Source organism: Terrapene carolina, unplaced genomic scaffold, assembly GCF_002925995.2.
Source record: "Terrapene carolina triunguis isolate 2854851 unplaced genomic scaffold, T_m_triunguis-2.0 Scaffold62, whole genome shotgun sequence".
Classification (NCBI taxonomy): domain Eukaryota; kingdom Metazoa; phylum Chordata; order Testudines; family Emydidae; genus Terrapene; species Terrapene triunguis.
Window position 1 is genome coordinate 53,024,167 of NW_020664413.1, and position 66,960 is coordinate 53,091,126.

The 66,960-nt window shown below is 42.1% G+C and overlaps 2 protein-coding genes across 2 annotated transcripts in view; both read right to left on the bottom strand.

Annotated features, from left to right (window-relative positions):
• DNAH7 (dynein axonemal heavy chain 7) overlaps positions 1–14,820 on the bottom strand; it is a 234,795-nt gene extending 219,975 nt beyond the window's left edge. Inside the window, exons 1-4 of the mRNA XM_029910522.1 lie at positions 14,767–14,820; positions 4,021–4,086; positions 2,242–2,350; positions 740–893 (exon numbers count right to left, since the gene is read on the bottom strand). Coding sequence (XP_029766382.1) covers positions 740–893; positions 2,242–2,350; positions 4,021–4,086; positions 14,767–14,781 — 344 coding nt within the window. The 5' untranslated portion in view covers positions 14,782–14,820. The remainder of the gene's footprint in view (positions 1–739; positions 894–2,241; positions 2,351–4,020; positions 4,087–14,766) is intronic.
• An 8,920-nt stretch (positions 14,821–23,740) lies between these two features.
• STK17B (serine/threonine kinase 17b) lies at positions 23,741–59,218 on the bottom strand. Its single transcript, XM_024195311.3, has 8 exons — positions 59,128–59,218; positions 52,841–53,004; positions 46,678–46,890; positions 39,818–39,962; positions 38,328–38,454; positions 36,652–36,700; positions 27,080–27,259; positions 23,741–25,226 (listed from the first exon to the last, which is right to left on the bottom strand). Exons 2-8 carry the CDS (start codon positions 52,957–52,959, stop codon positions 24,953–24,955), a joined length of 1,107 nt encoding a protein of 368 aa, XP_024051079.1. The 5' UTR covers positions 52,960–53,004; positions 59,128–59,218; the 3' UTR covers positions 23,741–24,952.
• Between the last annotated feature and the right edge of the window lie 7,742 nt (positions 59,219–66,960).

The following is a 66,960-nucleotide window of genomic DNA, read 5'->3' on the forward strand; positions in this document are numbered from 1 at the left end:
TATGAAACTAAGGTGGAGCTCAGCTAATAATTATGCTTTAAAAGTGTCACATGAGCAATAAAAAATGTCAGGATGTGCATTTCTGGGTAATTTTATCACACTTCAAATAATGTTTCAAATAGGAGTGAACAAGCACTTTCTGAAAAACTAATAAGCAGCCCGAATCCATCACACATTCCCTGCTGAATCCAACCCAAATCTTAAAGATTTTGATCACCTGATAAACTCCAGCTGCCAAATCTACTCTTAATCTAAATTCTAATACCTGCCCTTTCGTTCCCCAAAAGAATAATATGGCTAAGTCCCAGTCTGCGCAGTTCATAAATTACTCGTATATCCTCCCAATTTTAGAGGAATCAAGAGAAGTGTACAGAAGAGCTTCTTACCTGGTAGTTTTTATTTCTTAAACTGGGGTCATTTTTTGCATTCATATACACCTCTACCCTGATATAACGCTCTCCTCGGGAGCCAAAAAATCTTAAAGCGTTATAGGTGAAACCACGTTATATCGAACTTGCTTTGATCTGCTGGAGTGCGCAGCCCTGCCCCCCCAGAGCACTGCTTTACCATGTTATATCTGAATTTGTGTTATGTCGGGTCACGTTATATCAGGGTAGAGATGTACATAATCTGTTACTGTCTTGCAATCTTAAACTTTTTGTTATATTAACATTTTTTAAAATTTCATTTCAACTTTGAAAAGGGAAAAATGCATTTATACAAACACAAGAAAACTCACATGATGATGTTAACAAGAGTACTTCTAAAATTTTCACGATCTTTTTTTGGATGATAGCTGCTCCGCGCTTTAGAAGTTGATGTTCCAGCAACTGGTTCATTAACCGCAGAGTCCTGTATCTTGCGTCTCTTATTCCTCTCCTCCAAATATTCTCCTTGCATGAAATATATATATGCAAGTTACATACTAAGAGCCCAAACATGCAATGTGCTGAGTACCCTCTAAAGTTTTTGAGAGTTCTCAAATCACATTTATTTCAATGAAAGTTCAGATTTCTCAGCATCCTTCAGGATCACACCCTACATCCTTTGCAGCAAAATTAATGAAACAAAACTAATACCTGCTTGTACTGTATAAACTGTTAAAGAATATTTCTATAAAATCTATTCCTAGATCTGTAAAGTTACTATTTTAAAATATTTCTTAATTTTATTTCCTGTGAATGGGTCCAAGTATTCTTGACCTGTGGCTTTTTTTTTTTTAATCATGGATACAGAATCCCATTTCTGTTAACTGCTAAAGTAAATCTATATTCTAACTATATTTCTTTTGTAGTTTTGGGGTGAAATTCTGGCTCCACTGATTTCAACTGAAGTTTTGCCACTGATCTCATTGGGGCCCAAATACCATCCATTGACTGTATGCAACATTTCACTGACTACTGTACTGATTTTTACATTTAAAAAAAAAATCAAACAACACAATTCTGTACCACTGAAGTCACTAACAGTTCTTCCATTGCCTTCAATAAAAGTAAGACTGGTTCCATAATTTACTAATATGAAAAGTAGGAGAAATTAAGTTAAATTATTTTGTACAACACAAAAAAATCAATTTTTAAAACAAATATTCTGGTTCAAAGGATACTTGATAAGAAAAAACAGTATGAAGAATTACAAGGATTTCTAATATTCAGATATACTAAAAATTAATCTGACTTTTTGGAAACTTACATTATTGTATAAACTCTTTTTATGCTAGATCTCAACACAATCTTTTAAGTGAAGTATATTAAAATATGCAAATATTGTAAGGATTCTCTTTGCTGTTTGACTAGTTTTATGGCAAACATTCCATTTCCTGAACTAATGGCTTTTCGGTAATGTACAATCATATGCTAGCAGCTGGAACTATTTATTTTCTGATAAAGAAAATGTTAAATGAACAATGTACTAAACAGGCAAATCACTTTTCCAGACCTAAAATACTAATAAAATAATAAACAATATTTTGCACTTCTACAGCATTCTTCATCCAAGGTGATTATGGCACTTTACAAACATTAATGAATTTACCTGCACCATGTTTGTAAGATAGGTAAGTATCATTGTACCCATTTTACAAAGGAAAAAAATGAGGCACATAAAGATTGTGACTTGCCTGGGATCATATAGGAAGACTGCGGCAATCTGGGAATAAAATTCTATTCTCCTAACTCTATAATCTTGCATTAACTCAATTTTACACTATTTTTTTCATTAACTACGGAGTGGTAATCTTACCAGGTGAAAGCTCATTTTTGACAATAAACTGATCTGGCTCATCATCTTTCTGTTCTTTTCTCAGATGAAATGAAGGAGAAGCTTGCTGCCACTGTGGCTTAGAGCTTACCTGAAATAAATATTTTATTCTTTAGCTTTATAAAATAACAATAGCAAGAGACAGCTACATGTCTTTGACACACACTTAAAAACACAATAAATTACAAAAGAAAACAGCAGCCCCATAACATAGAATAATAGTAACAAAGCAACACAAAAATAAACCAAATTCCCTATTTTTCTCTAAAAACAGGAGATAATCATTCAGAAACCCAGAATAAAATATTATGTTTATGCCTATTATAAATTATTACTAATTTTTGGAATAAGTTAACAGTACAGTATATACCCACTACAAAGACAGACCCCAGACATTTATGAAGATGAGATCGATATGGAAAATAAAGCAAAAGCTAAGAAAACAGGGAAAAAAGTGGTTTAATAGAATCTTTTTCCGGTGGAGTATGGTAGATATCAACAGTTTCTCCCAGGTGAAATCTACAATCAATTTATGTAACTGCTGCTCCCAAAAAATACTATTTGGGATCCAGGGTACCTATCCCCTTCAATGTTTTTGTTTTGTTGCTTTTTTAACACAAACAAAAGGCTTCCCTTCCTAGTTCTTGCCCATTTTGGGGGTCCTAACTCCATGGCAAGATAACATAATGTACAATATTCAGCCATTAGTAGCTTAGCAAATCTCACACTGCTTACAAGAATCCAGTACTACCTTTCTTAAGTGTAACTTATTTAAACAGCTCCTTCAGCCTAGAATTTTTTTTATTATTATTCCCAGACCAAAGTCCCTGGAAATATGTTTGTAAAGGAAATGGCTTCTCAGCCTTAACTACACTGACCCCACAATTACTCAAAAGCATTGCCCTTATCTTTTCAAGGGGCAGCAATATTCAAGAATTAAGAAACCTTATTAGTGACTGTTTACACTGCAACTGGGAGGTTTGATTCCCAGTGCAGATAGACAGATATGCTAGCTCACCTTGAGTTAGCACAATAAAAATAGCATTGTGAACATTGCAGTATGGGCAGTGGTTCAGGCTAGCCGCCCAAGCTTGGACCCAGGGAGTGAGGCGGGCTTGGACTCAGGCGGGTAGCCCAAGCCACTGCCTGTGCTGCAATGGTCACACTGCTATTTTTAGCATGCTAGCTTGAGTGAGCTAGTACAAATCAGTCTACCCATGCTGGGAATCACATCTCCTAGATAGCGTAAACATACTGTGACAGAGTACTGATAGCCAATAGCTAATTCCCCACAAGCCCTGATGGAAGGGTAGAAGACGTAATTACCTAATCAGACTGTCGGCTGATGAACTAAGGGGTTAATTATCCCATAAGCTGAGAAGGTAGTTAAAAAGCACAAGAAGGAAGTGAAAGGGGAGAAAGAAATCTTCCTAGCCAGAGTCCCTTTTTTTTCCCTGGACAAAAGGCTGAGGATTGAAGGATGCTCCAGGTAGAAGATACAGAATGAATTATATTCCAATTTTTCTATAACATTTATTTTATAGCTTTCATCTGTAGCTTTTATTCTTTTCAATATTTTCTGCTCGTCTAAGTTAACTAGTTTAATTGTTTTCCTAATATTTCTTGTACATATATGTAAAGCCTTGTTGTTTCCAATGTATACATTGCAATGAGGTCCAGTTTTCTCTGTGGGATCTCCCATGCTTTGCTGCATGTTTGAAAATAAAAAGTTGTTAAAACAAAAAATTACAAAAATATTACCTGAGCCAACTGTGGCAAAAATTTTACAGTCGTCTTCAATAATTTTCCTTTCCCAGTTGGTCTGGGCTACAAAAAAGAACAAAAAGAAAATAAATTATATAAATATTTAAACTAGTAAAACTAAACTTCTAAGCATGCTAAAACTTATGATTTATACTATAATTTTGTTTTCTGTCCAATAATTTTCACAAATATACTCACTTCATTTCCCCTATTCTCTGTAGATGATGGTTTCTAAAGATATGACTACTCTGTGGCTGGGAGCATACATACAGCTGGGAGCCTGGGTAGACAGACTAGTGCGAACTCTTCAGTGTGGCTGCAGCGGCTAGGGTTATCACCTGTCTGGGTTTTCCCAGGATTGTCCCTTTTCTGAGGTAGCTGTCCCAGGAAATCTTTCAGGGTGTTCAGTACACACTACTGGCTGTCCCAGGAAATATGTAAGGGTGCTCAGTACATCATGCCAGCTGTGCAGTGTTATGGACTCAGGATCATCCCAGATATTCTGGTTTTTTTGTACCTGAGAGGTGGCAATCCTAGCCGCATGATGGGCAGAGGCTCGGGCTAGTCACATGAGTCAAAGCCCACCTGGATCTGAGCTCAGGTCTCTAGCCAAATTGCCACCCATGGCACAACGTCCACATCGTATATTTTTAGCATGCTAGCACAAGTAGAGCTAGCACAAGTCTGTCTACCTAGAGCTGGGAGGTACACTGCCAGCTGTACTGTAAACATACCCTTAAAGAGTCACTTTGTACCAGCAAGCATTCATAGTAATATTTTGTCAACATATACACAACATAAAAGACAGCATAGGGTTGTTTCTGTTATGTTTATCACAGACTCTCAGAAACATAGAACTGCAAGAGGCCTCAAAACAGAGGTGCTGACTTTCACAGTTCCCGGGGGGTGCTCAACTCCATCTCCACCCCAGGCCTCACCCCCACTCCATCCTTTCCCTCTGCCTCTTCCTGCCTCCATCCTCCCCCAAGCCTCCTGCACGCCACTGAACAGCTGATCGCAGCGGGAGGGAGATGCTGGGAGGGAGGGGGAGGCTCTGATCAGCAGAGCCACCAGCGGGAGGGAGGGGAAGGAGAGGAGTGGGGATGAGGGAGAGGAGCTGATTCGCAGGACTCCTGACGGGTGCTGAGCACCCACTATTTTTTTAGTGCCCACAGAGTCAGCACCTATGCCTTGAAAAGTCATCATGTCAAGCCCCCGGTGCTGTGGAAAGACCAAGTAAACCTAGATCATTCCTCACATGTGTTTTTCCAATCTGTTTTTCAAAACCTCCAATGATGGGGATTCCACAATCTCCCTTCAAAGTCTATTCCAGGGCTTAACTATCCTTGTATGTAGAAAGTTTTTCCTAATATCTAACCTACATCTCCCTTGCTACAGATTAAGCTCATTATTACCTGTCCCACCTTCAGCAGACATGGAGAACAATTGTTCACTGTCCTCTTTATAACAGTCCTTAAGATATTTGAAAACTTATGAAGTGCTTCCTCCCCCCCCAGTCTTCTTTTTTCAGGACTAAACATCCCCAGTTTTTTTAACCTTTCCTCATAGGTCAGGTTTTCTAAATCTTTTATCATTTTTGTTGCTTTCTTCTGGACTCTCTCCAATTTGTCCACCTCTTTCCTAAAGTGTGGTGCCCCGAACTGGATGCAGTACTCCAGATGAGGCCTCACCTCTGCTGAGTTGAGTGGGACAATTAGCTCCCATGTCTTACATACAACACTCCTGTTAATTCACTCCAGGAGTATATTAGCCTTTTCCTCAGCTGCATCACATTGACTCACATTCAATTTGTGATCCACAATAACCCCAGATCCTTTTCAGCAGTACTACCACGTAGCTAGTTATTCTCCATTTTGTAGATGTGCATTTGATTTTTCCTTTCTAAGTAGAAAGTACTATCCTTGTCTTTACTGAATTTCATCTTGTTGAATTCAGATCAATTCGCCAATTTGTCAAGGTCATTTTGAATTCTAATCCTGTCTTCCTAAAACCTGGCAACCCCTCCCAGCTTGGTGTTATCTACAAATCTTATAAGTATACTCACCACTCTATTATCCAAATCATTAATGAAAATATTGAATAGCACTAGACCCAGGACTGATCCAAACAGGACCCCACTATATATTCCCTTTCAGTTTGACAATGAGCCGTTGATAACTACTTTCTGAGTATGGTCATTCAACCAGCTATGCACCCACCTTACAGTAATTTCATTTAGACCACATGTCCCTAGTCTGCTTATGAAATTGCCATGCAGGACTGTGTCAAAAGTCTTACTAAAATCTAGATATATATCACATCTACTGATTCCCCCCCTATCCACTAGGCCAGTAATCCTGTCGAAGAAGGAAATTAGGTTGGTTTGGCATGATTTGTTCTTGACAAATCCATGCTGGCTATTCCTTATAACCATATATTCCTTCAGGGGTTTACCAATTGATTGTTTCATAATTTGTTCCAGTATCTTTCCAGGTATCTGTGACACACTGTGCCCCATTTTCACCCCTTCTTATATGATTATGATATATTGTGTACAAAGTATGCCTTGTGAGGTATCATTTGAAAACGCACATCTGCTGAATATTATTATCCTGCTGAAATGTGTGTAACATCACTGCATATAAAATTGTGAGATGTTACCATGATTGTTAGTGAAATATGTTGTAGTTCTAGGTAACGTTATCAGACCATTTTCTCAAAGGCAAAGGCACACTGGCATGCCAGCTAGGTGCTAAAAGACCATCATCTGCTTAATTGGATATTCACCAGCAGGGGAATTGTAAACAAGAAATTTACAATTCATCTGAAGGACAGTTGGCAGCTCACATATACCATGGAACTGTCTGACCCATGATCCAGCAAAGACTTTTCCAGGACAAAGGGTCAGAATATAAGAAGGGGAGAAAATGCCTTTAGACACCTCTCCTCCCCCATCTCTACTCATGGCAGCAAGATTTCTTGAAAGACAAAGGTGCATCATTGAACTGGGGGAGAGTGGTCCTGGCCTGGAGGTTTTTTCTATCCAGTACAGACTGTTGGAAGCTTTTGGGTGAGAGAAAACCTTTTTACTTTTAAACGTATTAGCCTTGGTAAAGTTTAGGAATTAGCTTGCATGTTTATCTTTTTATTTCTTTTGTAACCAACTATGATGTTTATTTTATCACTTGAAAATCACTTAACATCTATCTTTCTCTAGTTAATCAATTTGTTTATTGTTTTATCTAAACCAATGTATTTGGATTGAAGTGTTTGGGAAGCCTCCACTTGAGACAACAAGGCTGGTACACATTTATTATACTTTATTGGAATGATGGACTAATTTATGAGCTTCTGCAGTCCAGTGGGCTACTGAACAGTACAAGATGCACATTTCTGGGGGGCGAGGCTGGGACTGAGGGATATGTGCATGTTGCTCTGTATCTATTCATGGATGCCTGGGCATAGAATTTATCTACTCAGCTGGGACTGACTTTGAATGCGAGCTGCTGTGAGCGATCAAAGCCTGGAGAGGTTTGCTGTTCACTAGCAATGCAGTGTAAAAGGCATCCCAGGCTGGAGAGGTAAGGGGACACAGCAGTTCAGGTTTCACCCTAGGGAATGTCATAGTATCAGAGTCAGGCTGACTGGTCTATAATTCCCCAGGTCCTCTTTGTTCCCTTTTTTAAAGATATGTACTGAGTTTGCTCTTCTCCCGTCTTCTGGGACCTCACCCTTTTTCCAGGAGTTCTCAAAGATAAGTGCAACCAGTTCCAAGATTGCTTCAGCTAGTTTAGTTCCTTAAGTATAGCAGGATGAATTTCATCAGGCCTTGCTGACTTGAATACATCTAGCATATCTAAATATTCTTTAACGTGTTCTTTCAGTTTTCTTGATGTCATCAGTTACTAGCTCTCCTTCCTCAAAAAGTATCTACACTTTCCTTCATCGTTCTCTTTCTCCTAATGTATTTAAAGAACCTCTTATTGCCTTTGATGTCCTTACTAGGTGTAACTCATTTTATGCTTTACCCTTTCTGATTTGTTCTTACATGTTTGTGCTATTATTTTGTACTCCTCCTTGGCAATTTGTCCATAGTTCCACATTTTGTAGGATTCTGTTTTGATTTTCCAGTTATTAAAGAGCTTCTGATGGAGTCATACTGGTCTCTTCCTATTCTTCCTTCTGTGATGCTCTGTACCTCAGGGGAACACCTTGCACCCCCATGTTCATCATTATAATATGATTGTGTGGTATCCAATGCAAAGTTTGTCATGTTGGGTGTCTTTGGAAGGCTCATGATGCACTGAGCATTGTTGTTATAGTAATGTTATAGGTTGTAATTTCATGTATATAGTTATGAAGCTGAAAATGTGTCCTCGTGGCTTAAAACAAGCCCAGGCAAAACTCTCCAGGAGAAGAGGGGCAGTTCACACCTCACCAGGGCATGTATGGGACAAACCCAGCCCAGTCTCACAGGAACAAAGGATCTGTTGGACTCTCAAGTGAGTCACCCCCCTTCCCTTGGATAGTTTGGGACTATGGTGAGGTAATGCTCACCTGACTCTGAAGGGGGGGGGGCAAAGCCAAGAGGGAAGAAAGAACAGATAAAAGGAAGAGACGCTTGCCATGCTCTCTCTCTTCCACCTCCATCTACAGACACCACCACCAAGCGACTGAAAAGCTGATCAAAGGGGAGAGCCTGGCTGAAGGGCAACCAGCCAGCCTGTGGTGAGAAGCATCTAAGTTTATAAGGGCACTGAAGGTGTTAAGATCAACTTAGAATGTATTTTGCTTTTGTTTCATTTGACCAAATCTGACCTGTGCTTTGACTTATAATCACTTGAAATCTATCTTTTGTAGTTAATACATTTGTTTATTCTACCTGAAGCAGTGCGTTTGGTTTGAAGCATGTCAGAGACTCCCCTTGGGATAACAAGCCTGGTACATATCAATTTCTTTGTTAAATTAACAAACTCCTATAAGCTTGCAGCGTACAACGGACATAACTGGAAACTGCAAGACAGAGGTTCCTAGGGTTGTGTCTGGGACTGGAGATATTAGCTAGTGTAATTCGGTTGCAAAATCCAAGCAGCGGCTGGCCAAAAGTGCTCAGTCACTTACATGTAGCAGCTTACATGCTAGAGGCTGTGCATGAACATCTCGGGAGTGGGGGATCTTACAGCAGAGCAGGGTAAGGCTGGCTCCCGGAGTCAAGGATTGGAGTGACCTAGCAGATCACCAGTCTGTATAGATATATAAGATTTTGAGCAGATTCCCTCACTGATTTCCCTCTTGTTGCTCCTATGACCCTACTGTTTTTCATCTAAACCTCTGTTAAGATCACCATTTTTATATTTGCCTGTGGGCTTTTGTTACCTCCCCCGTTTGACACCGATTAATCCAATTGTCATCATAAACTAGTGGTCAAAAATTTTCATTCAAAACTTTTTTGATGGAAAATGGTCTTTTTTCTAAACCAAAAACTCTTGCAAAGTACTTTGTTTTTCCCAAATGTTCTGATTTTACATCAGAAAATAAAATGATTATCCCTTTATTGCCCTTTTTCCACTGAATGCAACCCAATTAATGATGTTATATGGAGGTTTTTCCCCTCACTTTTTCTGGTTGGGTTTTTTTTTTTTTTTGTTCTTCAATTTTTCACTCTAAATTTTCCAAACCTGGAGAAGCTTTTAAAAGGACAGAATAGCAAAGGAAAAATTAGAGAGTGAAAAAAACAATTCTTCCACCACAGGACTGGATTTTTCACCCTAGACCAATACAAGTAGCTGATGGTTCACCTATAAGCCCTTGAGATCCACACAGATCTTGCATCTGCACCTCTTCAACACTGCTGTGCAGCCCCCAAGTCTTGTTTCAGCCTTGGGGCAGCAAAGTTTCCATGAGCCATGCTGTCAGCCAGCTCCTCCATCTACAGGAACTTCCATGAAGGAAGTTACCCCTCTGCATTATGAAATCAGCACAAGTTACTGCAGACTCTTCCCCCATAAGTTTTGTGTGGGAAAAGACAGTTACAGTTACCTTTTCTGTAACTGGTGTTCTTCGAGATGTGTTGCTCAAGTCTATTCCACAATGGTGTGCGTGCTCGCCCCGTGTACCTGTGTCAGAAGCTTTTCCCCTAGCAGTACCCGTAGCGGAGTGCCCCTAGCGACCCCTGGAGTGGCGCCTCCATGCTGTGGTATAAGGGGCGCTGTGCGCTCCCCCCACCCTCAGTTCCTTCTTGCCTGACAACTCCAACAGGAAAAGGAGGGTGGAATGTGGAATAGACATAAGCAACACATCTTGAAGAACACCAATTACGGAAAACGTCTTTTCTTCTGCGAGTGATTGCTCATGTGTATTCCACAATAGGTGATTCCTATATATATATAGGAATCTGTTGGAGGTGGGTAGGAGTTCACAAATTCTCAGGACGGATGACAGCCCTGCCGAACCCAGTGTCTTCCCTGGTCTGGGAGACGATCGCATAATGCGAGGTGAACGTGTGAACTGAAGACCATGTGGCAGCCCTGCAAATGTCCTGAATGGGAACATGGGCTAAAAAGGCAACCAACGAGGCTTGCGCCCTAGTCAAGTGTGCCCTCACAATGGATGGCGGAGGGATTTCCGGCAGGTCATAACAGGTACGGATGCACGAGGTGATCCAGTTGGAGACCCGCTGAGTGGAGATCTGCCGACCCCTCATGTGTTCGGCCAAGGCGATGAACAGCTGCGAAGACTTCCTGAATGGCTTAGTCCGCTCTAGGTAAAAAGCCAGAGCCTGTCTCACGTGCAGCGAATGGAGGTGGCGCTCCTCACTGGACACATGGGGCTTGGGGCAGAGGACCAGCAGGAAAATGTCCTGACCCATGTGGTAGGCGGAGACCACCTTCAGGAGGAACGAAGGATGTGGGCAGAGCTGGACCTTATCCTTATGGAACACCGTGTATGGGGTCTCGGACGTCAGGGCCCGCCTAGCCAACATGATCGCTACCAGTAAGGCTACCTTTCACGAGAGGTATGACCAGGAGCACGTAGCTAGCAGCTCAAACGGGGGACCCGTCAGCCGAGCCAGCACCAAGTTCAGGTCCCACTGCAGGACCGGGGGCCTAACATACAGGAAGAGACGATCCAATCCCTTAAGGAATCGGCCAACCATGGCATGGGAGAATACTGTGTGCCCCTGCATCGGCGGGTGGAAGGCCGATATGGCCGCCAAGTGCACCTTGACGGTGAGGGCGCCAGGCCCTGGGCTCTAGGGTGAAGGAGGTAGTCCAAAATGAGCTGGATAGGGGCAGCCACGGGGGAGACGCCCCATTCAGCCACCCATCGGGAAAACCGAGACCACTTTGCCAAATAGGCTCAGCACGTGGAGGGCCGCCTGCTTTCCAAGAGGACACGCTGAACCCTTTCCGAGCACGTCCTTTCCTCCCGGCCTAACGATTGAGCAGCCACGCCGTGAGGTGGAGTGCCGCTAGGTTGGGGTGGAGGAGGCGGCCCTGGTCCTGAGAGAACAGGTCCGGGTGGGACGGTAATGGACGAGGCGGGGTGACCACCAGGCTCGTGAAGGTCCCGTACCAATGCCTCCTGGACCACGCCTGGGCAATCAGGAAGATCTAGGCCCTGCCCGTCTTTTCCAGGACCTTGCCACCAGTGTAAATAATTACACAAAGAGCAAGGTAGTACAGAATATTTTTTTATGTAAAAAGTTAAACTGATAATGCCACCAGAGAAGTGCTGACAGTGCCATGCATGGGCTAAATCCAATATTCAGTTATAGTGAAAAAAATGTATGCCTCACTATTCCTTACCCAGTTTGCTGTGTATATTTGCTATAATAAACCAAATCCCAGAAGTCCCTGAATATGTGGGTATAGTGGAATTATTTTAATATTCATCATCTTTCTATTTAATCTTGATTGTGTGAGATGATCTTTAACAGGTATTTAGGTATATAATTTCACTATGGAGCCACCTGCTAACATTCATAGCTGAAGTTGCAAATCAGCACTCTGTTATATATGCAGCGTTTATACCCTGCATAATTCTGAAAACAAATTTAATCTTAAACTGTTCATGCTCCCTCCCTCATATAAGAATTCCCTATATGCAGCAAACTGTACCAAGCTACCGTCGAACTTGCTTCTGCAGTTTATAATGTAATACATTTTATAATGACTTTAGAGAAAGCTCTGCCCCTTAAAAATGCTGTAAGAACAGCAACCCAGAAACAAAATGTCAGTTTATGTTTACATTTCAAAACTAATTTTAAAATTATATGAACAGCTGCAAGGAGGATTATATCACTTTTGAATACCTCATTTAAAAGAATTCAGAGCACAGACACTGCACTTTCATTTTCCTAGAGGATATCATCCTACAATCAACTTTCCACTAATGAGATTAATATGTTAAAGTCTCCTTCAACAAATATGGTTATAACACCTGCTCTGTTACTCAAACAGTATGCGTGTTTCAGTAAATGTCAGAGAGGAAAAACAAGTCATTTCAAAAAATTTAATCCAGTCTGTTTAGTTAAGCCAAAATATAAAAAATTTCCATCCAGTTCAAAAGAAAACCCCCTGCATATGCTAGATTAGCATAAATATAAGTAACAACTAGGCTGAAACCATACATAAGCAAAATACTGAAGTAAAAGAATGCCCTCCTCTGTTTAAAAGTATGCACAAATTCTGCATATGTTGCTATGATTCTATTATCAGGCTATTTGAAAAACGAACACTCTAGGTCTTATTCTGGCTTGTCTTATATTGAGTTACCAGGTGGAGGGGAAGAGGTTACAATACTCCCTATGGTCCTGATCTTGCAAAGACTTATGCATGTACTTAACTTTTGCACAGTGAGTAGTAGTACTATTGATTTTAGGACTATTTTCTCTGGTAAAATTAAGCCCATGCATAAATCTCTGCAGGATGAGGAGCTATGTGTACAACCCTAAGCCAACCACCTCTTCTCTCTTCCTTAAATCCTTAACACCTTGTTCTTCATAGCTATAACTCCCTTCGCTCTTTTCTACTGGTACCCATTCTCTCCCTATCCTAAACTTATAGGTGTAGGGCACATGTCTTATTCTATTTGTAAAATATCATGCACATTTACTCTGTTTAAAAAAATCTGATGAAACATGGCAACATTTGATTATGCACTGAAATCTCATCACATTTGGGTGTTGTGATATAAATGAGATAGTGCTAGCGACTGTGAAAGTGAAATGAATTATATTAAAGAAATAGAATGAATTAAAGAATGCTGTATGTACCTTTGGCCTGGTCTACACTAACCCCCCCACTTCGGACTAAGGTACGCAAATTCAACGTAGCTGAATTCGAAGTACCTTAGTCCGAAGTTACCGCGGTCCAGACGCGGCAGGAAGGCTCCCCCGTCGATGCTGCGTACTCCGCTCACCGAGCTGGAGTACCAGCGTCGACGGCGAGCACTTCCGGGATCGATCCGGGGCACTTCCGGGATCGATCCGGGATCGATTTATCGCGTCTTAACCAGACACGATAAATCGAACTCAGAAAACCGATTGCTTACATCCGGACCCGGATGTAAGTGAAGACGTACCCTTTAAGTAGAAATGAGAAATGCTGCAAGCCAGGGGGCAGGAAAGCAGACATTAACTGCTTAATGAATTGCCCCACTTAAGGGCAATTGGTGAAGCATTAGCCTTAGATCGATAAGAGTTAATAAGGAAGCAGGATATGCATATTGTGCCCTATGCAAATTTTACAATTTTGCTCTCTCTGTCCCTTTGTTTAGTTCGCACCCTTTTATCTGTATAAATAAGACTGTTTGAATCTTGCATGGGGGCTCACATTATCTAAATGTATTAGCAGAGCGCAGTGCTAATAAGACAGAGTGGTCTGACAAACTATGAGTCCTGAGTCTAACTTTGACACGATACAAGCCTGGCTGAAGTGATATAAAGATAGAGCCGGTGACCAGTATGTATACAGTCATTATGGCAACTGTAGAAGGAGCATGAAGGGAACAAGGTAGCAGTGAGTAAGAGTAACGCCAAGTGGTGATGGCAGTGGGCACAAGAGGTCACCACAATAGTGGTGGTGGGCACATGAGTTCCTGGAGGCTGCAGCAGCAATAACAAGGTCATCATGGTGGCAAAGGGATCACTGAGGTAGGTTATTGCAACAGGAGGGAAATCATTGTGGAGTGGAGGGTGACATCAGTGCAGGGGCCGGGAGGTGAAGTCAGCCCAGAGGCAGGGGGTCCCTGTGGAAGGTAGGGGGACGTGGTGGGGAAATAGCTGTAGCTGGCACAGGAAGGTCAGTGCAGGGGTGTCTCTGGGGGCATTGGGGGAGTGCAACATGGTGGCAGTGAGGGAGCTCAGTGTGGCGCAAGTGGGGGGCAGCAGTCAGTAAAGGCAGGAGGCCAGCGCGGGGCCGGGTGTTGCTTTTGGTGGTCGAGGAGAGCAGTACAGGTCGAGCTGTCAGTGCGGGGCCGGGGGTCGCTCTGGGGGCAGAGGAGAAGTCAGTTGAGTGCGAGGGTCGCTGTAGCGGAGCAGGGGGTCAATGGGGGGGGGAGGGAGGGCGGGCGGGCGGTCAGTGCGGGGCCGGGAGTTGCTGTGGGGGCAGGGGGAGGTCAGTAGGGGCGGCGGTGAGCACAGGGCTGGGGGTCGCTGTAGGGGGCATGGGGCAGAGCGGCGATGGAAGCCGCTGAGCAGGCGTGGGGAGGTCGCCCCCAAGACCCGTCCCCCGCCCTCACCTGCTCGCTGCCCATGTCTGCGGCTCCTCCTGGCTCGGGGGCTCTGCTCACACGCACGCTGCCCCCAGCTCCCCTGGGGCCCAGTCGCCGGCGGGAGGAGGAGGGGCTGTTGTGTAGAAGGAAGCCCCGTTGCTTAGCAGCGGTTCGGGCCCAGGCTCCGCCTCCGCCGCGAGACGCAGAGTGAATCCCAACGGTCCCCGCCGGCAGTGCGCGCGCCTGGTGGGCCCGGAGCTTCGGAACGCCCGCAGGAGGAGGCTGGCGTTGGGCAACAGTCTTAGCACCTAGTGCCGCTAACCCCGCTTTAAGGCTCGTACAACAGCCGGCGTAGGGCGGCCCTAAAGCGCTGGGACAGCGGCTCTGGGTTGGGGATTTCGGTTGGCGTGAGGGGGCGGTTAAATGTATTGAGCGAGACGCTCTTACAGCTGCCCGAACGCTTCCAAACCCCGGCGCTTGTGGAGCTGGGGGATGGCGGAGGGTTTGTTTTCTTCTGAAGAAGCGATAGCCTCTAACTGTGCACTACTGGACTTGCCCCTGAGAATGGCCAGGGGGCCGCCTGGGTCCAGAGGCACCCGCTGCGGGGGCCAGCAGACCGCCACTGCCCCTGCTGGCGGCCCCAGCAACACTGCCGGGGCCGCTCGAGCAGTGGCTGGGGTAGCTGTCCCTGGAGCCAGCTGCTTGGGCGGCCCTGGGGTCAACGACACTAGCCCCTTCAGAAGTCACAGAGGTTGTAGAAAGTCATGGAATGTAGGATGCCTGTGATAAACACGGAGCCCTTGTGATGGCGAAGGAGATTAACTTGGGAGCTTAGGCAGACATTGAAGAGTTCTGTGAAAGCTTGTCAGAAGTTGGTCCAGTAAAAGACACGAGATGGGAACGAAGATGGGTGAAGTAAACAAGTATTGTTATTGTGCCTGATAAAATATCCACCTCCCTAATAGCACACAGTAAACAGTCACCACAACAACAAAGCAAAACTTTCTGCTGTTCTGCAACATTCAAAATATTTTTGTACTGATTTTGAAATGATTCCTAGAAAGTCAAACACATTGACCCATTAATTGCAGACAACACTAAGAGAGGAATAAAGATTGTTTTCTTATTTAAATACAGTACTGCATAAGTTCTTTACACATAATTTCCTTGATAATTGCATTAGCTTCTTTTGGCCACTGAGCGGTGTATATTCAACATTAAAACTGAAATGCTCTGCCAAAGGAAAAAAAAGTATATTCAGGAATGAACACCAGAAACATGACAAAGTACTCCTTTGCTAATGATTTATAGTTACAATTTTCATTGTCCCACAACACCACAATTCAAGTATTAACATGTGAAGAAGTGTTCTCTGTCTGGTCCTGCTTCCCCTGAAGTCAATGGAATGTTGCCATTGTCTTCATTGAGGTTGAGGAAGAAAGTGAGCTCTTGCACTGGTCTATGCACACAAATTGCACCAATTTAACCAAATCTGGTACTAAATCAATATGGCTAACTCAATTCAACTCTTCTATGTGGACACTCTTAAATCAGTTTGTGTCCACACAAGAGTTGCACCAATTGAACTAAATCAATTTAGAAATCACATTTAGTTCAATTGGTGCAATTTCTGTATGTAAGTGAGACCATGTTTTGTTTAAAATAGGATGACAAAATAGTTTTATATTAAACATAACCACATATTAAAAGGAAACCAATTTCACATATGCTTGCTTTATATCATTTTTCTGATACTATAGTTTCTATAAAATCATTCTTTTGAACATTGTGTGTGTTCTTGCTTATAGTGATATTAAGTGAAAGTTTCATCCTTAGAAATAGGATGAAATTGATTTTAATGGAGCTATGCTGATTTATATCAGCTGAAGATCTGGCCCTTCCTTTCTTAAACAGCAAGGAAGGACCCAATCCTGAGAGTTGATGACAGTCCCCAAGACTCAGTGAAGTCAATGGGTGTTGTAATTTGCAATACGAGTTACCAAATTAGACAGCTGCTTATCAAATCAATGCACAAGAGGATAGGACAGAGCACTTCTCAGTGGAAACAGGTCCCATATGAGGAGAGATTAAAGAGGCTAGGAAAAGAGCTTTGAAAAGAGGAAGCAAAGGGGGGATATGATAGACTTATGAGTGGTGGGGATAAAATCATGAGTAGTGGGGAGAAAATGAATAAGGAAAAGTTATTTACTAGGGGCCACCACATGAAATTAATGGGCAGGTTTTAAAACAAATAAAAGGAAGTAGTTCTTCACACAGTGCACAGTCAACCTGTGGAACTCCTTGCCTGAGGAGGTTGTGAAGGCTAGGACTATAATAGGGTTTAAAAGAGAACTAGATAAATTCATGGAGGTTAAGTCCATTAATGGCTATTAGCCAGGATGGGTAAGGAATTGTGTCCCTAGCCTCTGTTTGTCAGAGTGTAGAGATGGATGGCAGGAGAGAGATCACTTGATCATTACCTGTTAGGTTCACTCCCTCTGGGGCACCTGGCATTGGCCACTGTCGGTAGGCAGGATACTGGGCTGGATGGACCTTTGGTCTGAGCCAGTATGGCCATCCTTATGTACTTGACTTTCAGCCTTGTATGTCATAGGCAGCTGAAGCATATGTATTTATTTGATCATATTTCAGTTTTTATCACATAAGCAAAAAGTTATTACTATCTAAAGTGATAGCTATGACTATCTAAAGTCATACTTCATCCTTTTATTTGCCCAATAAAACAGCTTATCATGTTTCATTAGTCAGTGACCTCCTGGTTACATAACTATATTTACATTATTGCTTGGGGCAACAGAAAAACTTTCCTTATTTGATCTGCCAGTTCTTTAGAAAAGTATGTCATCACTATATCAGCAACCAGTTCTAATTTGACAAAAGGTTACAAGTGTGAAACAGAGCATGCAGTCTGAACGTTTCAATTAGAAGATTTTACCTTAATTACAGTAACCTTCTTACTTATCCAGCAAGTGATGCTTTCTGCTTTTTCAATGATAAAGTATGTGTGGTCATGAGAGGAAGTCTCAGTTGCAGATACAATTTATCAAGTGGATGGCTCAACATAAAGAGGAGTGTGTGGAACCGCAAATTCAAGAAAGACTCAGAGCTAGATCCACAAAGGTTTAGGTACCTAAATCCAAAATGTAGATCCTCAAAAATCCCCACTCAGCTGCCACCTAACATGGTAGTTGCCAACATTTCCTAGACACCTAAGTTTCTGCTAATAAAGTCCCCGGTGCCTAAACTTCTGCCAAAGTGCATGCACAAAACTGTCTAAGGTAGGAGCTAGGCACCAAGCAACTAAGTCCTGGTGACATTTACAAACTAGGTGTACCCTGCCTATCTGACCTCCAGGTCCTGATCTGCTGCCCTGGGTAAACTGTCAAATGACTTGGTGCCTGATTGTGAGAGATGCTGAACACCTGCATTTCTGGCTGAAATCTATAGAAACTCTGCAGGTTCAGCACTTTTGAAATCAGGCCCTTTATCTGCAAGTGAACATCACAGATGCAACATAATACAGCAAGGGAGTTTATAAAGGGACAAAATAGAAGGTCTGCTTATCTAAATCAGCAGCAATATAGGGCAATAACCCAGCCAGCATTTTAATGCTGGTGATTTCGCCAAGTACACAATTAGATTTTACAGGGTTTTATTCTGACTTTGACCTATGTTACCAAACTGGCTCTGCTGGGTCTCAAAAATAAAGGGCAAAATAGTCACTGCTGTTACTTTATCAGCTTCAGTAGAATTACACCAGCAATTAATTGCTCAGTACATTTGTCCTCATGCCAGATTTACAAAGCTGCCTTTTTTTTTTTAAAGCATCTTTGAATTAATTCCCTCATATCCTTGCATCCATAAAGGCCATTAGCTGCTGTCAGGGTCCCCCCCGCACACACACATCTGAACTCTGGGGTACAGATGTGGGGACCCACATGAAAGACCCCCTAAGCTTATATTCTACCAGTTTAAGTTAAAGCTTCCCCAAGGCACAAATTCTTTTCCTTGTCCTTGAACAGTATTGCTGCCACCAACAAGTGATTTACACAAAAATTCAAGGAAGGGTCACTTGGAATCCCTATACCCCCCAAAATATCCCCCCAAACCCCTTCACCCCCTTTCCTGGGGAGACTTGAGAATAATATACCAACCAATTGCCTTAGCAATGTGAGCACAGACCAGACACTTTGTTTCAGGACACTGAAATCAACCAGGTTCTTAAAAGAAGTAAAAGAATCACACCTGCAAAATGAGGATGGAAGGTAACTTTACAGGGTAATAAGATTTAAAAATAGAGGATTCCCCTCCGGGCTCAGCTTCAGTTACAAAAAAACAGGAATACTACTACCTTTCTAGCATAGGGAAATTCACAAGCCCAAAACAAAAGATAACTTAACACATTTCCTTGCCCTACTTACAATTTATATGGTTTTAGATGGATTATTCCAGGTGTATTTTTCAGGAGATATTGTACCTGCTTGGCTTCTCCCTCTGTCCGGAGAGGGAACAACAAAAGAGAACAAACAAATCCTTCTCCCCACACCAGATTTGAAAGCATCTTCTTTCCTCATTGGTCCTTCTGGTCAGGTGCCAACTAGGTTATTTGAATTGCTTAACCCCTTACAGGTAAGGCAGTTGCTACACTTCCCTCTATTTTCATGACAGCTGCTAGCTGCAGTAGAGCAGAATGAGAATTAGAAATAGTCCAAATGGCAAATATGAGACGAGATGAGCCCTACTAGAGGTTGTAATTACCCAGTAAATCTCCAACATTACATACATTATGTTCACCCACAAGAGAATATATTCAGCATGTGAAAAAGGTTTTAGCAATATACATTTGGAATAGTTATATTACACAAGTGGCACAAAGGCTAGTGAGCATGACTAGAGAATTGGTCAGATAATCATTCATGAGCTTGGGACTGGGCTTTGGTATGGAAATTGAGTGCATATGGGCACATATGAAATGTGCACTTGCAAAACGTAGGAGCATGGTACTGGATTTTAAGTTAAGTGTCATTAGTATGGTGCTCGAGATTTTCATGTCCGTTAGTAGTTTTCCTTACCAGGTGCTGCAGATTAAATCTACGGAGATTAGGAAGTGGGAGGAGTGCTCCACAGGAAGGAACTGGAAAGCTCAAGAGGCTAGTTATGGGATATAGAACTTTCCATCTCTAAATTGTCAGCTCACATCCAGGCCAACTTTCTCAGCCATTTCCACTGACATAAAATTCTCTCCAAGGCGGCACTGAACAACTACAAATCACTACTTTCAGCAAATCTCTCTTTGCAACAGCATTTCCACAGTATACTCCTCCCACCCACCCCAGCCATGCTAGTAAAGGAGAATAGGAAGAGAAGACATGGAAGCTTACTTATATAATTCTGTCAGGCATACTGATACATTATAATGTTCACTATAAAACTACCTAGAAAGTCTGTCAGTGCCAACATCTCTTAAAAATACCCATGGCTATTTGGATTGTGATTAGATAAAATATAAATATTGAACTGAGACTAGAATGAACACTTGATGGTAACCATCTCAACAGGAATTTTAGCTTGATCATTGTGTCTGAATTCTGCCGTGATAATGTACTCATGGCCAGAGAAGTTTTGTGCTTCATCCTCTTTCCCAAGATTTCAAGGGTAAAAATCTTTAACTCTCTGAGGTCAATAAGAGTTTTGCCACAGTCTTCACTGGGATAAGGAATTCACCATGTTTTTCCTTCTGCTCTAAAAGCAACAATTTGAAGTGTTGTCACAGGAGAGGCCTGATCCTGGAAACCTTACTTAGGAGTTCTATTGACTTATTAGAGCTAATCATGTAAAGATTACATAAGTTTTCTGAATCAAAGTTTTCTAAGCTATATCTTACACATTTACAGTTTGTCATTGTTTGTCAAATCAAAACTACATATTTATGGATTTTTCTATACTGAAATTAATATGGGAATTTTTCTATATACTGGCTCATCAGTTCAGCAGCCTATCCATTTGTCTAATATACAGAGCTGGCAAAGAAGCACTTCCAAGTCTGATAACTGACAGAAATCAAGGCACAATTTTTTCCCCCCTTCTTTCAGCACAGAGGCCAACAAACTTGTTATCCAGTTTTCTCTGCTGTGGGTTTCTGAAAATGTTATACAACTAATTTCTAGTTAGGAAAACATTTGAGGTTGAATTTACAGACTTATCAATTGATACCTAGAACAGAGATTTTTCTGCTAACATCACATTTCTCAGGGAGACCAAAATCAGAGCGGGGACTCATCATTCTTGTTTTATTTCAAAATGAGCTCTACAATGTAGCTAATGGGGGAAATGAGTATTTAATAAATAGGATTTTTTTTTAGTATATGAAGCACATTGGATAAGAGTTTTATGGGCAGAAAATTTAAGATATTTAAAGCCCTTCTGAAGTGAATACTGCAGTAATGCCAAAACAAATACATGGGGATACTGTTCCTTTCACAGAACACACAGCTCAGTCATGAAGTTCTAAACACAAACAGAATGAGCCTTTTGTCAATGGGATCTTTATGTAGCAACTGCAGTATCCAGCCTGTACTAGTGAATTACTACCTATTTATTACACACATAATATATGACGTTCTCTAGAAGAGTATAAATTTATTTTTAGGCCATCAGCCTATTAACATTCAACTTAACTTTAAGGAGTTAACTGCTTTTAGAAAGGACCACCATCTGCTAAATAAACAACATGGCTCTTACATACCAGCTTATCTTCTGCTGTTGAGGTATGCAGATCACCACTGGGTTAGTTTTTTAAATCAAGACACTTAATATTTGTACTGGCCCATTTCATATTTTTGACTCATTTTGCTTCTTATCTTCTCTCTTTAGCTGGTTGGCATACTGCTGGTTCTACAGCCTCTACAGAGAGACTCATGAAACCTGAACACCAGCATTTCTTTCTTATATAATATTTTAAAATGCCTCTCCTTTCCTCTAAATATTTTATACCTAAAATTAAACTATAAAAGGACAAGAGTTCTGGCCCTCTATGTACATAAAGCAGAAACACCTTTTTCCTCATAGATTTAATCTAGATTCAATTGTAAGCAGCATTCCAGATATGAAATTAATAAGTGAAAGGATGTGGTGGCATTTCAAAAAGCTACATTCACTAACTTATCAGATGAACTTTACAAAGAGCAGAGGACATTAGCTGGAAAGCCTCTTTTTCTGATTAGAAAATATTAAGTGTACAAATGGTTGAATAAAGTCACATTTCAATACAAAATGTTTGTTTATACAAAATAATTCAGGAATTGCATAGAAATTACATCAGTTATCTTAATAAAATATTACTATGACCATTTACATCTGTTTTTGCTAGTCCCCAATAACATGACACTATGCACAATGGGCTACCAAAGAACAACTGTATCTTAAATGAAATTACATATGTTAAAGAAAATTATGGCATGCACAATACAAAATTCTTATAAAATTAAACATTTATATTAATCCAAACAATTTAAAATTCTTGCTCCAGTTATATCTGAATTTACATACAAAAATATAGATGTCTACAACATTTGAAAAAGCTCCATTGGATAACACCAAAATTCACTTATTTAAACTTAAAAGATAACTTAAGACCAGAAAAAAGCAGTAAGAAATGTAAACATTTATCAAATAACATGGTAGAAAGTTTCTTTATGGAATATTTCCTGTATTTTGTTTAGTTAAAGTGCTGGTATATATGGTTATGACTTTATATTTTGCATAACCTGTATCATATGTTAAAAGAAATAGTAATATTAATGTGAGCTTCCAGTTTTAAAATTAAGAACTTAGCAGTAATTTGGACAATTTAAATTATATTACAATTATTTCTGTAAACAACTTTTTATAGCTGAATCTGTTGTACTGTTTTGACATTTCCTCTCTTCATCTTAAGTGAACTTTCAATTCTGAATGTATAAAAATACCTTTATTTCAATACACTGTAATTAGATTAAGTTCTGGTGAGAAGACGATCGTTTTAAACAAAGATATTTCTCTTGGGTAAAAGCAAGGACTTCCAAAATTTAAAAAAAATCCCAAAACCTAACTTGTCTATTAACTGCCGCCACAAAGTCTACTTATTTCTCGGTTATCAATTGATAGAAAAGAATAATGTATACATTACATAATATTAATATGTAGAGATGAGATAGTGGAGTCCCCTAATAACTAGGTAGCTCAGCTTGTTCATGCTTGAACACATACTGATATTAAAAACAATATCACATGGATATCAGTCTTTATAAAGAGAACAGAAAAGACTAGATTTTAACACATAAAAGGTTAAGGCCTGATCCTGAACACTTTACTCAGTTGGAACTTCCATTCACAGCAACAGGAGTATTAACCAAGTAAAGAGAGCATTATTGGACTCATTTGTCTGTTAAGTTGGATTTACTATACAAATTGCTTAAAATATTTTTTATTCCATCCTTTTGTTATAAAGGTATTTAAAATACAACATTTTACTACATATTAATAAAATGAGCATTTACATTATTTCAGTGTTCGATATTTTCTCTTGAATTTTAACTAGAAATTGTTTAAGTATGACAGGGTCCAAATGCACATTTGAGGAAGCATCTTGCAATTAACTAAATATCACAAAACTAAATGTCACAAATGAGACATCCACACTGAGGAGGATTCAGTCTAAGCTATGCAGACTTGAAGATCCAGGGAATAGTTTAAAGTGCCATTAACTTTCATAATATTTCAAAGAGCTTTAATTACTTCCATTCCCTATGTGAAAAGGCTCCAATTTTCACACTATTAGTGCTACTGTGGATACGATAGCTTGTCAGCATTTCCAGAATAAACTCAGTTTAGGACCTGATCAACATTTGCTCCAAGCTGGAACTTGGCATAATGCAGTGTTTTTTTCAGAGCCTCGGAACAAGAGGAATACAAAAAAAAAAATAAAACCCAAAACCCTGCCGTTTTTTTTTTTTGGAAGATGGAGAGTGCAAAACAGAAAATAGATGTGAATGTTTTCAAAAATTGATAGATTTAGATAACCAAAAGAGCTCTGAATTTTAATTCTGAAATTTTGCAGCCAATTTCTCAAGATCGGCATGAGTAAGTACTTTGGAGGAAAAATAGTTTGGTTGGAAAAATTACTATGCAAGCAAATTAACACACTCTCCATCCCACACCTATCAGCTTTTTAACACATCCTTAATGCAGATGAATGGTAGCTGCATGAGCAATAAAAGACTATATGGTGCTATTAGTCTCATCATCTCTGCTGTTTTTAAGAGGTATGTACACTAAACTATTATGGGTATTGGAATATTTATACTGTGCAATCAGTATTTCAATACAATCCATATATATATGGAGACTGACAACAGCTTCTTTGGAGCATGTACACTTGTTTCAACATGCACTTCAGTGCAAAACTTTTCACACTCTTACAGTTAGATTTGTTTATGAAGCAAGGATCTTCAGCAATAAGACTGACAACCTACCCTTATTCTATTCTAGTATTCCAGAAACATTCATGCTAGCATATTAAAAATACATGCCACATGCAGTATACAATCCACGTTTAACCAGTCAGCTAAGGCAGAAAGATTATCCTTAACCACAGCTAAACATTCCAAGTAAACAGTATTTGCTGAATGTGTTCAATACATCCAAATATTCCGCTGATTTTAAACTCTCAGTTAACAGATGGCACTGTCACTGCAGTGAAAGGCTGTCAGAAATTAGTTTCAATTTCTCTGCTTCAATCCATTATCAAGTCTTAGTCACAGAAATGTGCTTATGTTATTAGATCACTGTCTTGAGCACTTTTATAAGTTGTTTAACTAGAGTCCGTTTATTAACATTCACAACTTTTTATATTTTTATTCTCTATTATATTAAACGTTTTTTGGACTAAAACTTGAAAAGTGCAAATATATTCAACTAAATCACCTTCAAAACATAAGGCTCTCCCCTGATGCCAGAACTCCAGTTTCTCAGGAGTAAAAGCCATTGCCAGCAATGGACATGAAAGGAAGTACCGCATAAGAGGATCATTCGAAAGTGCATTTCAGTATAACCATGCTGCACGAATGGACAAGCCATAATCTCACAATATTCACCACTGGAATAGATTATAATCCTAAATTCAGTTCAGAGGACCTGCACAGCCAGCCATGTATTAACATACTAAGTCTGTCATGAAGTCTTGCAATGAATCATCAAATCGAAAACGTTTAGAGACTGTACTGCTGTCTTCTGGAATGTTTTCTTTATCTGCTCGGTCACCACAGGTACCATTGCAAATTGATTTAGTATTCCTTTCCTCTGAACACTTTGTTGTGTGTTCCTGCATTGGAGAAGGACAGGAAGATTCTTCAGGACTATGCAATAGTATGAATTCCCCCTGTTTCAGCCAAGAATGAGAGAGACAGGCCTCTGCTGTTGGTCTTTCCCTTTAAAAAAAAAAAAAAAAAAAAAAAAAAAGGCTGTTTTACTTAAATAAGTGAAAGCATTAACCTCTTATATGGAATGCACAGCTTATTTCACAAGTTTGGACATGTGAAAGGTGGACAGTCTTGGAGAGTGAAGTCTTAGCCCCACAACAGGTATTAATAAGGGCAACAATTTTACAGCGTCCTCAGATTGTTGCCTTCTTACTGCCAACACAACTACAGTAACTCCTCACGTAACGTTGCAGTTATGTTCCTGAAAAATACAACTTTAAGTGAAACGATGTTAAACGAATCCAATTTTCCCATAAGCTTTAATGTAAATGCGGGGGGTTAGGTTCCAAGGAATTTTGGGGGGGGGGGCAGACAAAAGGCATTATATACTGTACAGTACTATACTGTACTGTGGTGAGGAGGTGCCCCTGGCTTACCCCTGGGGCTCAGGGCTGGGGGTGCAGGGTCTCGGAGGGAGTTAGGGTGTGAGAGGGCGCTCAGGATGGGGGTGCGGGAGGAGGCTCAGGGCTGGGGCAGGCAGGAGGTGCAGAGCTGGGGCAGCTCCTGTTTGGTGCAGGGTGTGTGCAGGTGGCTCTGCGCAGCGCAGCACCTCCCCCATGGCCGCGATTCTGGGAGCTCCCCCCCGCAGGCAGGGCCACCTGGAATGCAGGGGATTTAGGGGCTGCAGGGCCCTGGGGGCCCCGGCCTGCATCTCTAAAGCCCCTTTCGGAATGCGGCCCTGCGAGCACGGGCCAGAGGACTCAGGAGGAGCAGGGGCAGTCGCGCAGCCAGCGGCCGGAGAGAAGCGGCGCTTTCTCCTTCAAAAGCACCGCTTCTCTCTGGCCAGCTTTGAAGGGGACAGCGCCGCTTCTCTCCAGCTATTGGCTGCCCCTGCTCCTCCTGAGTCCTCCAGGCCATGCTCGCAGGGCCGCATTCCAAAAGGGGCTTTAGAGCTGCAGCCCCTGTGTTCCGGGTGGCCTTGCCTGCTGGGGGGGAGGAGGGGGTTCCCAGCTAGCTCTCTCCCTCCCTCCTAGAAAGTCCTATGCGCCGCCAAACAGCAAGCGCTGGGAGGGAGGGAGGAAAGGAGAGGGAGGAGGCGGAAAAGAGGAACTTGTGCAATGCTCCCTTGTAAAGTCAGCCAAATGACTTTATAAGGGAGCATTGCACAACTTTAAATGAGTATGTTCCCTAATGGAGCAGCGATGTAACTTCGAAACAACGTTAAGCGGGAGGACGTTAAGTGAGGAGTTACTGTATAAAGGACTGCTTGGATTCAAATCTGGCTCAGGCTTCAGAATTGTTAACGAAAATGCAAATGCAGGGTCAAACTTTGCCCTCTGCATCTTAAGATCATTTACTTATAGGTAAAATTTGGCCAGCAGAAGTATTATTTACAATGCATAAGCAAAAAATACATTCAAGACCGAGTATGCGATCTGGCAGTTAGTTTATCTGCAAACTGAGCAAATTTGATTTGGAAGCCATGATGGCATTTTTTGAAGTAAAACTGCTTTTAAGCAAATAGCATCTTACTAAGCGGAAAAATCAGTTACAAACGGACATTACCACCAGTTAATCTGATTTACTGTCAGACTACCTGATAATTTTACAATTCAACATTTCAACAGAATTTCCATTATTGGGATCTCACTAGTCAAGTCAGATTTTCCATTTGAATCCAGCACATTCTAAATATTTACACCACATAGAATGTATCCATATGGAAACCAACATTTTTATGTTAAATGGTAACTGGTCTTATCACATTTATATTACAGTAGCAACTCAATCAGGATCAAGGCCCGGCTTTGCCAGATGCTTACAAACAAATAGAAAGATGCACCGAAGAATCTGCTACCTACTCTGGGTTTTTGACAAGGAGTTTTTGAATGAAGTCTCTGGCCAGGTATGAAACTGATGCAAAAGTTTCCTCTGAATAATCCACATTGATTTGAGAGATATTGAGGAAAGTTTCTTGATTATCAGCCCCCACAAATGGAGATTCTTGAGTTAGCAGCATATATGAGATTACACCAATATTCCTGAAATGAAACAAGATGTAATTTATCTTTCATCCTAAATTATATCACTGCTGCTATGGTCAGTGTTCTTTGTTATTTCACATTCCACAGGCAGCAAGAGAACCAAAGTATGCCACAGTTCTAAGCAATTTGATTACATATACATGCAATACCTGATGTGTATTTCTTAATGAATCATTCAGATCATTAAGTGAAAGTTGCTCGGCTACTTAAATCTGCTCCAGCCATTTCTTTCTTGCAGCCGCCATCACTCAATTACCTTCTACTTTGGAGGGTAGGCTAGAGTGTGTTTTCCAAAATCAACATTCATGCTTTGTTTTGAATTCATCAATACAGATACACACGAAGAACGTGGTTAGCAACCCACCTGATGTCCAGACACATCATTCCACAGTTATGTCACCTTTATCCCAATAGTACAAGAAAGCACTAAAGGGAACCAGGAGCATTCAATCTCTTTAATACAAAAGTTATTTAGCATAGAACTACACTACAGCTGGGTAATAATGGCTTTCAGTTAACTAGCAACCCCAATAATAAAAAAAAAAGTTTAGGTTCAGGTTTAAAAAAAAAAAAAAAAACCCACAAAATTTGTCAGCAAGTCAAAAAACTCAATGTTTGGTTTGATCTGTCTCAGTTTCTCCTTTTGAATTCGGGTATTTTAAGAAAAAGGAAGGGAAGACTCACAAATCAACCAAAACCTCTAGCCCAGTGGTCCCCAACCTTTTCCGTGGGGCGGGCGCCGAACGACTAGCCTCTGAGGACCATGGCCGCTGGACAAGCAGTCGCCGAAATGCCGCCGTGAAGCGGCATTTCGGCGGCTGCTTTTCCGGCGGCCAGAAGGCGGGCGAACATGGATGCCCCAGCGGGCACCATGACCTCTGCAGGCACCACGTTGGGGACCCCTGCTCTAGCCTATAGAGTCATTCTCAAACTTGCTCATGCACAGTGACTATGAATTGCCACTATGGCAAGGTCTGGAGGTCAAGATTGTCCTTACCACAAAGTTGAGTCTTAGTGCTGTGGAAATAGAATGCCTAAAGGAAGCTTCTTCCTGACTGGGTAATATTACCACTACTTTCTACCCCAGGTTATGGAGCAATTCCTCAGTAGTTATGACACTGCCTTGCCAGAAACTGGATATTCATTTCCCCGATTCAAAAGGACTGTGTAGCTGAATTAAGGGATTGCTATAGATCCAATACCCTACCATGTTTAAAAGATGCACCTATTTTAAATACACCGCTACCTCGATATAACGCTACCCGATATAACACGAATTTGGATATAACGCCGTAAAGCAGCGCTCGGGGGGGGGGGGGGGGCAGGGCTGTGCACTCCGTGGATCAAAGCAAGTTCAATATAACGTGGTAAGATTTTTTGGCTCCCGAGGACAGTGCTATATCGAGTTAGGGGTGTATATCTTGCAGGAAAGAGAAACTCTTTTGCTCTTTATTCTTAAAATAAGAGCAATTTTCTCTTTTTTTTTTTTTTTTTACTTCCCCATTCTAAATACAATTTTTACAGCAAATCGCATACCCCTGTAGTTCACATTTTACCTAGTTTTGGAGGATACAGTAAATGTATTTGACCAATAGCCAGCTACTGTTCTGGCATGGTATGCTGTCAAAGGCAATCTGTTCCTACTGTTCTAGCACACCTTTCCAGACCGTTTTGGAGCACTAGAAGCTCCTGGTACTGTTGTTGCTGTCCTGGGATCCCCATGAACTCCAGCTCCAAGGCAGAGGGTCTCACTTGGTTCCAAGGCAAGGAGGGAAGCTGCCCTCTTCTTAATAGACTTATGGAATGTTTTCCCCTCCCTCCTGTGAGTGGGTCTTCTCCTTATCCTCATCTTTTGAGAGGAGCCCTTGTGTCTGCTGGAGTGTTCCATCAGAGCACTACTCAGCAGCTCCAGTCAACAAGATCCCAAGGCTTCATGGTGAGCTCCATCGGGTGCTTGCGAAGTCTGAACTCCTAGGACTGCTTGGTGCAGGGACAGGAGTGACAGATGTCACACCTTAATGAGATGTGCGACTCCCCCAGGCAGCAAAGGCAGCTCTTGTGTGGTTCACTTACTAGGATGTCCCAAAGGCAGGAAAGGTAAGACTTGAAGCCTAGACCTTGGGCATAAGTGCCTCAAACATTGGGGGATTAGTGAAAGTGGGAGGAAGAACCTCTGATCCTCATGATCTAAACGATGACTATACACTAAATATGAAACTTAACTAACAAAACTTAACTATACCCAATATTTTTTACAAGAATGTTGAACCGGCAAAGCTACAGGAGGTTCCATCCCAGACCACCAAAGGTAGAAAAAGAACTGCAGAGGCAGTTGGTCTGTGCTGCCAATGAGGCCCTCGGTTCACAGCAAGAAGTGTAAGGTTCAAGTGCAGACCAACATACACTGCCACTGAAGAACTGTCAGTCCAAAGTGCATGGAGCATGTGTGCACCCATAGTTAATACCCATAGAGACCAGCTCTTAAAGAAGAAGGGCAGGAACCATGTACAAAAAATTTAAGAATCCAGACTGCAAGAGCATAACATTTTTAAATTTATGGTAGCAGTGGAAACCCATACTGCAACATAAAGATGCACATAAGGTTCCCACGTTGTTACTCATACAAATAGAAAAAATAAACTTGTTTTTCCAGTTTCATGGAGAGCTGTGGAGAATGTGGAAGACAGATACTTACTCACACAGACATATGCTTACAGTATCCTATTATTGAGATACAGTTAGGGCATGAAAAAATAAAGTTGAACTCCACACCATGTAGTTTATGAGAAAAAACAAAACAGGTGAGGTTTCTGGGTGTGAGGAAAGACTTCTATGCTAGGGCATATTTGGAATTGGCCATTATAAAAAAAAAATTGAAAAAAACCCTTACACAATGAAAAATTGTGAGGAAAGAGGTTGTTATTGCTGCCTTTAATGTGCTCCAGGCTCAGGAGCAAATTATAGGTAAAATAGCTTTACTGCCCATTATTTTTCTGGAGTTATGTGGAACAAGATCAAAATAAGAAGAACTTCTTAATATTCATGAAGATGTGCAGATTCAGTTAACTTTCTAGATTAAGAACTTTGAAAGAGAAAGAAGGGAAAGTGGGTGGAACTAAAATTCATAAATGTGAGATTTTTGGTACACATTCATGGGCAACGTTCTTTTTTTGGGAAAACATTTCATATGTATAGGAATAAGTCTGATTTGAGATATGAATGTTTACTCAATTCACTGTGTTCACGCCACCATTAGTAGTTCACACCACATTTTTAGTAGTTATAGCATGTTTTATAAGATACTAGATTGTTAGATACTAGTTTCAGTGTTTGATGGGCAATGTAAAGATTAATGTAGGCCTGAGAGGCCAATTAAAAATGGGCTGCACCTGCCAGGTGGGTTAGTGTTAACTGATGATGAAGCCCACCTGGAGAAATGCTGGGAGAGGACTATAATCAAAAGATGTTTGTAGCAGAAAGGAGCTGTAGGTAGAAAATGAGGAACTCTGCAGTCACTCTCTGGGAGGGGTCGTGATGAAAAAGTTCAGGAGCTGGCTAGCCCTAGGATCCTCTCCTGAGTAGAGCAGAGAAGTCTAGGAAGATGCCTGGGTAAAGACCCACCAACCACTTGAGTGGAGTAGACTCTGGGGGGAAGCCTTGACAAAGGCAGTATCTGGATTTCCAAGGAGAGCACCTTTGGAGATGTTCAGCTGTTGAACAAAGCAAGGGAAAGAGCAGAAGAGAGAGAGGAAAGATCAAGCCTGAGGGCAGGAATAGGTTTGAGTTTATAGTTTTAAACTGGGATTTATTGGGGGATTCCAGGGGAGAGCCTTGCAAAAAGGGTGAGATTAAAGAGGCTGCAGAGAGACCCGTTGACAGGCTCAGATAGGTAGCAGGGGGTGAGTTTGAATATAGACACAGCTATACTTATAACTATAGGGTCCCTGTGCTGAAACCCAGAGGAGAGGGAAGGCCCAGGTTCCACTATCAAACACCAGAGAAAGTGGTGCAAAGACCCTGAAAAGGAGATAAGGACAACCAGAAGGGTGTGATGACCATGAAGTGTAATGTTGGGGCTGAAAACCTTTTGTGACAACATTAGATTTTTATTTGTTGGACTCTCTGTACCCCAGAAAGGGTGGAGTTAAATCATGACCTGACGAGAGGGTTGATTCACGAGACAGGCAACAAAAGACTAGAACGATTATCGAGAGGAGGTACTAGACAAGATTGAGCTGCTCTGCCACACCCAGCCACAAGAAGTGCACTCTTCTACACAGTGCTACCAGGTTTATATTGTTTCTGCAGAGTGGGTATAGGGCTTGGAGTCCCTTGAGGAAACGCTTGGTGATTGGATGAGCAAAAACAGAGGTATCATCAATTTTGTCATGAAAGGTTGCAATAGCAGCTAAATGGACTCTGATGGAGCTGAAAGAAAGGCTGGATCACTTAAGGTCCAATAGGTAGTCAAGTATGAGCGAGAGAGATACAGACGTGGGACAAAGTTGTTTAGCTGAACACCATTGTGTGAATCGTTTCCACTTTCGTAGATAGGTGGTGCGAGTAGATTGTGTTCTGCTATGTAGGAGCACTCTTTGAACTTGTTCAGCGCAATCTAGTTCATTTTGGGAGAACCATGTAGGAACCAGGCTTTGAGGTGAAGCATGGACAGGTTGGGGTGGAGAAAATCGGCCATGTTGCTGTGATAGGAGGTTCGGGATGAGAGGCAACGAAACTGGTGGTCGAATCGACATTCTGGTGAGGAACGGAAACCACGGTTGTCTGGGCCACGATGGGGCAATCAGGATCACCTTGGCACGGTCTGTTCGTATTTTTATCAGGACCCTGCTGAGAGCCGGTATCGGAGGAAAAGCATAGAGTAAGTTCCGGTGCCATGGGATCATGAATGCGTCTCCCAGGGAATGTTTGCCCAGTCCCTCTCTGGAGCAAAAGTCGGGACATTTCGTGTTTTTCGCAGTTGCAAAAAGGTCTATGGTTGGGTAACTCTAAATGCGGAATATGTTGTGAATGGTTTTCTCGTCTATCTCCCATTCATGGTCCCAGGGAAAGGGTCTGCTTAATTCGTCCGCTGTGGTGTTCATCACTCCGGGAAGATAGGCCGCTGATATCCGGATGTTGTTCGCCAGGCACCAATTCCAGAGCTTCATAGCCTCTGTGCAAAGCGAGTGGGAGCGAGCGCCTCCCTGCCTGTTTACATAGAACATGCAGGCAATGTTGTCTGTCATTATGCGTACATGGCGATTCCTGATTAGTGGGAGGAAGTGACGGCACGCATTGCTTTTGGCTCGAAGTTCTAGGACATTTATGTGCAGGGAGGTTTCGGTTGAAGACCATAGCCCCTGGACTGTGTGGTGAGACATGTGTGCACCCCATCCTGTCATGTGTGCATCAGTAGTCAGTATGAGGGATGGAGCCTCCTGAAGAAAGGGGACTCCAGAGCAGAGGTTGGAGTGAACTGTCCACCACAGTAGAGAATCTTTGACTCGGAAAGGTATGGAGAGAGGCTTGTTTAGAGTGCACATTCGGTCTGTAAACCGTGCCCAACCACGCTTGGAAGCACCTCATGTAGAGTTGTGCATTTTGGACCACAAAAGTGCACGAGGCCATGTGACCTAGTAGTTATAGACAGTCTCGGGCAGTGACCTGGGGACTGTTGCAAAGTTTTGTGGCCAGTAGGCTTATGGAGTTGAAGTGATCGGGTGGGAGAGATGCCAATCCCGTCCAGGAGTTTAGGTATGCTCCTATTAACTCCAGATGTTGGGTGGGGCACAATGTGGATTTGTTTTTGTTTGTTTTCTATCTCTAGGCCTACAAATAATTGACGGTAAGCCGCATGAATCGGAGAGCTTCGTCGAACGTTGAAGCTTTGAGGAGGCAATCGTCGAGGTAAGGAAATATTACGACCCCTTGTTTCCTGAGGTCGGCAGTGACTACGGCTAGGATCTTGGAAAAAACACGGGGGGCTGTGGACAGTCCGAAGGGGAGAACCCTGTATTGAAAATGTGTTAAGCCAAGGGTAAAACGGAGGAAGCGTCTGTGGGCCGGGTGTATAGTCAAATGAAAATAGGCATCCTGTAGGTCAAGGGCTGAAAACCAATCGCCCTGCTCCAGCGCTGGGATTATGGTGGTGAGAGTAACCATCTTGAACTTTTGCTTTTTGACAAATTTGTTGAGCCGCCTGAGGTCGAGGATCGGTCACCATCCCCCAGTTTTCTCTTCTGTTAAGAAATAATGGTAGTAAAAACCCTTCCCTTTGTGTTGTTCGGGCACAATTTCTATTGCTCCCAGTTGAAGGAGATGTTGCACCTTGGAGGAGCAGTTGCTCGTGAGAAGGATCCCTGAAGAGGGAGGGGAGGGTGGGTGGGTGGGAGGCAAGGAGAGGAAGGGGATGGGAGTAGCCAATTGTAACGACCTCTACAACCCACTTGTCGGTGGTAATGTTCTGCCATTGATGGGAGAATGGTCGTAGGCGGTGTCCAAAAATAGGTGTACTGGCTGAAGTGGGAACACTGTTTTCTAAACCCTCGACCAAGGCTTCAAATTTGCTTATTAGTTGGAGGGGGTTGAGGCACCCCCGCAGAATTGGGATGACGATGCTGGAATCTCAGTCTCTGGCGTTGCTGTTGCTGCTCTTGTGATCTATGGAAGTGTTGTGTATATGCGAGGTAGCGTGGGCATTGGTAAGGTTGATATCTATATTGTCGCCTTCTGGTCGTAGGTGTTTGGAGTCCTAAGGACCAGAGGGTTGCCCTTGAGTCCTTCATTGAATGAAGCAAGTCATTCGTGGTGGAAGCAAAGAGTTTTTCACCATCAAAGGAAAGATCTTCAATGGTACTCTGGACCTCTCGAGGAAAGAAAGAAAGAGGAGAGCCATGAACCTCGGCGCATGACCACTGCTGTGGTGGTCGATCTTGCTGCAGCATTGGCTACATCGAGGGCCGCTTGAAGAGCGGTACGTGATATGATTTGTCCCTTGGAAACCAGAGCTGTGAATTGTTGTTTCTTCTGCTCTGGAATGTCATCAATAAAGTCCATGAATTTATTATAGTTTCTGTGGTCATATTTTGCAAGAACTGCAGTATAATTAGCAATACGAAATTGTAACATTGAGGATGCATATACTTTATGACCAAAGAGGTCCAAGCGTTTACTTTCCTTGTTGGCCGGGGTGGACCGGGAATACTGTTGTTTGGTCCTTTGGTTCGCTGCGTCTACTACCAACGAGTTTGGCACCGGATGGGTAAAGAGGAATTCAGAGTCCTTAAAAGGGATGAAGTACTTTCGGTCCGCTTGTTTACAGGTAGGTAGGCTTGTAGCTGGAGTCTGCCAGATGGACTTAGCAGGTTCTAAAAGGGCTACATTGATTGGTAATGCAACCCTAGAGGAAGAAGAGGGCTGTAGGATGTCCGTTAACTCATGCTGTTGTTCAGGGACTTCCTCCAAGTTAATTCTCAAGTCACTGGCAACTCTTTTAAAAAGGTCTTGGAATTTTGAGAAGTCATCCGACGATGTTGGAGGAGGGGGAAGTAAGGCTTCTTCAGGCGTTACCTCCGGCTCTACTGGGATAGGAGAAGGATTTGGTTGATCCTGCAAGTGTGACGGTGCTGCCTGGTGTCTTGTGTCATTGGTAGGTTCGTCAGGTGGTGGTACTAGGCAGGTGTTGCGCCTGGTTGAGGTGGAGTAGCGCGTGTGTTCGAGGGTACGATGCCCATAGGGCCCAATATTGCCATGGTGGTGGGTAGGGCATAGGTGGTGCCATCCAGGGGTTCACGCCCCAGGGGGCAGGATCCTGAGAATAGGATGAGGTAATTTTTCTATGACCTCCGTTGACTGGGATCTGGGAATGTGAGTCTTGATACGGTGAAAAATCCCCCTGTAGTCCAGCTTCCTCCTCACTGGAGGAAGGCTGTTCAGACCCTGACTCAGTCCCTGGAGAGAAGCAGGCATTCAGCAGGGGTGACTGCAGGATAGGTGACACAAACAGATCTTTTGCCTGAGTGAATTGCAGTGCTGAGGCTCCTGTGAGAGGTGAAGGCTGTGCAGGAGGAAGTTACAGTGAGGAAACATTCCTCTGAGCCGGTGTTTTGAGTCTTGGCTCACTGCCAGTCAGCTCAGTGGGTGTCGGTGCTGTGACCGGTGCCGGGAGAGCAATATCAGCCTGCGGGGGAGTCAGGCAGGTTGTGGAATGTCGGCACCGCATTCGTCGTGGTGCCGAATGGTGCCAGAAGAGAGGCAGGCAGCTGGAAGCCTGAAGCCTCGGCACTGGAGTTTCGCGCTGCCACCGCAGCCTCAGGCAGGTTTCGCGTGGTGCCGGAGGAGCCCGGCTCATCAAAAGTGCTCAGGCGGGGAAGCACAGGCAGGGAAACAGTAGATCTGCCTGAAGCAATTTTATGTCTCATGACTTTCTTTGGTGACGAAAGCTGCCCTTTTTTTGTTGTTTTGTTGAGCTTCTTTGAGGCGGGGGGGCTGTGGCGGGCAGCAGAGCTGGCATCAGCGCCATGGTCTGAAACTGACCCCAGAGATTTCTGAAGTAGGAGCAGTTTGAGTCTGAGCTCCCTGTCCTTCCGTGCCCTGGAGCTAAGTTTGCTGCAGTAGGCACATCTTTGGGCAATCTGGGTCTCCCACAAACATTTTATACATTGTGAGTGGCCATCTGACAGAGGGATAGCCTCCCTGCATGTAGAACAGCGCCTAAAGCCTGTGGAGCCAGGCATGTCCGAAGCGGCTGCGGCTGACTGGAACGATTTTTTTTTTTTTTTTAAACAGACAGAAGTGGTAACTAACTATAACTAACAACGAACTAACAACAAACTAACTAACTAGAAGGCAATTGTAACCAGAGGAAAGAATTTCTTAAGGAGTCTGCTGAGCTCTGTCTCAGGCCGGGGACGGTAGAGAAGGAACTGAGGAGACCGGCCATGCATGCGTACTATTAAGCTAGACTCAGAACTGGGGGGGCAGGCTCTGCGCATGCGTGGCCGGTACGAGTACTGCTACAAAAGTCTCCGAGCAAAGGCGCAGGGACGCACCAACATCTGGAGTGGAGCGCCCACAGGGACATCTCTCAAAGAAGACGACTGAGCTGCTCTGCCACACCCAGCCAGAAGAAGTGCACTCTTCTACACAGTGCTACTAGGTTTATATTGTTTCTGCAGAGTGACTTTTAAATGAAACAAATCTACAGTGCTTTAAATGGAAAGAGTGGAAAATTAACATTTTGGCGAAAGTGTTCCTGCCATAGAAGATAATGATGGAAAAGTAAAGAATTTGTTAGGAAAAAAGTGTGCAAGAGTAGCTGATATCTGAATTATTTAGTGTCCAATTTCTTTAAGCTTAGTTACTATTATCTTTAGAAGAAATAAACTTACCACATATCTGCAGCCGTGGTAATAGGATCATAGTTTAAGATTTCTGGAGCTGGGGGGAAAAAAAGTGATAGCCTTGAATGCATGATTAAAAATATGTAATATGCTATGTCCTATCCAAACATTTGTCATTCTCTGGATTTTTGGCAATTTTATACTAAACTTCAAGACTATAGGACTAAACATGTAGTTTGTATAGTGAAGTTTATATTGCTATTATATTTCACTACAAGACTGAAGATGAAGGAAATAAATGGCACATCTCTGAAGAGCACTAAAATCACTTATGGATTGGCAGTTGCTTACACACAGCAGGTTTAGAGTTGTAAGACTAGACAGGAAGCTTCTTTTACAGCCACCTGACCCATTTACATTTAGACAGTTCAATTCTTTGCTGAACCAGAGAGATGGAGCTATTTTAAACACAAACATTTCAGTGCACTCCCACTATGATGCTACTTGCTAAATCAGTTTGTGACTTGTCCTGTATCCATATTAGTGCTGTTCTAAACCAGTTCAGCCGCAATGCCTTCTAGGTGCCTATACCAAAGTTCCTGGTACTGCTCCCAGAGCCAAGTACTCTATTGATACCAAAAAGGTCACTACAATAGTGTGGGACAGCAGTAAGGAGACCTGATGGACACATCGGCTTGTCCACAGCCACAATAGCACTGAATTGGTTTTTAGAACTGCTGAAAGTCTAGTCTACTTCAGCCAATTCTTAGAATACTTATAAATTGGTTGAAACATTTTTGTTGAGACCAAGCATTCTAAAGAGTTAAACTGATTCGAGTGATAATTTTTTTCTTTACATAAATAAGATCTTAGGCTGAACATAAAAGGACTGGCCTATACAAGGAAGTTTCAAATATTCTAACCAGTTTTAAAACTGGTTTAGCTAAAGTGATTTTAAAAGTCAGTGGAGTCACAGCATAGAATGGGTTCCAAGCAGCCTTAACTGTTCACTACAGCTTCACTGAACCAATTTTAAAGACAGAATTTGAAGCAAGTTTCCTCAGAGAAGTAGATCTTAAAAAAAATCTGGGTGTTTCCCCTCCACAGGATAGTTTAATCTTACTGATCAGCTTCATCAGAATGCACACCTAACATAAAAAGTTGTCCATCTTTCTCCACCACAAGAATTTAATAACAGATGCTTCCACTCATCTAATATTAAGATTTTTAAAAGATATAATAAACTAGTAGTGCACCGTAGAATTAAATTAGAGCTAAACCCCAATTGACTGTATCTATAAGTTACATTAATCTTGTTTTAGTGTTTGCTCAGTTTAATGAAAATTTTGCATATTAGCATATATTTGCATTGGGCCACCTAGTCAGAGAGAATTAGCAAGGTTCTAATTATGTAATTTCTCAAAATTAAACACAATTTTAAAAAGCAAACAGTACTTTATATACCACTTCTGTTTTCAGTGCTCAAATATTTTTAACTTTTAAAAAGAAAACAATTAAGTCTCACCTGCTCTACACACTACTAACAACAACAAAAAACCACTCAAAATACAACATGTGGCCACCATTAGCAGACAAAACACACTAGGTACAAGAGACTCAGGAGTTGAGCTTATATAGCACTGTATATGTCTAGCTTTCAAATTCAGTGAACTACTGTTTTCATTTGCATACAGGAATTTAAAAAGGAAATAGCCCTTTCATACCTAGATATTCTGTAGTTCCTATGATTTGCCGCAGTTCACTAGCATTCTCGATCTTCCGAGACATACCAAAATCTACAATTTTTACATCACCAAGAGGATTGAAACTGCTCAGCAAGATGTTCTGGGGCTAAATGAAGAAAGATGAATATTTAGTCTTTAAGGCATAAATACGCAAGTATGATTTAAATGGTAAACAGTGTATACCAAAGTGACATTTAGGTTATATTTAAGCATTCTGTTTTTGTTGCTAATGCCTTTTTAAAACAGAGTCCACAAAAAGCATTTGTGATGCCCATCTTTAACATTCTCTGACCAAAGCCAGACCCTGACATCTGCAGCTCTTATGTTGTTGCTAAAAAACACAAATGTGGAAGACTAATATTTTACGCAGATAGTACAATCCACTCCAAAGTCACACTCTCTTATGAGGAACAGGAGAATAATCATTTTCAAGAGAACACTTAAATTGTGGCATGCTCAGAATCCCTCTGCAATTATAGCTGCATTTTTCCATGTTCTGTCAGATAATATTTATTGTAAAAGTTTTTCAGTTGCCAAGATAAAGCCATTAGAGTGTGAACACATGCTGTTGCCCTGTTAACCCAGCCTTGCAAAAAACTGTCTCAAATAGTAGTAGCAGATTCCTTTCATCTCAGTGACAGATGAACTTCAGAGGCCTGACTAGGTCCATTTAAATACTACAGTTAAGTACAATTAATTTCATATAAAAAGGGATATATAATAAAAAAACTCTACATTACTGAAGAGTTCAGTTTTCACATCGATAAAATTGACAGTTTGGAAATACAAGTGCTAGTTCCTACATCAGTGTTGACTTGGTCAAGATACACAGCCTGTAAAAAACAGAGTCACAGAGACATTGATACCTGGGAGACACTTGCTTAAAATGGAGTGAAGTCCTTGCTCGCCAACAAGCCGAAGAGGACAAGAGGCGCAGGAGGAAGGAGAGACTGTCTGAGCCTGAAAACATCTGCCCTCATTGTAATAGAACTTGTGGTTCAAAGATTGGCCTTATTAGCCACCTGAGGACCCATAACTCCCATGGAAGATTATCATACTCGGTAACAAGTGATCACCCATCATCATCATCATCCAGCCTGTTTTTGGTTTTTAATCACAATGTATTAACTGGAACATTTAACAAGAAAATATTACATACAGTAAAATTAACTTGGCTATATTGAACGTAAGAACCTTGACTTTGCATAGGATACTGTCATTATGTGCATTTCTAAGGTGCCTATATCTACTGTACATGTGCTAAGATGCAAGTAATTAATCACACCCTAATACACATCTTAAAACTGCAACAGTTATGCCAGTGTACTTCCATCACATCTTCCAAAGTGTTTTGATGTAGCCATATCCCACACCTCCTTTTTATACAGACTTGATTTTACTGCCGACATATTGAATCAACCAGCAGAACGAAAAAAGGTAATTTATTGGAATACCATGTCTAATTTTACCTTTAAATCAAGATGCACAATACTGTTTTCATGCAGACAGCAGAGTCCTTCAAGTATTTGTCGAATAAGTCTGATAATATCATTTTCTTCAATTCTCTCATAAAAGTCAGGAACACACAAATTAAAGATTTCACCTCCGGCAGCACTGAAACAAGAAGATAAATATACATAAGCCACATTAGATGTACTAAACTTAATCTTTTTGACATAAATGTCAAATTTAAGAAGAGTATTAGAGTAGTAAAACTGCCAAAAGGGCTTTACAATTTAAATTATTGCACATTTAAAGAGAGGCTGTTGAGAAAGTTAAAAATCCTAAAACTTTATGGTATTTTTAATGTATTCATCAGCCTGTTGTTCTACACACAAAAAAAAAACTGTTATAAAATGCAAACAGGCAAAGACAAAAAGGAATTTCATAGTAGGAAATGTGTGTTGAGATTTCCAAGTGGAAGGTGTGGCTAAATTCCTTGCACTGATCTGAAAATTTCAACCCAGGTTTCTAAAACTTTTACACGAAGTCGCAGGATGATCATCTTCAGTTCTCTTCCAGCCCTCCACAAAAGGGTTTACTTCACTGAAAGTCAAAACAAAGAGTCTCCTGAACAAGGCAAAAGCTTCAATTAAACCAGTTACTAATGCTAATCCTAGCTGGAAATTAACAATATTCTTGCTGGTTGAACTCCTTCAGGGGCAAAAACATTGCAGTCAATCATTCAAAATACATTCAAGAAGAGCCTCTAATGAAACAGAAGGAAATCTTGGTGGTAGAAGAAAGTGAAAAAAATACCACCCATGTTGGGCTGTTGGTCCCACTGAGAAAGAACTAGCGATAGAGTCACTAGGAAAGAAGTCTAGTAATGCTGTGGTACTGGTGTGAAATCTTATTCCTTGGTCAAGGTTGCTCAAGGTCAATGAACTAGCACCCTCGCTGAGAAACCCAGCAAATAAAGGTCTAGAAAAAAGGGAGTCAATGAAAAACGACTGAAAAATGACAGCATAAGGCACCTCCAAAGGAGAGGATTTTTTAAAATAAAAAAATCAAGTGATTTTTCCAAAGCTATAGTGGAGATATCAGCAAGCAACATTCCAAGAAAACTTATCTAAAAGGAAGATTCATAATCCTTGCCATGCCTTAAACCATTCGTCTAAAGCAATGACTTCTAGCAAGAGCCCTTATGTCACGTGGTGCTCAAATATTCTCACTATGGATCACTTTAGAAGATCCTATCCAAGACCACCTATCCAGACATCTAAAATCTGCAACTGTACAATGCCTGTGTGCTACCACCACCATGTAAAAAATGTTTATGTGTACTCCATGTATTTTTCTGGATTGCACACTATTCAAAAACCTGAGATTTTGTTAGATATAAAGTTTATTTAGGTTTTGGCAAACCAGATCCATGCTTTCCCTGAAGCAACTATACCACTTTGTTCTATGAAAATAAAACCAACCACTGGGATAGCATAAAGGAAACAAGATGCAAATAAAGTTAAATAAATGTGATGCATGCAGTTTCTTGGTTACAGCATGCACTTTGTATCTGTGTCATTGTTTCCTTCTCCATGCATGTACAGCTTGAAATTAGCACTGAATCTCTCCTCAGTCCCCTCTGTTCTACTCTCTCTAATTTGAGATGAATGATGAATTTTAAAAATAAAATAAATAAATAAAAGAGATGGATTTGAGGATAAGCCTCTATAGCTGCCAGGTGCACTCTAAGTAAAATTAAGTAGCTCAAAAGAGAAAACTGAGGAATATACAGGCACTTTTTATCTGCTGTTTGCTTGTATTATTAAATATGAACTTAACAGATGTATATGAACGATACACATTGTAATATTTTAGATAATATTGACTTCTGGTAGCCTACTTCCTAGATTCAGAAGATCGTGTAGCACCTAGAGCAAAAAATTGAAGATTCTCATCTCATAGGCTGCCAAAAACCTTGCTGCTAGGTGAAGAATTTGGCTCCACTTCCAAAACGAAAGGTCCAGGCACCCTGGAAAGAAGGATAGTGTATTAAACACTAAAATTGATGATTCCAAGCCAGGGTCTGGGGACAAGATGAGCTTCATCTTTCTGTTGACTCAAAAATATAAGGGAAGGCATATCAATACATGACTCTAGTCTAATATGAATGCTTCTGTCAAGAAGTCTGGACCCTGTTACCACTGGAGCAGCAGAGAAGAGATGTGGTGTTGTCCCTGAAGGATAAAAGATCCACTCTGGATATCTCATTTTCTCAGTATGATATTCACGAATGAAGTTACAAACCACTTGTGCACCATTTGCAAAAGATGCCTTCTCTTTGGGTGCAAAGTGGAGGAACCTGCCAACAGATCTCCAACACAGATGACAAGACTAATGACCCTGCTGCAGGGTTGTTGAGGAAACGTTCAAATCCCTGTTACAGCACTCTGTAAAGATTGCCTAAGAATCGGCATCCCCTTCTTTCTCTATTTGGAATGGAGTGGGGAGAAGGTAGAAACTACAGCTCAGTATACAGTCCCATGTAACCTCAATATTCAGGTCTTCTGAAGACTGCCAAGATCCTCCAAAATAAAAGCAAGGACCCTCAGGGTATGTCTACACTGTAATTAAACACTTGTGTCAGCTGACTTGGGCTCGCAGGGCTCAGGCTGCAGGGCTATAAAATTGCAGTGTAGACATCCAGACTTGGACTGGAGTCTGGGCACTAGGACCCTATGAGGGGGACAGGTCCCAGAGCCCGGACTCCAGTCTGAGCCCACACATTGCAGTTTTATAGCCTCACAGCCCAACTCAGATGTCACAGGCCAGCCATGGGTGTTTACAGTGTAAACAGGGTATAGGGCACACTCAGAGTATGTTTATACTGCAATTAATGTAAGCCCAGGGGTAGAAGAATTCAAGCTAGCAGAACCTAGGGCTCAAGTGTCTATACTCAATTGTAATCCCAGGTTAGGAATTGTTGAAATCTAGGTCCCAACCTGGGACTCTAGTTTCTACACTGCATTTGAGTGGAATAGGGCAGAAGTAGAGGAATGTGAGAGTGAGGGGAGGGGGATGGAAAAGAAAAGGGGATAGTGGAATCATGGGGGGAAGTGGGAGCCTGGCATGCGGTGCCCACTTAGCAGCAGATGGGATTCCCCTGTTAAGCAGGCCCATCAAACCCTCACCCGTCTTACCCCGACACCCAGAACCCCACCCCACTGAGCTCCAACCAGCTGCACATGGACCCCCACCCCATCAAGCCTCACTCCCCCAGCACCAGACCCTCCCACTGAGCCCCTCCACACCCAGAAACCCCCCACCAAGCCTCATCTCCCCACACCCAGACCTCCCCTGGCTGAGCCCCAACCACTTTCACCAGGATCCCCTGCAGAAACCCCACAACGAGCCCCTGTGCATCTAGATCTCCCACTGAGCCACCAGCACTCAGATTGCCCTACACAGAAACCTTTCACCCCCCACCTGGATCCCGCCACACTTGGATCCTGCTGGGCTGAGCCTGCCCACCCACACCTGGTGTGCCTGGCCCAGAGGAGCAGGGCCCCAAGGTGTTTCAGCCCTTACATTGCATCAGGGTCACGTGCAGACCCACTGCCGATCCCCTGTGCCAGGGAGGTGGGGGCATCAGGATGATCTCCCATCTCAATGCAGCCAGCAGCCTGTGCCCCTCACTGCCATGCTGGAGCCACATTAATTTACTGACCAATAAAATTTGCAGAATTTTACAATATTGTGCGCATAATTTTATTTTTTTGGCACAGAATTCCCTCAGGAGTACATATCTCCGACTATCTAGCTTCCCCCCCAAAATGTGTCCACTCTAGCTCTGTTTGTGGCACAGTGTGGGAAAACTTGATTGTCCAGAGGACAAAGACAGTTGTCCCATGGGATTGTGGAATACGTTTGGCAGAATCCAAGAGCACATGTCCAGTGGCACTGCATCAACACTGCAAAACAATGGGGCTTGAACTGTGGGTCCTGCCTGACTCAGGCTTGGACCCTCCATTCTCATGGGATCCTGGGACTCTGGGTTAGCACAATGTGTGTGTAGACAGAAGGCTCAAACCTGAGTTTGAGCCCTGGGCTTACCCTATGTCTAATCTGACCAAACAGAAACTAGAAAAAACTTTTAAGAACAGTCTGCCATAAAACAGTATAACTTTTTTGCTTTGCAGTTTGTCTGTTAAATAACTGTCAGAGTTAAATGAATGAATGGACATGTACTTAACAGGATACCATTTAGTTCTACGCTAAAGACTTCACAATTAAAAAGTGTAAGCAGCTCGTCACCTCAAAAAATGTAAGAAAATAATCAGGTAAGATCCTGACATTATTTAAAAAAATGGAACTAAAGGCTGCTGAACACTTCAATAAAACAGCCAGTTAAGATTAACTCTGCTTATCATGAGTACCTTGTTGCAGCTCATTAGTGATACAAGTAAAACAAACAGCTGTTGAGCTGAAATATAAGCATAAAGATAAAAAGCTAGGGAAAGCAGAAAGTCCAAAATTTGTCAGGACTTTGTCCCTACTTCCAGTAGGACTGATTACGCTTCTTGAACCATCAGGATGTGTTGGGAAAGAGAAAGTCTCATAGAAAAGGCACTTGCCTTTGACATCCAGCAGCACAGTTTGATACAAATTTTAGAACCTACATTAAATGAGTTTGGTGGTCTTGACACACTCCACCTTGGAAAAACATTAAGAATCATTGAAGCTACTAAAAATAAAAAACTTGATTTGCTCAGAGAAACTTAATCTAGTTGGAAGCATTTATTTCACACCCTGGACACTATTTTTCCTATAAAAATGTGTGTGTTTTACACACAGCTAGCAAGAACTGATAATTTTAATATCTGAAATTTGTCATCGACATCCGCCACCATTTTCAGACATGGGTACCTAAAATAAATGGCCTGATTTTCAGAGGTCCTGAGCAACCAGAGTGTTTGTAATGGGAGTGGATGTTCAGCACCTCTGAGAGCCAAGCCACTAAACACCAATTGCAGTCAATAGGAACTGCAAGTGCCCAACACTTCTCAAAGTCAGGAACAAGGTGTAAAGAGGGTTACTAGAAAAAAAAACATGCATGGAGTATGCTAGTAAAACCAGACCTCTTACATGGGATCAATGTACATTTTCTCTTGGTGGCCTGACATTCGAAAGACTGTTCTCCTAAGAAAATGATTATTAAAAAAAAAAAAATTCTACTTGCACAAACGCTAGTTGAATTTGATCCAATATGATTATGCAGAAGATTTTACAAAACCTGATTCCCAACAGAAATACCTGTTTTGTGTATTTTAAATTGACAGGGGTATTTTTAAACAAAAAACATTGCCTCTACAGTGTTTGCAACAGGAGTGCATGAAAACCTGAAAATAATATTGATCAGAATCTGAGACAAAAGCGGAACTGACTAATTTTCAGCCAGGAACTGACAAAAAAAAAAAACGATCTACTTCTCTTAGCTAGCTAGGATGTGGCCAAAACACAGCAAAATCTGATAAAAGCAAGCAGCATAGGAGGATGGGGGGAGGATAAGTCATATTTAAAACTTTTGGTTTCAGAGGTCTGTTCTTTTTAATATAGGTAAGTTTTGTCCCCGCCCCCCGCCGCCTCTGAATACAGGACATTTAACCTGAATATCTATATTCAGCAATAAGTGAACAGTCATTAAAAAGTTTCTTTAACATTAGGGTCTCTCCACAATTTTGTCTTAAAGATGTCTGTCTCAATATAAACATTGAATGTTTCCCCATTAACTTGAAGAATTATGAAGAACATGAAGAAAAATGCATCTATGCAAAAAAAAAAAAAAAAAAAAGGCCAGAATAAAAGATGCAAAAGTAAAGGTCACAACTCCAGTGTTATCACAATCATTTTCGATTCTTGTTTTTCTTGGTGAAATATGTAACTAGCAATACATGTGTCCCAACATGTATACCATAAAACACAGAAGTTGCATAATGCAACCATGTTAATTCTGTCACTCAAGTCTTAATTTTTGCATTTCCTGAACGCAGTTTTAAGTGTGCATGTTCATTAATCTAATTATATTCATTTATTTTTGAAATTTAAGTATAGCACTAGTATATATATATTGTTCAATTTTCTTGATTTATGTCACTATAGCATTAATTTTACTGTTTCTGCAATATTTATCTTGTATTAGTTATTCATGATTGATGATGAAAAATCATTTACAAAACAAAAGCATGTAAATTAACTGATGGTTTCAATACATCTTTTGACATGAATATAAATGATACACAAGGAAAATTCTAGGACACAAGGGAACATAAAAGGGCAATATTAACTACCCGTATAAACTCGTTCATTAGCCAGTTCGTTTATAAGCCGGCCTCCCAAAATGGATAGATAAAAATAGCAGAAACTGTATGATCCTTTCATAAGCCAACCCTATATTTCAGGGGTTGGAAAAGTTTGGTTGGTAACCCGCTGGCAGGTTGGGACGTTTTGTTTACTTGAAGTGTCTGCAGGTGGGAAGTGGCGTGCCATTTCCTGCAGCTCCCATTGGCTGGGAACTGTGGCCACAGGGAGCTGAGGGGCTCCATGCCTGCAGACACTCCAGGTAAACAAAACGACAATGTGTTAGATATTCAATAATTCCATAGAGTTTAAAATCATCAAATTTTGGTGTAGACACATTTATAAGCCAACCTCCGCTCTTTGATGCGTCACTTTTTTACCAAAAACATTCGACTTATGAACGAGTATATACGGTACATTGTATATACACTCATATGTTGTTCTCCTGATTATTTTCGGTCAACTGATACAAACAATGAATGTTAAAAAATCTATTATAAATAGTGAAGTTGATGTAATGCATACTTACTATTCCAACACTAAGATGATTTCATTGTTCATTTCATAGACTTCATGGAGATTAACTACACGAGGACTAGACTTTGTTAATTCAAGCACAGCAATTTCATGTAAAATTTCTGCTTTGCAGTCCTGTCCTCTTCTCCTCTTCTTTAGAAATTTAGCTGCATATTCTTGGCCTGTGGATTTAGCTATACATTTTCTAACCACAGCACATCTTCCTCTGCAAAGAGAATGGAAAAGATTACGATTTCTTTAGTGAAAATTATGACAATTACACTGAAGCTTAGATATGGGCACTTCACAAATACTTAAGATAAATAGTTGTTTGCAGTGTTATTGTAGCTGTGTTGGTCCCAGGATACAAGAGCAACAAGGTAGGTGAGCTAATGTATTATTGAGCCAACTTCTGCTGGTGAAAGAGACAAGTTATCAAGCTCCAAAGACCACTTTTTTGGGTCCTGAAGATAAATAAGTTAATATTTTTCTAGTACATTAGTGTCCAAAGAGAATTACGTGTTCAAAAAAAGTAGTTAGGCAGCACTTATATAGCATGGTTTCACTGTGAGCTACAAAACCAAATGGCAAGTTCTTTCAGGCATTTAGGAAACTATAACTGCATTTCTTCTATGTTTATGGATTAAAACATTCTCAGACATGAACTCATGATAATACAATATTTAACCAAAAATGAAAAATGAAGGTTCATATGCAATCAGGTTGCAGTAATGAACTAAAATTAGTTATTTTTCTACATAAGCAATTGTTGTTACTACAGAGATGTTATGCAATCGTGAACAAAAAGGGAGGTAGTCCACAAAAGACTCTCTTCCACAGGTTGGACCACATCTCAATAGTTTGACTATCCTGGCTAGTGTACTGTTTCTTTCAATAAATCAACACTATCATTTCAGCAAATATCGGATGTACTAATATTATAGTAAGATTAGAAATCACTTCCAGCTATTAAGGGGCTTACAATGTCCAGTTCAAATTAGCTAAAAAAAATTAAATGTGCACATAAACACATTTTGCATATGTAGGACATTTGATGCCAATATCTCAAAGTGCTGCACACACATTTAAGATTCACTCCCACTCCTCTGACACAGCTTAATAGTTATAAAAGTTTCTCTATTTGTCATGTTTAAGACAATTTATTTCTAATTTAGGATTAAGTAATTTGTGGGAAGTACAGATAGCCTCCATTTAATTATGTTAAGGTTTCTCTAAAAGTGTGCCTTATTGGGAAGAAGCTCCCATGAAATGTAGGAGATTTTCAAGGCCCATAAATTCCCTCCATACACAATTCTCAAGATTGAAAACAAAAGCTTCAGCTTTTGTGCATTTTTATAAAAATCAATTCTTACGTGTTTTGTTTGTCTATTTTAAAAACAAACTGGAAAGCTGAGTTACAATATGAACTTTTAGATGGTTAAACTCAGGCATGGAAAAGCAAGAGACTTGCCCGGGTTTGTGCAGCAAGTCAATGATAAAATCAGAAATACAATCCAGTAATCTTGTCACTCAGTCCTATTTTTTAGCTGCTAGACATCATTCTTCTTCTTGAATATAGTACAAAGACAAAGCGTTCTGTTTCATTTCCTTGACAACTGTTAAGTATAGAAGCAAAAATATGTTTTGGTAAAGACAAGTTTTTAGAAGAAAGCCACATACTGTTTCTAAAAACCAAGCTGACCTTTTAGAAAATTAGAGAAAAAAAATGTACTTCCTAAGCCAAGTTATAAACTCCTGAAAAAGCAAGGTTTATGATCACAAGGACATTTCCAACAGTGCCTAGTTCCACAATTTAATTATGAAGTATTTTCAGGATTAGATAAAAAATAGCATGGACTTTTAAGAACTGAGACATAATGAAATAAAATTAAAAATTTCAAATGGTGTAAATATGAAGAACTTTCTAAAGTTTTATATACAAAGATCAGCAAATTGTATATTTTCAGAGTTCATATACATCACTGAGTGTGCAGATGATGCCTTTCCACATGTAAATTCTATCACCTATTCACACAAAAGATAATGCTTGAAAAGGTCATGTGCAAAACTGGATTCTGGGTTGAGGCCCCTGTTGAAGTCTGAATCAAACTCACTACAAAAAATATACCCATGCTGCTTATCAAAAACAGTTTCCATTTGCAGGTAATATTAAATACACCTTCCAATTAGTATAAAATCTGATGAATTAAGAAATGGGGTAAAATTCCACAAGTTTCTAGTATTTATTGTTAAAAATATTGACTTAATACTCCCTCACTATTTTGCAACAGACCAGATAGTGAAATAACTAAGAACAAAATGTTGCTTTAAAAAACCCCAAAACCACATACAAAGGGCAGAAACAGATAGGGGTGCATATCGTGTAAAAGTCAACAAATGAATTAGTTAAAAGAAAGAGGTAGAAGAATGTTCTTAACCTGAGATGCACACCCTCTCATGCCAGATAATTTGAAATGGCTAACTGCTTTCCCAGCTGTGAAAATGCTTTGCAATAATCTGTTGTTTAACATGAATCAGTTGAATTCTATAACAAATAATAAAATTTGAAGATAAAATATATTTTGGTGGGTATTTGTCTTGCCCTACCAACCACAACTTAAATATTTTAAAAAAAAAAGAGGAACCATTTAAGTTTCATGTAAACAGTCAGAGCTTTCCTGCTAATTTCCTGAACATCTTCCTTCCACTTAGAGTGAACACTAGTTTTGAAAAGTCATGAGATACTATTAGTGAAGAGATGATACATGAATTATTATTAATAAAGGTTATTGCTTTTTATTTGCAATGCACCACAAATTTAAACTTGTGCTAATTAAGAAAAAAACCTGTAAGATGAGTTAAGACTGAAACAATAAAAACATAAGAATGGCCGTACTGGGTCATTTATCCACATTAAATTTCATTTGCCATTTTGTTGCCCAATCACTTAGTTTTGTGAGATCTTTTTGAAGTTCTTCACAGTCTGCTCTGGTCTTACTGATATATTTATTTATTCAAGATAGTTAAGTTCAAGGAAAGATACTTTTTGATAAAAAAAATCTGTAGAAAGGCAGGAAATTCATTATATTTTAACAATGAAATACAAAAATGAATAGTTAAGATAATCCCTGGTAAACCACCACCATGCACACAGGGCATGCAGAAATACATTTAATGAAGTTTCATAAGATCTACATCAGGTGTCTCAAACACACGGCCCGCAGAGTTATTTCCTGCAGCCCGCCATAGACGCTGACTCCACTGGCAGCCAAGCACCCCTCCCTCCTTCTCCGCCCCCATCCCCCGCAGCACGCCACGTCCCCGCTCCTCCGCCTACTTCCCAGTGCTTCCCTCCGCCAAACAGCCGTTTGGCAGCGCTTAGGGGGAGGCGCAGGGACGCAGCACGCTCAGGGAAGGAGGTGGAGAAGAGGCAGGGCCGGGATTTGGGGAAGGGGGTGGAATAGGGGCAGAGAGGGGGCGGAGACTTTGGGGAAAGGGTTGGAAGGGAAGACGCAGTTAGCTGGGTCAGCAAAACATAACCCACCTCTGGCCCTGCTGCTTCCAGCTCCCCACCACATGTTCTGGGGAGGAGGGCAGGCAGGCAGGCTCTCGGAGCTGCTATTTAAGGCAGTGTTTACAGTCACTCTCGCTCTGGGGGTGGGAATGTCTGCTGCGTGCATTTCAATGAGCCGTTTCCACAGTTCTCTGAAGTTTACCCAGTCAAACTGCCCAAGCTTGACAGACAGCCTTGCTGCTCCTCGCACCCGACCAAGCCATTGAGCCTGCTCTTCCTGCATCCCCAATCCTCCCCTCCAGCTATACCCCGACTCACACCAACCCTCGGCAAGCCCCTTCACCACTCTTCAAATCTCCAAACACACCCGCCACTGAAATCCGTCTCCATTGATCCCATGTGCAGTGTGAAACGCTGGGGGAGAAGGGAGCCAGGAAAGCAGCAGCAGCCAGTCACTGGAAAAAGCCCTTTTCCTTTAACACTGGGAGGGAGGGAAAGGGAAGGTGAATCAAAGAGAAATATTGGGGGGGAGAGGGGAGGAGAACAGGGATCTTGGATCTTCCAATTTACAAAAGCCAAGCCTGTTCCCCGCGCCTCTCACCCTCAACAACGCCTGGGTGGGAAAGAAATCCCCAATCCTCCTAGGGGACGCGGACACTTCAACACAGGTGCTGACTACTGAGTAAATTCGCTCAATAGAGGCCTACAACTCCCAGCATGCTCTACTCCACCTTCTACCAAGCTGCTGCCTTAGGCTACGTCTTCACTACCCGCCGATTCGGCGGGTAGCAATCGGTTTATCGGGGATCGACTTACCGCGTCTCGTGAGGACGCGGTAAAATCGATCCCTGATCGCTCTGCCGTCGACTCCGGAAATCCACCTCGACAAGAGGCGGCAGCGGAGTCGGCGGCACCGGTCGGCTTTCCCCCGTCCTCACCGCCAGGTAAGCCGACCTAAAATACGCAACTTCAGCTACGGTATTCACGTAGCTGAAGTTGCGTATCTTAGGTCGGAACACCGCTGTAGTGTAGACCTAGCCTTAGAGACGGAGCAAGGCATGCTGTGAGTAGTTGGGAAGAACGTTTGTTAAAAGTGTCAACGTAGTTTGTATGAATAGTTACTTTAAAAAGTTCCTGCCATTACAGGAATGTTGATAGACTGTTAGTGTAGAAGATCATCATCAGTGTTACTGACCACATAAGGAATAGTTACAGGTGTTTATATTTTATTAAAAGCCCTCTCCGCATTACAGTTTTTTAAAAGTTAATACATTGACTTTTAATAGCATACTATATTACTCTTCATTTTTGACTATACTTTTGTATGGTTGTATGAAAAGGTTTCAGTGATGTGGCCCTCGGGCCAATGTACTAGTCCTCATGTGGCCCTCGTGGTGATTTGAGTTTGAGATCCCTGATCTACATCAATGTACTCTGTCACATTTGACATGTGAGGTAGAAACGTTTTGCTAAAGACTTCCTGGTGAATATGCCATTTCTTCACTGTCCCCCCGTTAACACCTTTGTCACGTGCAATGAATAGTGCAGCCTTCTCCATCTCTGATCTCCCCACTCCAATCTGTCTAAAACATGACTACTGGGATCACACTCTTTCTCTGCTCCAAGCACATCACCCCATCCTTAGAATCCCTTCATTGGCTATGTGGCCCTTATCGTAACAAATTCAAGCACTTCCTCACCTACAAAACCATACATTCTACATCTCCATTTTTATTTCCAGATATTTCCCATTCTTCTCTCCAAACTCCTCCTTTCGTGTCCTTCCTACACTTGGCTTTGTGCCTCCTACCATGCTGCTCCCAACCCCCAGAGCAGACCAAGCTGTCTTTCTTCAGGCAATCTATACACCAGTGCTTCCCCCAAGCGTGGGCAAAGACTAGCAGGGGGAGGATGGAGAAAGGGGGCAAACAGGTCTCTTGCTTTGTTCTCCAGATTTTCAGCTTGCATTTAGAACAGTAAGTCTCTAGATAATGGGATTACAAAAAAACCTTTGAAAATATGATCAGAGTAACCGGTGAGCTATGTTTGTCTGAGATTCCAGTATTTCACTAATACACAGAATGTATGAAAGGAGAAGTAGTATCGTACAATGAAGAGCTAGACAGTCTACTTCAAGATTGTCCATTTTGGGTAGCCCTTTAACACCACGAAATGGTAGACTGAAGGTGGGACTTAGCTTTCAAAGGTTTAGGAAATGTTGCCTTCCACCCTTCCTTATAATTACTCCTCACACTATCCATTTTTTGAAAATTTTCCATGTCTTATTTAGATTATAACCTCTTCAGCATCTTTCTGAGCATATGTATGTAAGAAAAAAAATCATGCTCCCTGATACACACGTAGAGGAGATCCTGTGTACACAAATCTACACACACGCGTGTGGAAAGGGCTGGCAAGCCATTTATATGGCATCTTCCCTAGACACCACATAGACCTTTCCATTTGTCTGGGGATATGAACAGAGGAAGAAATGCATTTCATTTCCTCCGCATGCTCCACCTTCTGGAGTCTACTAGAAAAGATAACACAAGCTGGGGTTATATTACTTTCAACAAATACCGCTCTGCAGCTGGGATTTCTTTTCCATGTGAAGTTACATCCCTTTCCCCCCCAAAACCATCACATAATAGAATGTTCTTACCTTCCTAGTTCTTTAGGTTCAAGCATGTAAAAATCATAAAAATTATCCATCTTGATTTGTGTCTGAAGAGATGTGGACAAGCCTAAAAGGCTCTTGCTCTCCAACTTTCTCCTGGACATAATTCACACAAGGTCTTCTCTCCTCTGCTGGTTATCTATTTTCACCTGTCAAAGCAATATATGTATTTAAACATGACCAATACTACAAAAATCCCACTGCTACACAGCAGAAAAAGTCATCTCATAAGGCTATGTCATCAAAAATAGCTGTTTTAACACCTTTGGTTTTTCACATCTCTTAAAAAGAATGTTTTAACCAATAAGAATAGAGACCACTTATGAACTGAAGTCAATGGATAACAGGCTGAGCTATGGCCATATAAAAACTGTTTGTGACACATTTGTTAATACAACATCTAAAAGGGCCTCCCTGTTCTTACCATGTCTATCAAAATTGCAAAGAACATAGGAGAGCAGAGGAATATTTTGTATAAGAATTTCATAAAAATAAGTTCTCAGTGTTGAGAGTTGTATATTAAAGGATTACCACACAACATTAAACCAGTGAATAAATCAGCACACCTTTCCCAGGCTTATGAGTTACTAGCTATGTTCTTATAATTAGGTGAGGCTATTTAGAACCTACTGACGTGCATGTAGCATCTCAACTCTGTTACCTGGGTAATATGCTGCTACACAAGTTTATTAAGATACACCCTCCAACATTATCTCCATTAGCTGCCTATAAAACAGCAGATTATAACCCAGTACTGCACTTTTCATAGCCTGTGTTTATGTAGGCCATAGCTACATTCAAAGTCATCTCTTTGGGCCTTGTCCTGCACTTCCATACTATGTGCCTTAGAAACCTCACCATCGTGGTACCTCTCAGTCATGTCAATACTCAGTAGGGAATTTCTTATTAAAATTCCTCAGATTAAGAAGGGTGATACCATGGTTTGGAAGGTTGGAACCAAGAGTCTTCATGCTACTCTGGAGGATCTCTGATCCATTTCCTTGAAGGGGAAAGGCAAGGAAAGCTATCAGGCTGATTGTGGCTCAATTCCAGATCAAAGCATAGACTGAGAGGGCTTCCAATGGTGAGAACAATGGCTTGATTAAGCAAACAGCTTAAAGGGTGAGACATTTCCTGGAAAACCAATAGGTGTTCAGGAGGAAGTTCAAACTTCTCTGGTGAGATTTATGTTGCTAGGAAAATGGGTTTATCCACATAAGTTTTTTCCATTTTCTTTCCTGGAAAAGGAAAAGAAAAAAACAGCTGCCACCCGCAGCTTTCCTTAAAATATATATATATATACACACACACACACACACACACACATACATACATACACACACACACACACACACATCTCCAGTGCTGCATGAGGGGCAGATTCAAATGAGGATGTTCCAGTGGCTTGATGCAATGAACCTGAGCCATCACAGTAACTATGGTTCCAGACAGTAAGAATCAATGGCTCCAAAGAAGCAGCAAGCAACTTAAAATGAGGTTTCAGACATTGAACTGATGGCCTTGAATCTGGGGCAGGGTATGGTTCCATAATATGGCCCTGGCCCTCAATGTCACCCTTTGCTGTAGCTCTGATTTCTGCATAGGATTGCTTTTGCACTTCAATATGCAAATCCAGAAGTGCTGGAACATTAAGGCTATGCTCTCAAGGACTGGCTCTTTCATCTGACACATGTGAGGCCAAGCTTTTATGCTCTGCCACAGCCGACCTCCACCAATTCACAGTGACCAGCACCTTAGACTCCTTGGCTTGGGGCAAATCTAACTGTTCTGAAACCTTGCCAGACTTTTTAACCTGGGGGTCAGAGCTGAGTCTGGTCTTCCAGCACTTACAGAGACCTGCATTTCAGACCTGGAAGGTTTAACCACTGATGGTTCCTACGACAGCATAGGTTGGAAGAGATTCTGATGCTCCTTTCTGGTCCCAGAGTCAAAATGTTGCATATGAAACAACAAGAAACTAGATGACCTTCCTCCACACCAATACAAGCAGGCCAGATGATGCATATGTGCATCCAAAGCAGAAAGAAACAGCAAGACAAGAGGCACATCTCAAACTCTGGTTTCTCTGTCTCCAGTTCCAATGTATCAGAACCAAGTACTCATGCCAGGGCACTAATAGCCTTAGACAAAAAAAACCAAAAAACCAACAAGAAACACAGAGACCTAGCTAAGTAAAACCTAGCTAAACTAAGGCAGATGGATCACTGGGAACACTCCATTCTGACAAACCTGAGTCTATGAACCTGGTAAGGTTTCTGGTCTCTTTGCCTCTGCAGTTGGAAGAGACTGAGGCAGCCAGCGCTCAACCCCATTTCCTTTTTTATAGCCCATCCTTCAAACTGCCCTTCCTAAATTTTAAAAACTGAAACATCCAGTCTATTTCAGGGGAAAATATGTTCTAAACCATGTGAAGCAGTATAAATGCATGCAATAAGAGTCTTTGACATAATTTGAGGAGTCATTGCAAACCAGTTTCTATGCTACTCTGAATATCTTAAAGTTTGGTTTTTAACAGCCGAAACAAAAATTTAAGTTGAACATGTAAATCCTGATACTGCAATCAAGTTTGCACAGGCTGACCCGTGCACCTGAGGAGACTACCAAGGAAGGCAAAAGGGGTCAGGCACATGGATCCAATTGCAGAACTCGGGCCTCACTTTAAATTTAGAAGTCTTTTATATAGACATCAAGGTTCTTGAAATGAGTTCATTTGAGATATTCAGGCTGCACTAAAAGAATAAGTCTCTCAATTACTCACTGCTTGTTGAAGGATACACAGTTATGCCAAAGCCATAGAACAGCAAGTAGTGATCTTTCATACAGTATGGTAAGCGTGATGCAAGATCGGAACAAAACGGGGTTACTTAAGGACAATAGCAAACTTAAACAAAAAAACGAATAAAGTTAAAACATGTTTTTGAACAGTTAAAAATGTAAATCAATAGAAATGTCTAAGACTATTTTTGAAAGTTCAACAGTATCTAGTGGAGTCTCGAAGGGGTCTGCCTTGAGTCCAGTACCATTCGATATTTTCATTATGACTCAGATAATGGAGTGGAGAGTATGCTTAAAAAAAACCTGTGGCTGGGAGGAGTAGCAAGCACTTTGATTAAAAGGATTAGAAATCAAAATGACCTTGACAAACTGGAGAATTATTCTGCAATCTACAAGATGAAATTCAATGCAGATATGTGCAAAGTGCTACACTTAGAAAGGAAAAAAAAAATCAAATGCATCACTACAAAATGGGGATTAACTGGCTAGGTGGTAGTATTGCTAAAAACAATTGGGGATAATAATGGCTCACAAATTGAATGTGAGCCAATAATGATGCAGCTGCAAAATAAATAATAATAAAAAAAAACCCTAACATCCTGGAGCATATTAACTGGAATGTCATGTGTAAGACACGGGAGGTAATAGTCCTGCTCTGTTCGGTACTGTAGAGGCCTCAGCTTGAATAACGTGTCTTGTTATAGGGACCACACTTTAAGAAAGATGTGAACAGACTGGAGAGAGTCCAGAGGAGAGCAAAGAGGAAAGGTTAAAAAAACTGAGAATGTTTTAGTCTTGATAAGAGACTGAGCGGGTACATGCCAGTCTTAAAGTGTGTTAAGGGCTGTTATAAAAAGGACAGTTCTCAGCTGTTCTCAATGTCCACTAAAGGTAATACAAAAAGCAATGGGCTTAATCTACAGCAAGGAAGATTTAAGTTACATATGAGGAAAATTTTTCTAACTATCAGGATAGCTTAGTACTGGAATAGGTTACTAAATGAGGTTGTGGAATCCCCATCATTGGGAGTTTTTAAGAACATATGAGAAACACCTATCAGGGATGATCTAAGCACATTTGGTCCTGCTTCAGTGAGGAGGGCTGGACTAGAAAACCTCTTTAGGTCCCTTCCAGCCTTACATTTCTATGAATAGATGATTAAACAACTTCAGTGTCAGCAGTTTATCTTCCAATTTGGGGGTGGAGGAGGGAAACAACGAAAGAAATATCGTATCTTCATCTCCTTCAAACCAGTTATCGTTCATATCTAACACATTCACATCAATAGTGTGAAATCACCAGTTCTCTGAATTTATACATTCAGAATGGAACTACTTTGACTCGTATTTATTGGCTATAAGAAATAACAGTCATTAAATCTAGTTTGTGGATTCTTCAAAGAAGTCTGTGTCATGGTTTAAAAGTTTTGACAAGTTTTTTAATTAAAATATAAAGGGAACATAATTTAGGCCAACCACAACATATTAAAAAGACAACTTCAAAAGTGTTATGTTATAAACAAGTCTTTATTTATCCATTTTAGTAATAGCAACTTAGATTATGAAAGTGAAATAATGCTGAAAATCCAATTTGTCACTACTTATACTGGGTTTAACTTTAATAGCCCAAATGGAGCAAACTGTAGTTTCACTTTGAGGTTCTTAGTACTGCATTGTTTTGGTTTCAAACTTGCAGTGTGAGTTTTTTCACTAGAATTTTATAAACTGTAGAGACATATCTATAGTTTTGTGAATATATTTAGGATTAAACACTTTTTAAAAGTTAAATTGTGCCAACTTTGGCATTCCTTTTACACTGTTATGACCAGATAACAAATGCAGCTTTTACAAAAATAGCAGTTACTTGAGAATATGAAGGGGAAAAAAAAAGCACACCACTGTTTATGTAAGAATAACATCTTGTGCTCTGCTCCTGAAGAGCCAGTAGGGAAACAGAAACTAAATTTAAAAAGTAAGCCACAGAATAATGCCAAACATCATCACATGATATTGGTACAAGAAAAGAGAGATGCCATACGATGGCCCAAATCTGCACGTGTAGGTCTGTGCAATCACAAAAGTCATAGAAGTGTAGGACCTCAATAGGTCACCTAGTCCAGTCCCCTGCACTCAAGGCAGGACAAATATGCAATGTGTTCACAGGATCAGGCTTCCTAGTTTTTTAAACTCCAATGGAAACAAAGGCAGTTAAGTAAAGAAAATTTAAAATTCATATACATTTAATGTCTTCAAAAAGAAAAATTAAGAGTAACAAAACATTTTTAAACATAAAGGTTCAAGCATTTCATTTTTTTGCTAGTGTTAGACATATTTCAAGCATGAGTTGAGGGAGTAGCTAAAAAACCTGAGAAAATGCAAGTGTCATTTATCCAACTAAAGCTAATGAAAGATGTTAAAAAAAAAAAAAAAGCTATATTCGGAGCTGGGAAGCTGCAGTTTCAGCAGCGAAGAACCCAGGCATTTGTGAACTACATCAGGACAGCATATGAAATGGTATGTCTAGAATTAGAAGAGTGTCTGAGTGCATTCTCAAGGGAGTAAGAAGTATGACCCACAACGTCCATAGCCTTAAAATGATGTCCAGAACTCACACAGGCAAGGGCTTCTCTTGCTGCTGTGGAGTACTGTAGGGAATTATGGTTACAGAAAGCTTCACAGATGGTAAAGTCATTAACCCTGCCTCACACCAAGCTCCATCCTCTGCTACGTTTTGTTTTACCCCTTTATTTTAGGCCCGCGTTGCCCACTTCACGTGCCAGTAACAAAGCTAAAAACGCAGGAGTATTCCTGGGTGGAAAGGACGGAACTAAGGAGAAAGGCACCGACTCCTCCAATGTTCGCAACCTCTCTTCAATCCTGAACATGAACAGTGCTTAACCCCAACCCGCCCCTCTTCCTACCTAGGTCTTAACTCGCCAGCGGCGCAGCACTCACTAGTCTTGACAACGGCCTACCGGGAGCGGCACCTAACGCGTTTCAGAGGCCGGCGCTCGGCCCCAGAGAGGTTCTTCCTTCGGGCCGGCTCTCCGAGCGCTACGGCTGAGCCCTGCGGGCCCGGGGCGCGCTGCTGGGAGGGCGAGGGGCGAGTCGCACGCAGGTGGGCACTGAGGGGGGCAGCGTGCGCGGGAGAACGGCCCGCCCGGCTGCCCTCGGCTAGGGAGCCCCCCTGCCAGTCACGGCGCCTGCGGCGAACGTTGTGCCGCCGGTTCCTTGGGCGGGTGCCATCCCCCGGCAGGGTGACAGAGCTGGGCGTCACTCGCCCCAGGCTTAGCGACGCTCCGGCTGTTCCCGCCCCTACCCTACGCCGCGGGGGCTCCCCCAGCCGCAGAAGGAGGAAGGTGCCACCCGCGTCGGTGGCTCTCGGGGAGAGACCCCGGCCGGGGGCAGCATGGAGGCGCCTCCCCCTATCTCGGAGTGTCCCATCCGCGCCGTGGCCAGGGTCTCCCGGGCACTTACCGCGAAACACCCCGCTCCTCACGCGCCCCCACAAACGGACGGCGCCGCCCTCGCGCTCGGCACTGCCCGGCGCCCCAACCGCAGCCCGCACAGTTGGCGTTTGAAAAGCGCAGCCCGGCAGCTGCGGCTGCAACGGCGCCTGCCCTCCAGCCCCGGCCCTCCCACCTAGCATAGAGCCAATCCGCGCCGGCTGTGGGCGGGGCCTTCCCTCAGTGATTGGCAGGAACTCCCTCGCATGGGGAAGGGCCATGGGAGCCCCTCACTTTCGAAGGCATGCGCTGGGAAGCCCTAGGGGCGAGGGAGGGGGACAGAGGGATGATGAGGAAATGGAGGCACGCGAGAGGGATCAGAGCACACGGGGCCAAAGGGCCGCTGCAGCCCCGGCAGTGCAATAGTTTAGTATCAGCTCTGCCCCACGGGCTGGGAGTTACTGGCCCCAGGGAGGAAGCTGACCCACTGCTCGCCAGAGGCAGAGGTGATGCTGTGACAGCATTCTTCGCTAGTACACAGGACCGTGGTGTAACTTGGGCTGAGTGGGAGGAAAGGCGAGGCTTGGACTGGAAAAACCACCAGCAGCAGCTTTGTGAAGGGAGGGGACTTGCCCCATCTTAACTCTTCCTGGTGGATCCTCTTTCTTCCACCCTTTGTTCACCACATTTCTATGTCCCCTCCCACACTTTTGCCCCCATCACAGGTAGCTCCCACATGCCGTCATACTAACTCACTGAGATTTACATTGTCAGGTCACCTCTGATTTCCCTGATATATTCAAGGAAATATCAAACTCGCTCAGTAACTAGTCAGCGAATAGAAAATCAATAAAAAACGAGTAGCAAATGTAGCTTTATTAACCTGCATCTTGCTGGTTGGGGAGACTATCCCAAGGAAGATAACACATCATCATGAGCCCTGCCATTTACACCCTCAGAGAAGAAATGATAAAGCCACTTTAAAAACTGAATTGTTTTTTAAGGCATTTAAGACTGAAGGGCGGTACCCCGAATTACTGTATATCGCTGTAGCTTCGTTGACTTAGTGCCTGTTGATTGGGTCCAAAGTCTTTTAAAACTTTATCCACCACTTCATTTCCCTACTCTCGTGGAGGGAAGTTGAAGACAGTGATTGCTATACATTCTTTCCTTTTACTTATTTACTTTTTTATTGGTTACACGTGTGCAAATGCAATAGCTGAGGGGCATGTTTCCAAAGCTTCTGAAGATAAAGCAGAAGAATTGGTAACTCCTCCCCTCCATACTTGCTATGTGTATAGTACTAGATTGGGGTAGGCAACATGTGGCATGCAAGCTGATTTTCAGTGGCACTCACACTGCCCGGGTCCTGGCCACCGGTCCCGGGGGCTCCGCTGCTGGCCTGGGGTATCGGCTGCCAGCTTGGGTTCTGTCCACCGGCCCCGCTCAGCCCGCTGCTGGCCCTGGGTCTCGAGCACCGGTCCCGGGGACTCCACTGCCGGCCCGGGGTTCCGGCCACTGGCCCCCTGCCAGCTCGGGTTCCGGCAGCCGGCCCCACTGAGCCTGCTGCTGGCCCCGGGTCCCAGTCACCCAGTGGCCCCAGCCTGGGGCAGTGAGGGGTGCAGACAGGGGCAAGAGGGGGGCGCAGCTCAGCACCCCCACCTTAAAAATTGTTCCAGTGCCATTGTGCTGGGATATTTTTAAGTCCTGATTTGCTGCTTACATCACTATCACGCCACGTGGAACAGCGCACTGCATTTGACGTTGAGATTAGAATGTACATGCAAGAACTGGAATCAGAATTTTCTGACAGATTTCAAGATTTCCAGTGATTTGGCCCAATGCTTTCTTTTCTAATTAAACCTGAAAACTTCAACGAAAGCAACTTGAATTTGTCTGTATTTCAGTGGATGGGTGTTGAAAATTTCGAAATGCAGCTCATTCAGTTAAAAAGCCCAGAATTGTGGGCATCAAAGTTTGGTGATCTGCAGAGTGCACTTGAAGCTACCGAGAAGATCACGGGGCCTCTCTTCTGATCTGCTGGACGTCCCTGCCAGTGAAATTTAACTGTTTGAAGAAAATTGCATTTGCAATGCTTTCAGCATTTGGATCCACCTACCTGTGTGAACAGGTTTTTTTCACACATGAAATCTGTCCTCTGTCCCTCTCGGAGCCGGTTAACAACTGATTGCTCAGAAGCCTGTGTGCAGCGTAAAGTATCCAAATACGTGCCAGACATTAGAAAACTCAGCAAGGAAAAGCAAGAGCAAGGATCACACTAAACTGATAAGATCTGCATTTTAATTTAAGTTTAAATGAAGCTTCTTAAACATTTTAAAAACCTTATTTACTTTACATACAACAATAGTTTAGTTATATATTATAGACTTATAGAAAGAGACCTTCTAAAAACGTAAAAATGTATTACGGGCACTCGAAACCTTAAATTAGAGTGAATAAATGAAGACTCGGCACACCACTTCTGAAAGGTTGTGACCCCTGTACTAGATCCAATAAAGTACTCTTCCCATACAGAATATATCATATATTCCCTTGTCAGTTAATCATTTTTAATCTTAACATTGAATGAGGTTTAACAATATGTACACAAATGGTAGCTTTGGAGTCCTAGAACTTGGAAAGAATAAAAAATGACAATGTTATGGAGGAAATATTAGGTGAAGACCACTAGAGGATGCCAAAAAGTGCATAGCACACCAGTTGGAGGTCATATCATTTGAATCATGGAAGGTCAAGTCTAGGCAAAATCATTCAGTATTGTGGACTGGACATTTTCTTACCCGATCATTTCCTTTCTGCAAGCAGAGTCTCCCACAATTCTGCAACATATGGACTATTCCAAAAATTTGTAGAAAATAATTAATAATAATTCCAATGCTAACCAAGTAATTATGTACAGTAAGTCCTTGTTTATATGGTAACTATCCAAATAGTTGGAGAGCTGTCCAGGGTGGGTAGAACTGTGGGAGATGCTGCTAGCAGAAAGGAAATTATTGGGTAAGAAATTTTCCATTCTGCAACCTAACATCTCCCACAATTCTGCTACATGTGGGAAGTAGCAAGCAGTGGACAGGAATGGGGAGGGATAAGAGAACAAACAGAAAATAAACCCTTCACAATTGCTCAGATGGCAAGGTTATTACTGGACCACCACCTGCAGTACCCTCCTGTCAAAGCAGGCTTCAGGAAGACAGAAAATAGCATCTGATAAAGGTGTTAATTGATGTCCAGGTTGCTGCTCTGCAGTGGAAGCTTATGCTCTTTCAGCCCCTGAGGTTGCCATAGGATTTTGTGAAATGCGCCTTGTTTCCTTCTGAAACAGCCACACTGGATGCCTTGTAGAACTCAAGGACACAGTCCGATCCATCTGGCCAGGGCTAGCTTGGTTACTTTAAGGCCCTGACACCTTGAGTGAAAGGAAACAAACTCCTTGTGGATTCTGTGTGCTTGATATAAATCTTTAGTGCTCATCTGACATTCAAGGTGTGCCATAGCTTCTCAGTTGGTTGCTGTGGCTTTGGACAGAATGAAGAGAGGAAAATCTCCTGCGAGGCATAAACAGGATAATTTACTTTAGGCAAGAACATTACTGGAGGTCTTAGCAACACTTTGTCATCATAGAACATGCAGTAAGGTTCCCGCACAGATAAGGCATCCAGTTCTGAAACTCATCTGGCGGACATGATGGCGACCAAACCAGATTTTGATGGAGAGGTAAAATGATAATACAGATGTTAGAAGTTCAAAGGGATGGGTGGTTAGGGCTTTCAGCACCAGTGGTAGGTCCCACTTATGGAAGCTTGGTCTGACTTCTGGTCTGGCCAATCTGTCTGCTCTGAGAAACCTGGATAATTCAGGGTTCTTGACCAGGGAGTCCTAGGATCCTGCAAAACAGTATGCTATTGAAGGCTGACACCTGGTGTGCTATGGTGCTTGGGTGATGTCTTTTAATCACTCCTCCTTGAAGGAAGTCTAGAGAAACTGGATTTAGTCTCTACTCTTGACATCAAGCACTGAATTTGGTCCAGATGAAATAATAGGCTTTTAGTATGGAAGCTCTCCTAGAAGACTGCAGAGTCCCTATCATGTTGGAAGATAGGCCAAGCACAGCTAACACTTCCCTTCCAACAGTCAGGCTGCCAGATGAAAATGGTCTGGGTCCAGATGGATGAATGATCCAGGTCCAGATAGGCGAATGGTCTTTATTAAAGGATGTCTGGCCTCACAGTAGCTGCAATGGTGGTTTCAGCTTTGAGTTCTATGATGTAAAAGAACCAGGGTCTCCTTGGCCAGTGCAGAGTTAGCACTATCACCCTTGCTTCTTCTCGCCTTAACTTTTTGATTACTTTCTCTATGACAGGTAAGTGCAGGAAGGAATATAGCAAGCCTTGAGGCCATCTGTGTGACAGGGCACCTGTCCCCACAGACTTGGGGTCTGCAAGGTCTGATGAAGTATTTTGGTTGTTTTGCATTCTTGCAATTGGCAAACAGCTCTGCTGAAGGAAGACAGTGTCTGTGGTTTAGGCACCATTCTGAGTTGTTATATTGCAATGACTGAGCCAGTCTGCCTTTGGGTTCAGCTCTCCTTTGAAGTGGATCACCTTTAAGAAAGGAAGAGTCATTTTTGCCCACTCAGTTTTCTCCATTGCTTCTGCACATAGACCTACTTTCCTTGTCCTTCCTTGGTTAAGGACATAAGACTGGCCATACTGAGTCAGATCAATGGTCCATCTAGCCCAGGATCCTGTCTTCCAACAGTGGCCAGTGCCAGATGCTTCAGAGGGAATGAACAGAACAGGGCAATTATAGTCAAGGCTTAGCAGTCAGGGGTTTAGGGACACTCAGAGCATGGGGTTGCGTCCCTGACCATCTTGGCTAATAGCCATCAATGGACTTATCCTCCCTAAAAAAAATGTTTTTGAACCCAGATATACTTTTGGCCTTCACAACATCCCCTGCAGAAGTTCCATAGGTTGACTGTGCGTTGTGTGAAGAAGTACTTCCTTATGTTTGCTTTAAATCTGCCGTCTATTAATTTCATTGGGTGACCCCTAGTTCTTTTGTTTATGTGAAGGGGTAAATAACACTTTCTTATTTATTTTATCACATCATTCATGATTTTACAGACCTTTATCATATCCATGGTTGTCTCTTTTCTAAAATAAACAGCCCCAGTCTGTTTAACCTCTCCTCATATGGAAGCTATTCTATACCCTTATCATTTTTGTTGTCCTTCATTGTACCTTTTCCAATTCTAATATCTTTTTTGAGATGGGGATACCAGAACTGCAGGCAGTATTCAGGTTTGTATGTGCAACCACTGCCATGTTGACTGACTGGACCACGATGTGGCACTTGCACATGCCTCTAGAATCTCAGAAGAGTTAGTTTGACTGCTCTGAATACTTGTGGTTCCTTTCCCCAGGGGTCCAGATACCCTGCACCTTCTGGGTCCCAGAGGTGCTCTCCATCCTTCAAGACTGGTATTGATGGTGAGAACCTGAGGGTCTAGAAGGCTTATGGAGAGATCCCTGTGGATGCTGCCCAGGACTGTCCACTGTCTCAGGGAGTCGCTGACCCAGTTCAGGATCAGTACCTGATCTTGAATGTGCTCCAGGGAATGGTCCTATACTTTCAGAAGCAAAGATTGGTGTCAGTGGAGGTGTGATCTCACCCATGGGGTGACCTCTGTGCCCGAGACCAGAAGGCCCAGTAGTTGAAGGCACTAAGCTATGGTTGGGCTCCTGCACTTAACCAGCATGAATATCAGATCCTGAATCTTCTGGAACGTGTCAAGTGATGGGTAGATCTGTGCTACTGATGTGTCTATCTCTACATCCAGGTGAATAATCCTTGTCGAGGGAATCAGGGAACTTTTCTTAGTGTTATCATGAATCGGTGCACTTGTAGAAGATTCAGAGTCTGGATCGTGGCACTGTGCGCTGTTGTCTGGCATAGGTTTCGGATTAAGAAGTCACCCAGAAAGGGATACAGGGGAATACCTGGGATCTGAGTCTGGCTATGGTCACCACCAGCATGTTTGTAAATACCCAGTGGGCTAATGAGAGACTGAACGGCAGTGTTCAGTACTGGTAGTAATCTATGTTGTAAGCAAATCTCAGAAACCTGCAGTAGCAGGGGTGCACTGGATTGTGGAGGTACACATCTGCAACATCCACTGAGGTTAGCAAGTCCCCTTAAAACAGGGATGTCACTATCAAAGCTAGGTTCTCCAGCTGTAACTTTGTTTTCTTCATCCATTTAGTGAGTCTTTTGAGGTCGAGGATGACCCTGACTCCTTTGGTGCACTTCTAAAACAATTAAGAAGATGGAGTAAAACCCTAAGAACACTATTCTGGGGGAACTCCTATCACTCCTCTGTCCAAGAGATGGGAGAACTTGTTATGGACAAGCTTGCACATGGCAGTGTTGCTGGTGATGGGAGACTGGATGAAGAAGGGATGGGGTGGAGCCCTTACCTCCAGGGAGTATCCCTGATACATTATCCCTCACTGTCTGTGGTAGAAGCAAACCAGTCATCTGGAAAGTGGGAAATCATGGCTCCCAAGCTCAGGTCTGGGCAGACTCGGCAGAGGCACATTCGCCCATTGTCATAATGAGCCCTTGGATGATGCAGGAGTATCTCTAGGTTTTCACTCCTCAATTCCAAAGTTTTCCCTGGACATATCTTTTCATCTTTCCTTTGGAACCTCTGCGAGTGTGTCTGTCTGACAGTGGCCTTGTAGTCCCTTTTTAAAGCATTAAGTGGAGAGGGGAGAGACTGTTTAGGATTGGCAGTGTTTTCAGGCACTATCTTGTCCAATTTTTTCCAAAGAGGAGAGATCTTGTTAATTTAGAGGAGCACAGGACTTGTTTGGAGCGAGTATATAGGTTCCATGGACAAAGCCATATGTGTCTCCTGGCTAGTGATCTACATTCCATGGCCCGGCAAAAAAACTCATAGCATCCATTGAAGCATCAGCCACAAATGCTGACGATAAGGAGGTTTTCTTACGTATAGACTTAAAACTGGGTTAGTCTCTGCCCCTAAGGGCTGTAAGGTCCTCCAGTCATGTGGCTTGAACAAAACACTTGGCTGCCAGAGATGCTATGAGGGTGGCTAAGGAAGCACCAAAGTCCCTTGTAAGGGTTGCTTCAACCTTCCTATCCATTGGATCATTATGGGGAAATGTCCCTTTCGGAAGGAATAACCATATCCTTTGCTAGAAATGCCACAGCTGCATCAACCTTAGGCATATCTGTGAGAGCATACTTTGGCTCTTGCAGCTTGTAGAATCTGAGAACATGCCTATTAACATGTTTACCCTTTTTAGGAAATTTCCACTTCTCCCTGATTACTTCCTCAAAGATGTGTGCAGGGGAATTGCTGCCTCAGGAGAGGTTTGGAAGGGATGTATTTGCTCTGAGGCTTGGAACTGGATTGGGGATACAACTTTTTTCCTATGGTTTCAAACTGCTAGAGGATGGTGGTGGGAAACTTCTTGTATTTTGTCTGTATCCTACTCAGAATCAGAGTCTGATAGCTCTCCTTCCTTGGTAGAGGAGGAAGTATCTGAGTCAGAGGGCAAATACCTTTTACTTTTTTTGTACTTTTTCTTACCCTTTTTGTTTTTATTAATGATTATTATTTCATACAGGGCCTAGAGACCTCAAGAAATTTCTCCCTCAGAGTTCTCCCTTGTAGACTCCCACTCTCCCAGTTTGGGGGATGGAGACTGTCAGAAATTCCTGACTCAAACTGGGAGAAAGGGGACTGACTGTGAGCCCTGCTTCTCTCTTCAGAGCACTTAGCAGGGCCGGCTCCAGGGTTTTGGCCGCCCCA

Bases quoted from the DNA above. Each gene is read 5' to 3' on its own strand.
- STK17B (XM_024195311.3), bottom strand. From the start codon at position 52,959: ATGTCCAGGAGAAAGTTGGAGAGCAAGAGCCTTTTAGGCTTGTCCACA. The intron at 38,455-39,817 runs GTAAAATTAGAC...TTCTTCATTTAG, and splicing joins TTGTGCATCTTGATTTAAAG to CCCCAGAACATCTTGCTGAG. The intron at 36,701-38,327 runs GTATGAAAGGGC...TTTTCCCCCCAG, and splicing joins AGGAACTACAGAATATCTAG to CTCCAGAAATCTTAAACTAT.